Below are 64325 nucleotides of genomic sequence, written 5' to 3'. Positions count from 1 at the left end.
TGCTATATGCGATAGTGCACCGCGCGGTGCGAAGAAGCTAAAATGGCGGTTCCCGCCGAGTCTGGATGGCGCACGTGCTGCGTGCAAAAAGACTGTGAGCAGAGTAATTGCAGAGATTTGGCCGGGTCTGGCGCGAAAGCTAGAGCCCCGCCTATGTGCAGGAAGTGGCACGAAAGCAGGAGCCGCGGCCCCCTGCCCAGTGACTGGCTCAGCGAAGAGTCTACATCATGAGGTAACACCCAGTGACCCTCCTCTAATCTCCACCAGAGGGAGGGGTTACAGTGAAAGCCAGAGTCACGCCTTACTACCGAGTGCCCCTCCTCTAATCTCCACCAGAGGGAGGGGGCACAATGAGAGACAATCCCAGAGCTTTACCCAAACTGAAGGAGGAGCTGGATGCGAGCTTCCGCAACCTCAGACTGATGGAACATGGCGGGCCAGAGGAGTGAGTTACCCCTTTCTTTTGTGCCCGTGTATACATAAAGTAAGAGCAGGCGATATGGACTTTGCCTATTACTCGCTGCCAGAAGGTTTCCTGGATGTACTCACTGATGGGATCACAAGCTTGCGGTGTTTGGGCCCTGACTGTGTATGCCTGGGAGAAGACCTTGTTTCGGGGGCTATTTTCTTTGTGAATGGGGCAAGCCATCTTGTGTCTAGCCCGCTAATGTCTACCATTGGGGTGTACCAAGCCCCGATGGCTGAGACAAGGCCCGAGCCAGTTCCAGAGACCGCAACCCAAATGCTACCAGGTGAGGTGATCGAACCTGACGAGGCCAGAGACGGTCCTCTGGTGTCAGCAAAAGCCTGATGACCCAGCGGTTATGCTATGCAATGTGGGCCATGTCGATGCTACCCATGTGGAGGGCCCGTGCGCCCTAACAAACGTTCCAGGGGGTCCGTGCACCCCGGTTCCAGAGGCGGAACTCACGATGGTGGAACCCACGGAAGAGACTGTGACTGCCCAGGGAGGATGGGGATCGCTATCGCTGGTGGTGCAGAAGCGGGACCCGCTTCGTGCCGATTGCCGCTAGTGACGGCGAGGGGCCCCAATGTTATTCCCCTGCGGAGATGTCCCTACCTGCCTCGTTGGCCGACGAGTGTGATAGCAGTTCAGCGGGGGGTGATGCGCCTACCGGCGGACCCCTACAGCGGTGCTGCAAGAAGAGAGCCACTTATCTGTGATGTGGAGCAGGCTCCGATGGAGGAGGCCTTAGAAGAGGCCCCGACCAAGGCTGCGTTGGAGGAGTCCGGAGACGAGGCCCATCCTAGTGCCTACTTCCGCATGAAGGACATCGTTGACCTCCCGGTACCCCGTCCTGCGGATGGCGTACTTCCTGTGCGGGACCTGACACAAGATGAGGCGACCTCGCGAGAGGATGACGTCACTTACCAGGCGATCTCCGGAGCGGGCTGGGACTGTGCTGTGACCGCTCCGGTGAGTAGCGCCCTCTCCAGGCGAGAAATGGACCACTACATTTACAGGGTGGTAGACCGAGGGAAACGCTGGCCTGTCGTGGCTGCGTCCAAGCAGCCAACGTCCCCTGCGGTAGGCCGTGGCCTAGCTGAAGCCAAGGACTTTGCCCCGGACACTGTTGCTTCCTATGCCCCAGTCTCTGGCCCCATTACCCCTGCCATTGCCCCTGTCCCTGTCCCATCTGGTTCGGATTTCAGATACAGTCACCACGGGTCACTGGGTGAACAGGGGGTCCCCAAGCCATTCACTGATTACAAGGACTGGGTGGGTTTGGTTCAGGACTCTGGGGATTTGGGTAATGATGTTGTTCATATTGTGCCTTACATCTCCAGGAGATGCCTTGAGAAAGTGTATGGACATGATCCTCTCCGACCATTAGCACTCATGTCTAAATTATGGGATGATTGTAGGTGTCCAGTATGCCACCCAGAGTGTTATGGTACTTCTGATCTAAACCCAGTGGACCATGCTGTGCGCAGGCCACCCAAAAAGGGTATAGCTAGTACAAGTAAATATATATCCTGAGGGTAGGGTAGTAAAGGAACCTGACCCCAGGCATTACTGTTAGTAGCGGATTCCCCACGTTGGGAGTAATCCTAGTTATTTTGTGTCACCACCAGAGGAGGGTGTATAACCTGCAAATGTAATAACACTGTATTTTGGTGAATAATATGTCATGTTATTTTGTTTTGTATAGGTTGTTCACCTGCAGGATGGACCCACAAATTTAGGTCCAAGTGGGGACCATTGGATTCCACCAGAGGGAGAGTATAGCCCTGGTAGGTTTGGGCTATTATTCTGTCCTCCTTCTGTGCAATAATACCTGGTAAGGGCAGGTTTGCCAGGAGTTAAGGTGGGTTCTCCCCACTCACTGCAGATCAGTGAGGCAGAGAAAGCAGTGCAATCAGGCCTGTGTCCAATAAGGGACGGGGGCGGGCTCTTGTTGTATCTGTCTTAATGAGCTGCATTTCCTGTATTGAGTCAGTTGCTCCTACCCTGAGAGGAGCTGAGTCTTACCTAACCGAGCTGTCAGGGACCTGGCAGGCTTGAGGCCCTCCCCCTGGGAGAGGCTTGTAGACTGTTCCCACTACTCTGATAGGGGGTAGTGGAAGAGCTAGGCCTGCTTCCAGGGCCCTGACTGGGAGTGAAAGGCCAGGGTCATTCTGAGAAGTACTGCTGTGTTCCTGTACTGCTGTGTTACTGTGTTCCTGTACTGCTGTGTTACTGTGTTCCTGTACTGCTGTGTTACTGTGTTCCTGTACTGCTGTGTATGCTGTTCCAGTGAATGCTGTTGGTGCAATAAAGGTTCCTGATTTATAAAGAAGCGGTTGTGAGACTGGAATCTCTCATCCCTGAGTGGGACGTTCTATTCCAGGGATTCCACCCCATATCCTGGGGCCTGCAATAGATGGAGGCACTGTCACCGTGAGTACGTACTGGGTATGTCCCCAGAAGCCTGTCCTGACCTTCCCCATAATACCATCAAGCGGGAGACTCAGGAGTCCTGTAAGCCAGCAGGTGCGCCACACTATTATGCCTTGTAACCAGAGCAGCATTTCCCCTAGGAGACCCTAATTGCGATTGGGTGGGGGAATACCCGTTACATATATGTGTGTGTGTGTGGTGTGTGTGTATATATATATATATATATATATGTGTGATGTGTGTGTGTGTGTGTATATATATATATATATATATATATATATATATATATATATATATATATGTGTGTGATGTGTGTGTGTGTGAATATATTTATCAAAGTTGCACAATGTTAATAATTTATTCTCACATGTCTTTTTTTTTTAAATGTTTAAAATATTATATAATATACACACACACAGCTACCAAGTGACAAACACACACAGTGATACCCGCCTCCCAAGCGCGCTTGCTGTCTCCTCTGCCAGGACAGCAAAAAGCTCCTGGTAGAGCGAGCGGCAGCAAGCAAGAGCGAGCAGCAGCACCTAAGCGCTTACTATGTCCCAGGCCGGAGGAACTATAGCCGCGTTGATTACAGATGCAGGGGCTTTGTGCATCTGTTCAGCCCGGCTCAGCGACGCTGAGCTGCCTACGCTGAGAGAGGGAGGCCCGGCGCTCACGCTGGAGGAGCAGCACCGGGAGACAGATGTCTCCCAGCAGCACTGCAGCGTCACCCCCCCCCTCCCTCCCCGCAGCACACCGGCCCTCCCCCCACGTGGCACAGGCCCCCGCAGCACTGACCTCCCCCGTGCAGGGACCGGGCCGTTCAGCCATACCCTCCCCCAACCCCCCCGTATCTGTGTGTATTTATTTGTGTGTGTGTGTGTGTATCTGCATCAGTGTGTGTGTATCTGTGTGTATTTATTTGTGTGTGTGTGTATTTATTTGTGTGTGTCTGAGAGAGAGAGTGAGGTCAGAGAGAGAGAGAGAGTGAGGTCAGAGAGAGAGAGAGAGTGAGGTCAGAGAGAGAGAGAGAGTGAGGTCATAGAGAGAGAGAGAGAGAGAGGGGGGTCAGAGAGAGAGTGAGGTCAGAGAGAGAGAGTGAGGTCAGAGAGAGAGAGAGAGTGAGGTCAGAGAGAGAGAGGTCAGAGAGAGAGAGTGAGGTCAGAGAGAGAGAGAGAGTGAGGTCAGAGAGAGAGAGGTCAGAGAGAGAGAGAGAGAGAGGGGGGTCAGAGAGAGAGTGAGGTCAGAGAGAGAGAGAGTGAGGTCAGAGAGAGAGAGAGAGTGAGGTCAGAGAGAGAGAGAGTGAAGTCAGAGAGAGAGAGAGTGAGGTCAGGGAGAGAGAGAGTGAGGTCAGAGAGAGAGTGAGGTCAGAGAGAGTGAGGTCAGAGAGAGAGAGAGAGAGAGAGAGTGAGGTCAGAGAGAGAGAGAGAGTGAGGTCAGAGAGAGAGAGAGTGAGGTCAGAGAGAGAGAGAGAGAGAGAGTGAGGTCAGAGAGAGAGAGTGAGGTGAAAGAGAGAGAGAGAGAGAGAGTGAGGTCAGAGAGAGAGAGTGAGGTCAGAGAGAGAGAGAGTGAGGTCAGAGAGAGAGAGAGTGAGGTCAGAGAGAGAGTGTGAGGTCAGAGAGAGAGGGAGGTCAGAGAGAATGTGAGGTCAGAGAGAGTGTGAGGTCAGAGAGAGAGAGAGAGTGAGGTCAGAGAGAGTGTGAGGTCAGAGAGAGAGAGAGAGGGAGGTCAGAGAGAATGTGAGGTCAGAGGTCAGAGAGAGAGAGAGTGTGAGGTCAGAGAGAGAGTGTGAGGTCAGAGAGAGAGAGTTCTGAGAGAGAGAATGAGGAGAGAGAGTGAGGTCAGAGAGAGAGAGTGCGGTCAGAGAGAGGTCAGAGAGAGAGAGTGAGGTCAGAGAGAGTTAGAGTGTGTGAGAGAGAGTGAGAGTGTCTGAGAGAGACACCAACTGCGCACTGCAACTGTTAGGTATGTTTGTACACCTATGTATGTATGTACACCTTTGTTTTTACTTTGGGCGCCGCGTAAAAATCCTGATCGCCTTGGGGAGCCTTGAAAAAATTCTGATTGCCTTGGGGAGCCTTGAACCGAAAAAGTTTGGGAACCACTGCCCTAATACTTCCACACTGTCCCACCCCTCACTGAGTTTTGGGAACGCTTTGCTTTTGCAACACCTAATCCTCTAATCCTCAACCTGCTCTGGGGCCACGCTTCACAGCTATCAAAACCTTCACGTCTGCTACCACAGACTGCCGAATCAGGTACAGAATCTACACACAACGCACAAACACAGCACACACACACATTCACACAACACCAAACACTGCAGACTGCCTCTTCAAACCCCCCCTCCCCTCCACGCCACACATCTCCCTCCCGCAACCGGACCGCGAGGCCGCGGCCTCCACTCACACACCATGGCAACGATGTCCCTCCCCCTATCCCGCCACCTCACACAGTGTAGCTCCCGCGAACCGCACAGCACGCCTCATCTCCTGCACCTCACACAGCTCCCTACCGCAACCAGACCGCGAGGCCCCCTACCCCGCTACACCATGCCACCAATGTCCCTCCCCCTATCCCGCTACCTCACACAGTGTAGCTCCCGCTACACACCACTCCCTCCCGCTACACACCACTCCCTCCCGCTCCATTCCCTCCCCGGCGGGGGAACAGGCAGGCTGCCACGCGGCGCCTAAGATGGCGGACCCCCTTCCTCCCTCGCGCTCCATTCCCTCCCACTCCACTCCCTCCCGCTCCACTCACCACCCCTCCCGCTCCATTCCCTCGCGCTCCACTCACCACTCCCTCCCGCTACACACCACTCCCTCCCGCTACACACCACTCCCTCCCGCTACACTCACCTCCCTCCCCGGCGGGGGAACAGGCTGCCACGCGGCGCGTAAGATGCCGGACCCCCTTCCTCCCTCGCGGCGCCGAGTGAGAAGATGGCGGCGGCCGGAAGTACAGGTAGGTGTCGCGTGTGTGTGTGTGTGTGTGTGTGTGTGTGACACTGCCCCCCCCTCCTGTCCACTGCCCCCCCTCCTGTCCACTGCCCCCCCTCCTGTCCACTGCCCCCCCTCCTGTCCACTGCCCCCCCTCCTGTCCACTGCCCCCCCTCCTGTCCACTGCCCCCCCTCCTCCTGTCCACTGCCCCCCCCCTCCTGTCCACAGCCCCCCCCCTCCTGTCCACAGCCCCACCCCTCCTGTCCACTGCCCCCCCCTCTCCTGTCCACTGCCCCCCCTCTCCTGTCCACTGCCCCCCTCTCCTGTCCACAGCCCCCCCCTCCTGTCCACAGCCCCCCTCTCCTGTCCACTGCCCCCCCCCCTCCTGTCCACTGCCCCCCCCTCCTGTCCACTGCCCCCCCCCTCCTGTCCACTGTCCACCCCCTCCTGTCCACTGTCCACCCCCTCCTGTCCACTGTCCACCCCCACCTGTCCACTGTCCACTGCCCCCCCCTCCTGTCCACTGTCCACCCCCTCCTGTCCACTGTCCACTGCCCCCCCCTCCTGTCCACTGCCCCCCCTCCTGTCCACTGCCCCCCCTCCTGTCCACTGCCCCCCCTCCTCCTGTCCACTGCCCCCCCCCCTCCTGTCCACAGCCCCCCCCCTCCTGTCCACAGCCCCCCCCTCCTGTCCACTGCCCCCCCCCTCCTGTCCACTGCCCCCCCTCCTGTCCACTGCCCCCCCCTCCTGTCCACTGCCCCCCCTCCTGTCCACTGCATCCCCCTCCTGTCCACTGCCCCCCCTCCTGTCCACTGCCCCCCCCTCCTGTCCACTGCCCCCCCCTCCTGTCCACTGCCCCCCCCTCCTGTCCACTGCCCCCCCCCTCCTGTCCACTGCCCCCCCCTCCTGTCCACTGCCCCCCCTTCCTGTCCACTGCCCCCCCTTCCTGTCCACTGCCCCCCCTCCCCCCTTCCCACCGCCTCCCCTCCCCCTTCCCACCGCCTCCCCTCCCCCTTCCCACCGCCTCCCCTCCCCCCTTCCCACCGCCTCCCCCCCACCTTCCCACCGCCTCCCCCCCCCCTTCCCACCGCCTCCCCTCCCCCCTTCCCACCGCCCCCCCCTTCCCACCGCCCCCCCCTTCCCACCGCCCCCTCCCATCGCCCCCCCCACTGCCCCCCCCCTTCCCACCGCCCCCCTTCCCACCGCCCCCCCCTTCCCACCGCCCCTTCCCACCGCCTCCCTTCCCACCGCCTCCCTTCCCACCGCCTCCCCACCCCCTTCCCACCGCCTCCCCACCCCCTTCCCACTGCCTCCCCCCTCCTTCCCACCGCCTCCCCCCCCCTTCCCACCGCCTCCCCCCCCCTTCCCACCGCCTCCCCCCCCTTCCCCCTCCGCTCCCCTTTCCCCCCCCTCCGCTCCCCTTTCCCCCCCCTCCGCTCCCCTTTCCCCCCCCCTCCGCTCCCCTTTCCCCCCCCTCCGCTCCCCTTTCCCCCCCCTCCGCTCCCCTTTCCCCCCCCTCCGCTCCCCTTTCCCCCCCCTCCGCTCCCCTTTCCCCCCCCTCCGCTCCCCTTTCCCCCCCTCCGCTCCCCTTTCCCCCCCCTCCGCTCCCCTTTCCCCCCCCTTCGCTCCCCTTTCCCCCCCTCCGCTCCCCTTTCCCCCCCTCCGCTCCCCTTTCCCCCCCTCCGCTCCCCTTTCCCCCCCTCCGCTCCCCTTTCCCCCCCTCCGCTCCCCTTTCCCCCCCCTCCGCTCCCCTCCACCCCCCCCTCCCCTCCCCTCCACCCCTGCACCCCCCTCCCCTCCACCCCCCTCCCCTCCACCCCCCTCCCCTCCCACCCCCTCCTCCTCTAACCCTTCCCCCCCCCCCCCGCTCATCTAACCCTTCCCCCCCGCTCCTCTAACCCTTCCCCCCCCCCGCTCCTCTAACCCTTCCCCCCTCCTCTAACCCTTCCCCCCTCCTCTAACCCTTCCCCCCTCCTCTAACCCTTCCCCCCCTCCTCCACCCCTTGCCCCCCTCCTCCACCCCTTGCCCCCCTCCTCCACCCCTTGCCCCCCTCCTCCACCCCTTGCCCCCCTCCACCACCCCCTCCTCCCCTTCCCGCCGCCCTTCGCCTTCCTGCCCGCCTTACCGCCTCCCCACCCCCGCCTCTGCCTTTCACCCGCCCTTACTCCGGCCGCCTCTGCCTTTCACCCACCGCCTCACAGCCGCTGCACGCACTCAACAGACACCCGCCACACTCGACACATACCTGCCGCCACACACACCTGCTGCCTCCCGCCCCTACGCACCGACATCACTGTCCCACCGCCTCACACCCTAGCAGGACCCCCACGCACAGACAGCACTCACAACCCACGCGCCACCCGCCGCCACACACCCTAGCAGGACCCCCACTCACAGACAGCACTCACAACCCACGCGCCACCCGCCGCCTCACACCCTAGCAGGACCCACACTCACAGACAGCACTGATTGGGGGGAAAAACGTCCAGGCCCTTGTAGATTCTGGCTATGGGAAAACTCTGGTCCTCCAGGAACTGTTACCGCCCAACGTGTGTTCTTTTGACTCCCCATGGAGCATAGAATGTATACACAGCGATGTAAAACGCCATCCGACGGCCAAAATCCGGCTACTGGTAAAAGGTCAGGACGCTTACCTCGAAGAAGGAGTCGCTCCTTGGCTCCCTGCCCCCGTTGTGCTCGGTCGGGACTGGCCTTTCTTTTCCGACCTAATGGCCCCAGTCTTTCATGAGGAGCCTCCTTCTAGGGCTTAGGAGAACCCTGGTAAACTGTTCCCCTTCTCGGCAGACCTTTTTCCCAGTAGACACCGGGTTCAAAAGACTCGGATGCAAAGACGCTTGGACAAACAGGACGGGTTGCAGAAATCTGGGTCTCAAGGTGACCATTCTAGTAGTCAGAGGTCACAAGTGATGGCTGGGGATGGCCAAAGGGAGGGGGATATGGGCCCTGGAGATTTACCAGACCTGTACCTCCCTGACTTTCGCCAGAAGCAAAGGGAAGACCCAGTCCTTGCTAGACAGTATGACAAGGTGGTGAAAATTGATGAACAGATTTTAGATGCACAAGGGGTGATAGTATTCCCCCATTTTGAGCTATCAAAGGATATCCTATATAGGGTGAATAGGCAGACACAAACAGGGGAGGTCACCAGACAGATATTGGTTCCCAAGGCGTTTGTTAAATCTGTGTTCACTCTAGGCCATACTGTCCCTTGGGGTGGTCACCTGGGCAGGGATAAAACATTGGACCGTATTTCATCCCGATTCTATTGGCCAGGGATGCATAGTGATATTGCTAAGCTATGGGCAGCATGTCCGGAGTGCCAGTTAACTAGTCCAAAAGGACAAAAACCAGCCCCTTTGGTTCCTCTACCCTTGGTGTCAGTTCCCTTTGAGAGGATTGGGGTAGACTTGGTAGGACCTCTAGAACCTTCTGCGAAAGGACACAGGTTTATCCTTGTCATAGTTGATTATGCGACAAGATATCCTGAGGCGTTCCCCCTGAGAACAGCAATGGCGAAGCAAGTAGCCAACAAGTTGTTGGAACTGTTCTCACGGGTCGGACTTCCCCAGGTTATGTTGACAGACCAAGGAACAAATTTCATGGCTAAACTGATACAGGATGTCTTAAAGTTACTAGAGGTCAAGTCTGTTCGGACATCGGTCTACCATCCACAGACTGACGGATTGGTGGAAAGATTTAACCGAACTCTAAAAGGGATGCAGAGGAAATGTGTAGATTCAGAGAAGAGAGCCTGGGATGAACTTCTCCCTTTTCTGCTGTTTGCAGTGCGGGAAGTTCCCCAGGCCTCCACGGGATTCTCTCCATTTGAATTGTTCTATGGCCGCCAACCCCGGGGTATCCTAGACCTCCTAAAGAAGTCCTGGGAGGAACAGCAGTCCCCTTCTAAGAATACCCTGCAATATGTACTAGACCTTAGGAAGCGCCTAGATGTGGTCGGCCATTTTGCCAGGGAGAATCTTAGATCAGCCCAAGACAGTCAGGAGAGACATTACAATCAGAATGCTCACATGAGTGTTTCACCCAGGAGACCAGGTGATGTTATTGTTACCCAGTTGCGAGAGTAAACTCCTGGCCAAATGGCAGGGCCCATTCGAAGTACTCCGCCGTACGGGTGATGTGAATTACGAGATCGCTCAACCAGGGTCCAGGAAGGGTAAACAAATTTACCATGTGAACTTGCTGAAACCCTGGAAGATGCAGCGGTCTCTATTCATCCACCCGGTGGAGGAGGAAACGGACTTGGGTCCTCAGCCTCCACGGGAGAACATCGTGAGTGACGATAAAATCCCAATGGGTAAACAGTTGTCCTCTGAACAAAAAGGGGACTTGTTAGCAATAATTACTCAGTTCCAGGATGTTTTTTCTGACTTACCAGGACAAACTAACTTAATTTCCCATGCAATCGAGACAGCACCTGGGGTAAAAGTACGTTCCCGTCCTTATAGGTTGCCTGAAAGTCGTAGGGCTCTGGTTGAGAAGGAGGTACAAGAAATGTTACACTTAGGAGTGATTGAGGAATCATGCAGTGAGTGGTGTAGTCCACTAATTATGGTCCCTAAACCCGATGGGAAGGTAAGATTTTGTGTGGACCTCCGAAAGGTCAATGCGGTATCCAAGTTTGACGCATATCCGATGCCAAGGGTGGACGAATTAATTGACGCCCTTGGTAACGCGGAATATATATCCACGCTGGACTTGAAAAAAAGGATACTGGCAAATACCCTTAGAGGAAAAGTCCAAATGCAAAACAGCCTTTGCCACTCCCATGGGTTTATACCAGTTTGTGACAATGCCATTTGGACTGCATGGAGCCCCAGCCACATTTCAGAGACTCATGGATAAGGTACTGAGGCCCCATAGGAATTATGCCGCAGCCTACCTAGATGACATTGTCATTTATAGTAAACACTGGCGGGCCCATCTAAATAGGCTGAAAGCGGTCCTCAAATCTCTAAGAGAGGCAGGGCTCACAGCCAACCCTAAGAAATGTGCCCTTGGTAAGGTTGAAACCAAATATTTAGGGTATGCAGTGGGAGGTGGAAAAGTAAGGCCACTAGCCGACAAGGTAGTTGCCCTGAAAGAAGTTCCGACCCCCCAAACAAAAACGCAGGTACGCTCTGTGCTGGGTTTAGCCGGGTACTACCGGCGGTTCATCCCCAACTATTCGGAAGTGGCAGCCCCTTTAACGGACCTCACAAAAAAGTGTGCCCCTACACAAGTGGTATGGTCAAGGGATTGTCAGAGAACCTTTGAGGACATAAAAAGGTGTCTATCAGAGGGTCCCATCCTTAGAAGCCCAGACTTCAACAGCCCTTTTATAGTGCAAACAGATGCATCAGAGATAGGGCTAGGGGCAGTGTTATCACAACAGTTTGAGGGAGTTGAACACCCTATCCTTTTCCTGAGTAGGAAATTATTCCCGAGGGAAAAAAACTACTCAGTGATTGAGAAAGAGTGCCTCGCAGTAAAGTGGGCAATAGAGGCTTTGAGGCATTACCTGGCAGGAGTCCATTTTACTTTGGTGATGGACCATGCTCCACTGAAGTGGTTAAATAGTATGAAGGATTCCAATGCTAGATTGACTAGGTGGTATATGGCCCTCCAACCCTTCTCATTTGAGATTCAGCACAGGCCGGGAAAAGAGAACGCAAATGCTGACTTCTTTTCTAGAGAAGGGGTGGATGGTCGGGCTTCAGCCGTGCGTAGCCCCAGCCACACACGAATAGGGGAGGAATGTGACAGGGTAAATAAAAGCCACCAGCTATATGCCTGGAAAACCTATGTCTAGTCTGCAGTGCAGCACTGACTAGGTTAACTTCAGCTGGGAACCTCAGGACAATTAGTTGGATCCCAGCTGCCTAATCAAGGTGTGTTAAAACCCCAGGCTCTAGACACATGGAGCCTGGCTGTTGAGGAGAGAGGAGTAAGCTGCTAAAGATTACTGATAAGGTCTGTTAAACAAAGTGGATGAATTATGAACTGTCTGTCTCCTGCATAGAAAAGGGTAACTGCCTGAGTTATACACTGTCTGCTAAAGAGAAACTGTTTTGTTTTGTCTGCTGAAGAAAAGCCATTTTCTTTTTGTTGCTGATGAAAAGCTATTTTTGTTTTGTGTGCTGTATATCTTTTAAGGCTAAATAAATAAGCCTTGTCAAGAAACCTGCGTGTGTAGTTGCATGTACCCTGCAACAATCTCATAATGTAGTTTAAGGCCGCGATTATACAGCGCGCGATGGCGCTCGCGCGCGCGGCAAACCCATATGTCCTAATCCCTGTACGGCACGACAGAGAGCGATGGTGGGACCGTGAATTGTATTTTCAAGGGCAGTCGCGTGACGTCAGTGTCGCATGAGCGGTTCAGCCAACGGGGGCAAAGCAGCTTTGTGACGCGTCCGCCATGCCTCCGCCATGCCCCCCCAATCTCCTGCAGCCATGTTCAGACATGGCTCGGGCGAGAGGCGCCCGTGATGCGATGAGCGCACATGCACAGACTATAATTGTGACCCAAGAGTGTTTAGGGTCATATTTTCTTGGATGGGCTTTATAGCTACTGTATAAAGGGGTCTTATGGCATAGCACTGCTGAGTGAATATGGCCCTTGATGGCTAGGTTACACTGTATTTTACCATTGGTTTTTCTCTCTTTTTGTATTCATTTTAGATTAATTTTAATTGTCACTTTATCTGCTGCTAGCAAGTATTGCATTTAATAGAAGTTTTTATATTTTGACTAATTGTCCTTTTTTCTCCCCTTGTTCCTCTCTGCATTGCGACGTTGGGTTTATTATGTTCTGAGAGAATAACTTATTTTATGTTTAGGGAATTGTTTGGCCCGCGAGGGTAGCTGCAGGAGATAAACTGTCACGATAGCTTATGACAGGTTGTAATTTACACAAAATAACTGGGTTTCAACTGAACGAGGCTTAGATATAACAAATTGTATTTATTCCTTTGGATAGGTGAACACACAATATAGTACAGTAACAGACAAGAAGTACACTTACTTTGAGGTTGGGGAATGAGAAGTATGATGTAGCATTTCTCCAGCAATCAGGTAACAATTCAGATAATATCAGAAGACAAAGAATAGAGAGTGGACAGCAGTTTATAAATCTTTTGTAACCCTATCCTTAACAGTAAGTACAGGTGATTGGTTTTCAATTAACTCCAGCCACTCTCTAACGTGGGAACACATTTTGATACATGCCCCCCTGCTAGTTGGCACAGGCGCAGTAGCACTCTGGGGTCTCATTTCTGTAGCCCCACATTTGCATCTGGAATGCCAGCTAGTCTACCCATTTGGATTTCTGGCAGGATATTCTGTGATGTGAGGTGTTAAATGGGACACTTAAAGACTGCTCTGGTTTGAGCCGTCTCCGCCCTCAGGTAAACAGTGAGGGTGACAAAATCCTTTAAACAATACTTAAGTCCTAGACATTGGGTCACCTCTGGCCATATGCTACCCTGGTGTGCAAAGGAATTTCCTCTGGGTTCTGTCCATACCTTGGGACACAGTATTAAAGATAAAACATAAACATATTAAAATATCCGGTTCCGTTGGGTCCAACGGGACCAAACTTCCCAGTTCTCAATGCCGGAACTGGGACACCCTATGGTCCAATTTGAGACTTGCTACGACCTTCGGAACTGGAGTTACACAAATACATTTTAAACCGTTTCTTATTTTATTATAAAAATCTCCGCTAAAAAGAAATCTCAGCGTTTCACTAAATCCCCATTGAAAACAACGGGCTTCGCCGCCATAGACTTTCAATGGCAAACCACCGCCGTTGGCGGCTATGGGAATCCGCCGCCATAGACTTTCAACGGGGCTGCGCCGCCGTTGAATCAATGGGGTTTCTCCGCCATAGCCGGTCAATGGAAATTGGCCGCCATTGAAGTCTATGGGAAAAGTCCCGAACTTTCAAGGGGGTCCATACTCCGTCGGGTTGGTCCAAGAGGGTCACGGATGGTTCTGCAGCGATGCCGGAGCAGTGACTACAGATACCCCAAACCCTGATCCTCTGGACCCTCCGGAACCGGAGCTATGGATTCCCAAATTTCAGCTTTTGACACTTAGCCGTTTTCCTGAGCTGTTTCTGCCGCCGCCATTGGAACCTATGGCGCGACCCGCTCTTCTCGGTTCGACCCTTATCGGGGTTCCAGGATTCGGGGACCCGGTTGTGGTCAAGTGGGGGGAGGTCTAGGAACTAGGGGCAAAAAGAATTTTATTTCTATGTGCTCTAGAACTGTTTATTCCCACGCCACTTGTCGTTGAACTTGACTTGTAAGTGATCAAAGCTCTCTTTTAGAAATTGTATCCGCTTTGCGGTTTTGCGGTTTGGACGGCAGCCAACTCGTTCCTGGAAAGCTCCGTCGAGGAAACTCCATTGAAGTCAATGGGCCCATTGACTTACAATGGGAAACCGCCGCTCTCCCTCTCGGACGCCACCTGCTGGTCTTCACAGGAAACAAGACCAAAACAGCAAGATTCGCCATTAGAAAGCATTGAGCCCTAATGGCGGCATATGGGAGCCTGCAAAATGGTGCCTGAAAAGGCGGGAAAATTACACAAAGGGCTATAATCACTAAAGAACTATTAACCCTTGTACTCCCGGATGGATTCTAGTGTGTGTGATGCAGACACTGATTAAACCAGATATTACAATGAAACAGGGGAACGGGAATACACATTTTCATGTCATAATAAGGGTTAAACCACATTTCTGGACCTCAGCCTAGTTAACCCCTTGTCTCCCTGGTGAGGTCAGGGGATGGCCAAATGGGGTGTAACCCCTTTAATCCCGGGCCACCCCCTTTCTCCCTCTACACCTCCCCTTCTTAATGGGTGTCCTGTGGCCCACTGGCCCTAACGGGGAGTGGGGCACTGCTGGCACCATTAATGAACTCAGTCTCAGAGGGATAGTCCTGGCGTGAAAGTCCATCAGCATTGCTGTTTTCACTGCCCTTCTTGTGCTGAATTGTAAATTCAAATTCTTGTAGAGCCAAGCTCCATCTCAGCAATTTGGCATTTTCCCCTGATACCCTCTGTAGCCAACTCAGGGGATTGTGGTCTGTGATGATCGTGAAAGCCCTCCCATATACATAGGGCTGGAGCTTTTTGAGTGCCCACACAATGGCCAAGCACTCCTTTTCAATGGTGGCATATGCCACCTCCCGGGGGAGCAGTTTGCGACTGAGATACACCACAGGGTGCTCTTTGCCGTCGTCCCCCACCTGGCTCAATACAGCACCAACACCAAAGTCTGAGGCATCAGTCTGAATAAGAAAATGCTTGGTATAATCTGGGGCAGCCAGTATGGGGGCTCCAGCAAGCGCAGTTTTCAGTGCCTGGAAAGCAGTTTCACAGGCAGGAGTCCAGGTAATAAGCACAGGCAGTTGCTTCTTAGTCAGATCAGTCAGGGGTTTGGCCACGGTGCTGTACTGTGGGACAAACTTCCTATAGTACCCTGCGGTGCCCAGAAATGCCATGACCTGTTTCTTGGTTTTTGGAACAGGCCACTCAACTATGGCTTCTACCTTGGCTGGCTCTGGTTTGAGATGCCCTCCACCCACCCTGTGCCCTAAGTACAGGACTTCTGCCATCCCTACCATACACTTAGTGGGTTTCAAAGTAAGCCCAGCCTCCCTGATCCTATCCAGCACCGCAGCTACATGTCCTATGTGGGATTCCCAGGAACTACTAAAGACAGCAATGTCATCTAAGTAAGCCCTGGCATAGCTCTGCATCCCTTCCAGTAACCTATTGACCAGGCGTTGAAAGGTAGCCGGGGCATTCTTCATCCCAAATGGCATCACCAAAAACTCATAGAGGCCACTTGGAGTGATGAATGCTGACTTCTCCCTAGCCTCCAGGGTCAGTGGGATTTGCCAATAGCCTTTGCTCAAATCCATGGTGGTCAGATACTTTGCCCCCGCGAGTTCATCCAGTAACTCATCCATGCGGGGCATGGGGTAAGCATCTGACACCGTCCCAGCGTTGAGCAACCGGTAGTCCACACAAAACCGAGTGGTCTTGTCCTTCTTAGGAACTAGGATTACTGGACTTGCCCAAGGGCTCTGGGACGGAGTAATTACCCCTAGGGTCAGCATCTCCTCAATCTCTCTCTCCATACTTGTCTTGACCTCTGCTGACACTCTATAAGCGTGCTTATGCAGAGGCTGCAGATCCCCTGTGTGCACTGGGTGTTTTGTGAGATGTGTGGTCCCTGGCATGTCAGTGAAGAGGGCACTAAACTGAGCTAGCATGGCCCTGGCTTCTCCCTTCTGCCTAGCACTCAACTGTGCCCCTATCTCTACCTGTTCCACAGTGTTTCCCTGCCTAGCCTCCCCTAGGAGATCAGGCAGAGCATTGCTCGCCGGATCCTCCAGCAGTGGGCTACAAATGGCCATTACTGCTCCCATACTCGGTGCTCTGTATTCCTTCAACATGTTAATGTGGTATGTCTTGTGCCTCTCAGGCGCTACCTGTACAACATAGTTGCACTCATTCACCTTTCGGATAACCGAGTACGGTCCCGACCAGGCAGCCTTCAGCTTGTTCTCCCGAGTGGGTTTGAGAACAAGCACCTGCTGTCCTGGGATGAATTCTCTGCTACGGGCCTGCTGGTCATACCATTGCTTTTGCTTGGTCTGAGCAGCCCTGAGGTGGTCCTGGGCCACCCCCATGAGCATCTCTAACCGGTCTCTGAGATCTACTACATACTGGATCACTGAAGCATCAGTAGCAGTAGCCTCCCCTTCCCATCCCTCACGGAATAGGTCCAGAGGTCCACGTACCCTGCGGCCATATAGTAGCTCGAAGGGGGAGAAGCCTGTAGATTCTTGCGGTACCTCTCGGTATGCAAACAGAAAGTGCTGCAGGTGAATCTCCCAGTCTTTCCCCTCCGCCTCTATAAAGGTCCAAAGCATCTGCTTCAGGGTCCCGTTGAACCTCTCACATAATCCGGAACACTTGGGTATTCAACCCATGGAGTACCGAGTCTCCAAACCACAGAAGGGTGTAGAATCTGCAATCATCCAATATACTTTGGAGCTGACACCATTAATAAACAAGTTATGCAGTAATGATTGAGGAAAAGCATTGATGATACAGGCAGTGGGCTGGTCAATCCTTAGAGATACAGCGGAGCCTCTTCAAAGAAAAAACCCCAAGGTAAATCAAAAACCGGTGCCGTTTAGCCTCATAACTGCCTGAAAAATATATGACCATATGTATATGTATCCGTTACTCACGATACCCGGTCTGCATGCTGCCTTAGGATGCTCCGGTGGCCATCTCTGCTTCCTCGTGGTGTCGGCGTGCTCCTATCCGGAAATGACGTAAGTAGGGAGGGGATTGGTAACCGTGGTCACAGCACTCCACACAACCAACGCTTGAAAAAAGTAAAAAACTTTATTTAAATTCCGCAGTGAGCATACAAGCACCACTCTGACGCGTTTCGTCTATGGAAAGACTTTTTCAAAGAGTGAATATCCCCACAAAGTACCGGAACTTATATAGGAGATGACGCATGTCACAGGCACCTCCCTAATTGGCAAGGACCTCCCTTTTACCTAGGCATGTTGAAATCAAACGTCATTCCATTAAAGGAACCAGGTACTTAGACCCCACATATATTTAAAAAATACATAGAACACACATATTACATAAGCTAGGATTAAAAGCAAAAAAATAGTAATGCTCACTGATATATATAATCAATAAAAATACTTGAACAACACCGATGCAAAATTATCTCTTTCAAAAAAGGAAGATGATGTGGACCTTCTGTCTCTGATAGACAATAGTTTATATCATGTAATTATACTATATTCACCCAATATTGTTGCACATATGTGCCAAGTGTACATAGTCTATAATGCAGTACAATAACAAATGCAATGTAGCAGACACAATATACATGCAAAAGAAGTCTAGGCAGATATTAGTAATCAGAAAGTAATACATAATTATGTCTGTAATGGCAAAATACACCCCCACACTCCCCAACCACTCAAACAGCCAGGAAGTGTTTGAGTTCCCACTCCTGGTTGATGCCGAGTGGGTGAAGAGTGCGTAAGGTGTATATCCAATACATTTCACGCCGGTTAAGCATGCCTTCCCTATCTCCTCCCCGTACATGTTGGGAGACGTGTTCAAGGGCCATGAATGAGAAATTTTCAATACCACCCCTACTACACCTTGCGAAGTGTCGGGGTACCGGATGTGTGTCATCTTTCCTTTTTATAAAGCGGACATGTTCCGCAATACGAGTCTTCAAAGTTCTTTTTGTGCGGCCCACATACCGCATAGAGCACCCGCACTGTAACAGGTAAATAGTAAAGGTAGTATTGCAATTCAAAAATGTTTTTATAACATGACTCTTTTTGTCATCCTCATATTTTATAATCTTAGTATTGCATGCATACTTGCACATCGAGCAATTTCCACATGAGTAAAAACCTTTGGGTATCCCCCGTATATTCGTATACTCAGATGTTGTGTGAAATAAACTAGGTGATAAATGTGACGCTAGTGTCTGAGCTTTCCGATATGTAAACTTAGGGCCATTTTTCACAAATTGTATTAGATCCTTATCTAAGGCCAGTGTAGCCCAATGTTTGTTAATTATATTGCGTATATTTTGCGCCTGGCGACTATATGTGCTAATAAATAATGGGCATTCCTCGCCGTATGTCAAAGGTACATTATTTCTTTTTCTCTTTTTCTTCACAGAGAATACTGATCTGTCCATAGACTCAGCTGATTCAAACGCTTCCTGGATATTTTTTTGAGTGTATCCTCTTGCCAGGAATCTATTTGTTAATTCTTTTGACTGTGCAATAAAGCTGTCATCATTTGTGCACAATCTGCATAGTCTTACAAATTGAGCTTTGGGGATACTTTTTACCAATGACCATGGGTGGCAGCTTTTGGCAGAGAGTAATGTATTCCTGGAATTTGGTTTTCGGAATATTTGTGATTGGATTGTCATGTCATGATCGATGTAGAGGAGGAGATCTAGAAAACTTATACAATTAATATTATGTTCATGAGTGAATCTAATGTTTAAGTCGTTAGTATTGAGTGTATTAACAAAGGAATTTAATGATGATTCATCGCCGTCCCATACCATTATGAGATCGTCGATGTACCGTTTAAAGAATATAATATTAGAACGATAAGTGTTATTACTGTGATAAATGAACTGTGCTTCCCAAAAACCCATAAATAAATTCGCGTATGAGGGTGCAAAACTCGTGCCCATTGCAGTGCCTAATAATTGTAAATAAAATCGTGAGTCAAATAAAAAATAATTGTGGGTGAGTAAAAAAGTGATAGATTCTAATAAAAAAGTGCAAAGTGAAGTGGATAACTGTGAAGTATTAAGAAAGTGATTAACCGCTGATAAACCGTGTTGGTGCTGTATAATAGAATATAAGGAAACCACATCCAATGTGACCCATCTATAGTGTGATTTCCAGACCACGTCCCCTAGATCGATCATGACATCTGCTGAATCCTTAATAAATGATGGTAGTTCGAATACCAATGGTTGGAGGTAGCTGTCCACATACCGCGATAACCCATCTCCCAAAGATCCAATACTAGCCACTATCGGGCGGCCCGGCGGGTCCACCAATGACTTATGGATCTTTGGAAGATGGTGGAATACCGGAATCACGGGATGTGGACAGCTCAAATAATCTACTGCAGTCATGTCATTGTCCGGAAATGGGGAAGGGTGAGAGGGAACAGTAAGTCAGCCTGTGGTTGCAACTGATCCTGGCTTACCTCCCCAGGCTCCTCTGCGCCCTCCGCTAACATTGGTCCCAAAGGCTGGGGGACTGGAGCGGCCGCCGCCGGCATTGCCGCTGTCTGGCTCCGGGTAACCGCCGCCACTGCAGCGGGCTGGGGCACACGGTCGTAGGTGCAGGTCATCGGTCCTAGGTCGTTGCCCAAAAGAATTTCAGCATCCAAACCGGGTAAAACCCCCACCTCCCTCACACCCTTGCCCACCCTCCAATCCAAAAAGATTGGGGCCACCTGCAGGAAACGTGGCTCTCCGTCAGCCACAGTGATCTGCATCCCAGGGCCTGGGAGCAATTCCTCTGGCCGGACCATATCAGGTCGGACCAGGGTCACTGCAGCTCCTGAATCCAGCAAGCCGACTGCTGGCCGGTCACCGACTGTGACCGGGGTGAGATGTTTGCTCCGGCCGTCCATCTGCTGCAGGTCTGTGCTGAGATGTCCTCCGCTCCTGGCTGTAGGCACCGATGAAACCGGGGTAGGGGTGACATGGGACGTCTCGCTGGGAGTTGTTTCCATGACCGGTCCTGGTTCTTTGGTGGAAGCCACCCGCACGCGGGCTACCGGCTTCGCAGCTGGGGTGCGTTGCCCCCGATGGGGTCCGTTGGAACGCAGGGGTTCCGGGCAATCTGGTCTGAGGTGACCAGTGCTGTTACAGTTGTAACACCGGCGCTCATGCCGGAGTTCTCCCGCCTTCGGTGAACTGCGGCTTTTGGGTCCACTGGGGGGTACTAGCAGATTTCTTGGCCGGCGCCGGTGCCGCCGCCGCCGCTTTGGCTGGTGCCTTGGCGGTCATCTGGGTCCGGCTGACCACATAGTCATCGGTAAGCCTCGCCGCCTCTGTGTAAGTCTTGGGCTTTTTGTCATACACCCAAGCCCTCACCGCCGGCGGGCACTGCTGCATGAGCTGTTCCTGGAAGATGAGGTCCAGCAGGCGTTGGTAAGTCCTGGCCTCACAGCCCTCCACCCAGTGTAGCCCGTATAAAGCCATGCGGGTCACATAGGTGACATAGGTCTCCTGAGGCTGCCTCTCCTCCAGCCGGAATTTACCCCGGTAAGCTTCAGGGGTAAAACCGTGCTGAAATAGCAATAGGTTCTTTCAGGTGGTCATAATCATCAGCATACTCATCTGTAAGCGCCATCAATGTCTGCTTAGCCAAGCCGGAGAGTAGCGGGTCCAAGCGTGCAACCCTATGCTGGGGAAGCACCTTGTATCGCCGGCATTGCGTTTCAAAGTTCCTTAAAAACATGTCGATCCGATCAGTGCCTTCCACGTACTTGGTGAGACTGTGCTTGTCCAGTTGGAGTTCATCTTTGGGGGGTCGGACCGGGGGGCAATAAGCGGGTCTGTTCACCGCCATAGAGATAAACTTTAGCCGCTCCTCCGCTGTCCCTCAGTTTCCCCACATTGTAATCAGTGCCAACATTTCAGGGGTAAACGGACTGGTAGCCGCAGCCATCAGCGCCCCTCCCGTCGCACTTGTCCCGGGAGGTGCACTCGTTCCCTCCCCGGGATTCTGCCGCCCCGGCACTGGGTTCAATCCCTGATCTCCGGGCGGCTGTACAAGAGCAAGCTGAGCCGTCTCTTGACACTCTGGATGCTCGGCTTCATAGTCCGTGATTGCGGCAACCATGTCTGCGACCTCCTGGTCCTCATATTCCAGTCCATAGTCACGGCACTTGTCTTTTAGCTGATTTCTAGTTCTCAGGTAGTAGATGTTTTCCGCTTCACTCATGGTTCTGGGTCGCAGCAGTGAGGTGGTGTGACAACTTGCGTTACTTGTTGCACTAACGTGTGTTCAATATCTTTAGACCCAGGAACTTGCAATTACCATCAAGTTCCCACTATATTACAGTATCCCACAGAACACTAGTAATACAGGTCCAGTTCAATCCCGCCGCTGCCACCAGTTAATATACAAGCCTGTCACGATAGCTTATGACAGGTTGTAATTTAAACAAAATAACTGGGTTTGAACTGAACGAGGCTTAGATATAACAAATTGTATTTATTCCTTTGGATAGGTGAACACACGATATAGTACAGTAACAGACAAGAAGTACACTTACTTTGGGGTTGGGGAATGAGAAGTATGATGAAGCATTTCTCCAGCAATCAGGTAACAATTCAGATAATATCAGAAGACAAAGAATAGAGGGTGGACAGCAGTTTATAAACCTTTTGTAACCCTATCCTTAACAGTAAGTACAGGTGATTGGTTTTCAATTAACTCCAACCACTCTCTAACGTGGGAACACATTTTGATACATGCCCCCCTGCTAGTTGGCACAGGTGCAGCAGCACTCTGGGGTCTCATTTCTGTAGCCCCACATTTGCATCTGGAATGCCAGCTAGTCTACCCATTTGGATTTCTGGCAGGATATTCTGTGATGTGACGTGTTAAATGGGACATTTAAAGACTGCTCTGGTTTGAGCCGTCTCCGCTCTCTGGTAAACAGTGAGGGTGACAAAATCCTTTGAACAATACTTAAGTCCTAGACATTGGGTCGCCTCTTTGGCCATATGCTACCCTGGTGTGCAAAGGAATTTCCTCTGGGTTCTGTCCATACCTTGGGACACAGTATTAAAGATAAAACATAAACATATTAAAATATCCGGTTCCGTTGGGTCCAGCGGGACCAAACTTCCCAGTTCTCAATGCCGGAACTGGGACACCCTATGGTCCAATTTGCGACCTGCTACAACCTTCGGAACCGGAGTTACACAAATACATTTTAAACCGTTTCTTATTTTATTATAAAAATCTCCGCTAAAAAGAAATCTCAGCGTTTCACTAAATCCCCATTGAAAACAACGGGCTTCGCCGCCATAGACTTTCAATGGCAAACCGCCGCCGTTGGCGGCTATGGGAATCCGCCGCCATAGACTTTCAACGGGGCTGCGCCGCCGTTGAAGTCAATGGGGTTTCTCCGCCATAGCCGGTCAATGGAAATTGGCCGCCATTGAAGTCTATGGGAAAAGTCCCGAACTTTCAAGGGGGTCCATACTCCGTCGGGTTGGTCCAAGAGGGTCACGGATGGTTCTGCAGCGATGCCGGAGCAGTGACTACAGATACCCCAAACCCTGATCCTCTGGACCCTCCGGAACCGGAGCTATGGATTCCCAAATTTCAGCTTTTGACACTTAGCCGTTTTCCTGAGCTGTTTCTGCCGCCGCCATTGGAACCTATGGCGTGACCTGCTCTTCTCGGTTCAACCCTTATCGGGGGTCCAGGATTCGGAGACCCAGTTGTGGTCGAGTGTGGGGAGGTCTAGGAACTAGGGGCAAAAAGAATTTTATTTCTAGGTGCTCTAGAAGTGTTTATTCCCACGCCACTTGTCGTTGAACTTGACTTGTAAGTGATCAAAGCTCTCTTTTAGAAATTGTATCCGCTTTGCGGTTTGGACGGCAGCCAACTCGTTCCTGGAAAGCTCCATCGAGGAAACTCCATTGAAGTCAATGGGCCCATTGACTTACAATGGGAAACCGCCGCTCTCCCTCTCGGACGCCACCTGCTGGTCTTCACAGGAAACAGGACCAAAACAGCAAGATTCGCCATTAGAAAGCATTGAGCCCTAATGGCGGCCTATGGGAGCCTGCAAAATGGTGCCTGAAAAGGCGGGAAAATTACACAAAGGGCTATAATCACTAAAGAACTATTAACCCTTGTACTCCCGGATGGATTCTAGTGTGTGTGTGATGCAGACACTGATTAAACCAGATATTACAATGAAACAGGGGAACAGGGGAATACACATTTTCATGTCATAACAAGGGTTAAACCACATTTCTGGACCTCAGCCCAGTTAACCCCTTGTCTCCCTGGTGAGGTCAGGGGATGGCCAAATGGGGTGTAACCCCTTTAATCCCGGGCCACCCCCTTTCTCCCTCTACAGAAACCGTTACTGTGATGGTGAAGGGGTCTCCAGGCCACCAATTTAAGCATTATGCCCAGGTGGGGGGCCCATGAGTCATAAAAGGTGACTGTGAAGTGTCAGTTCTGCAGTCCAGAGCTGGCTGCAGTCTTGAAAATGTATAACACAGTGTGTGAAATGTGCCCCTGAGCTATATTGGGGAATTGTGAGTGTCAGCTCTTCAACCCAATTGTGGTATATAACTGTTGGTATAATAAAGATGTAAGTTGTTTTACTGTTCCAGGGGTGCTAACCAGCGGAGATGTGCAGGGCGTGAGAGTCAGGAGTGCTGACCAGCGGGGATGTGCAGGGCGTGAGAGTCAGGAGTGCTGACCAGCGGGGATGTGCAGGGAGTGAGAGTCAGGCGTGCTGACCAGCGGGGATGTGCAGGGCGTGGGTTTCAGGGGTGATTTTACGGTAACATTTTGTCAGGGTGTGTTTGGGTAGACGGGGACCACTGTTGTGGGTTACCCCGAAACATGTACTCAGGAATCCCCCCACATTCCTGTGGACATGAGTAACACAGATCACCGGACAAAATCCCCCCTAGAACGCAGTTTGCAGCTCACCGCCAAATCCCCCTGCTTCAGCACAAACCAGGACAGTAAAACTGGGCTGGGAACTGAATCACATTAAAGGTTCTCGGAATATGCCCAGACCCCAGTGTGGGGTTCCGGACCTCTCTCACCAGGGATAAGGTGAAGAGAGTTATAGGGGTTTTAAGTTAACATGTAGAATGTCAGCTCTTGGGCCCGGCCATTGTGTATGCATTACTGTGACGGTGTGAAAAATAGCCCAACCTACACGGGGCATAAGGGGTTAATCTGTATCCCCACACTCCAGTCAGGTATAAGACTGAGCAGGTATGTTTTATTAAAATAAAAAGTAAACGGGTATGAAGGGGTTAAAATATATCTGCAAGTATAGCAGGGATTCCCCAGTATAGCAGAGGTACCCACATAAATGCTCAGGTACCCTGCATCCAGTATAGGGGTTCAGGGGGGAAATCATATCATGTGTTAAATGTATGAATTATGATAACAATGTTTTCTGAATAAGGGGGAAAAGAGCCTGGGTTTAACCATCCCCCAAGATGAATAGGTTTAAACATTAGTCCTGCAGAAACTCAGAGTGGGCTTATGGCTAATAGTTCAAAGAGACATTTGTCCTAGAGGTGTTAAACCTTTTGTTGACACGTAGGGTGTGGAAGACTGGGCTTTGAAACGCCTAGCAGGATTCAAAGGTGTTAACCTTTTGGTAACAGGGAGGGGAAACTGTAAGGAATCCAGTTCTGCTTTTGGTTATAGCCTTGCAGAACTGTGCAGTTTCTAATTACTCCCTCTGGCAATCTATAAGCATCTGTGCTAGCTATCTCTGCTGCCCTAGCCGGTGCTCCGTCATTGGAGGAATTCTCACACACCTCCCTCCTGTGATTGGCTCACTTCCCTTTATATGCTGGGCTTTGGCACTGATTCAGGGTTGAGCATAATCCTTCTCTGGACGTTACTGTGTTCTGCCTCAAGCCTCCTGGCTTGTCTCGTTTGTGCATTAACCTCTCTAGTTTTCGTTATTAGTTCCTGAGTATCCTGAGGTCTGCTGCTACTTTCCACACAGAGGCCTGTGTTCCTGTGTTCCCAGAGGCCTGCTGCTACTCTCCACGCAGAGGCCTGTGTTCCTGTGGTCTGCTGCTACTCTCCATGCAGACGCCTGTTCCGGAGTCTGGGCTGAAGCGTTGGCTTGCCAGCACTGGTTCCTGGTACCTGCTGCTTTCTCCCCTAGCAGAGCTACCTTTCGTTTCATGAGGTCTGCTGCTACTCTCCACGCAGAGGCCTGCTTTGGACTCCTGTGCTGAAGCGCTGGTTTCCCCAAGCGCTGCCCGGGGGTGTTCCTCGGCCAGCCTGCTGTCTCCTCCTACAGACACCGGCGTCATGGGCCAAAGCCGCTCGTCACGCAGAGGTCACTCCCGCGCACACACGCTGAAGCGGGGAGATCCTGTGTACCCGTTGCCGAACTCCTGCTTGAATAACGACGATGCTGCCTTTTCCAAACCTGACCCTGCTATGTATGACTACGAACTGCGCAATCCGGATCCGACTACGTGGTCTCAGGTCGGTGATTATATAACCCCACCTCAGCCCCACGGTCCAGTCCTGATTTGTGGCGAGCACAACCGTAACAGAAACAGGAAGAGAATTGCATTGGGCCATCTGTTAGATTGTCCCTATACCCAGACGAAGCGGCATTCATTAAGAAAGCAGGATGGCATATGCTAAGTGGCAAGTGGCCAGTGGGGGGGAACATGACATTTTTGTTGAACATGCTCAGTTGCGATACCTAGGCTTTGTGCCAGTTTTTTGGAGAGACTGGCAGAACTTTGCCATAGGTGGGAGATTTAGTTCCCACGCATCGATGCGCTGCAGACTGAAAAGATAGACTTCTGGAGTTTTTAAAAGTTGGTGCAGGCAGTGAGAGAGGGATATTCATCTAAATTCCATCTTGAAAGAAGTTCCATCTTGTAAGCAGATTCATCTAAGCTACAGCGGGTGGTACAGAGACTATTTCATTGCCACTAAAGATTTGTATCCAGCTTCAAGTATTTGTAAGGACTAAGGATTAATTAATCCTGCATTGGGGGAACGAAAATATTACTTTTGGAGGAGAAACAGGCGTTGCAGCTAGCGCCCCTAGCCAAGGACTGTTACATGGCATTTGTGCAGCAACCCCACGTGTGGGAATTCCTGCCTAGAGACTGGATTGCTGTGGATTTCATTCCGTGGACATTTTTATTTCGTTTTGCCCCATCCCAGTGTGTTATTCGTGATAATTTTGTAATTCAAGCTGTGTGTGTTCTTTATGTGAATAAATATAATTTATTTTATTTCACGCTTTATTCAATCAAAGGATCCAGATGGCAAAGTGTTTAATAAGCTTGGTCTACTGTGACAGTTACACAACCTAAGGACCGCAGCCGGACGAGAGTCTGGAGCCCTGGAACTTTGCACCAGCGATACAAGCCCTGAAACCTCAGTTTTCATGCCTGATACACGTGTACAGTGTGAGTACCTGAAGTACATGTTTAAATACTAAAGTGTTATTTTTGAATTGTGCTGTCTCATCTCTTTTACCCTGAGGGACCACCTACTCATCTTCCCAAGAAGAAGCTGATAAGCCACAGTTGAAGAACGCTACAGTATATTGTATATTCATCTACTTCTTGTAAGTGGGCAACATATGAGCCAACACTCCACTCATACACCCCTTTGTCATAACAGTGCACACTATATATTTTCTTTTTTGGGGTGATCCTGCTCCTTCTGGAGCTGAAATACAATCCCCACCTCCTGGCACTTAGGTGCACTGTTACTTACTAATACTTTTCACTTTGGTGTCAGATTTAATTATATTATATTTAGCTCTGCAACATGTGCAGGGCCTATAGATGCTACCAATACGTGGCGGGATACCGTCTCTAATAGGGATATTTGTCCCGGTAAAAACCCGAGACAAATTTCACGCATGCATGAACGGCAAGCGCAGACCGCACTTGCGTATGAGGACAGTGGACAAACAAGTCAGGAAGGATGAAAAACTGGGAAGTCTGGTCACCCTACTAATAGGGCCCAACTAAGTCTAAATACTAAGGGCGGACATCTGACTGACCTCATCGTGGAAATCACTAGTTGTTTTTTTATTTGATTTGACCCGTTTTGTCTGTTTGCGTCACCATAGTGGGGATATAGCAGTCTCCGCCTGTCCCTCGTACACCAGTTATCTTACTCTTTGCCGATTGCCTAATAAATGATGTTTAGATCCCGTATACCGCGCAGGCACCTCACCGATGTGAACCAACAGCACGACAGACTCTGCAATTACACGCAAACCCAGAGAAAAAGGAGAGTCTCAATGTATGAAGCGCTCGTTTCCAATGTGGAGGTATTAATGTGGCCGATTAAAACTAAATCTTTATTATTATATGAAGATACAATGGGTAAGAAGTCCAATTCGACGATAATTATATTGTAATGTGTGAATCCATTATCAAGACAGAATCAAGTTATTCTGTATGTTGTCGTATGGATCTTTCGTTACATACACTGGCGACACACTTTATTCGAGCTTGGCTAGTCCCACGAATTCGGGTATACCCGGGTGTATTGAGGTTTGTGACTGTTTTCTGCCCGAGTGCATTGAGTTATTTTCCAAGCAGGGATTGAAGCATTTTATTCCCGCTGGCTGCAATACTGCACAGTATATATATATATACTGCATTATAATTCATGAATTTATGCCATCTGGTAGACACGCGAAGCATTGCAGCCTATTAAATCCTAATCATTATCATTTAACAGATCAGCCGCCCATCAGCCAGGCATGAACCCAGGCTGGGAAGGCAAATGCAACGGGGCTTGTCAGAGGTGAGGAGTGGCGCATTCCAGGTATCTGCCAGGTACATACCGGGTATTTGCTCGAATAAAGTGTGTCGGTGCAGTACATATTATATTGAATATTCTGATTATATATTACCGTACATTTAGCGTTATATTGAGGGTGCAGCTATCTTGAAGGTCTCTATAGAGAAACCCTGTTTAGGTTGACACTGAGTGATTATTGACAACTTTAGGCTTTAGCTGATGCAACCGAAGAGGCTATGATAGTTAGGTTGGATTAATAAGGAGTTCTGAGTATCTTCCAGTACATACGCCATATTTGGTTATTCTGTTTATGGAGGTGTGGGCAGTTCATATGGCATCAGTTTGAAGCTGCAGGACCTAATTTGGAGAATTGAAATATATAGTAAAAGCTGATCCAAGGAATATTATCTGGATAAATATGTAGCACAGAGTGAGGGAGGAGAAGCACATCTTGATACCACCACGATGTAGCGACAGGCGAGAGGCACAGAATTATTGTTCCACCAGGATGTGAGGACATAGTGATTCCTCCATGAGAAGAGAGAGACGGGTTAAAACCAAGATGAAGGAAACAGATGTTTTATCATCATATTAAGAATGATCCCACCCCGAAGGAAAGCAATGCAACCATTTTTAAGAATAGCATAACTTATTTGGAACGTCACCACCATTTTGTCTATTTTTTGTATGCAAGTAATTTATCTTCAAAATAAACGTTTCTTTTTATGTGATGAACTAGAATTACTGAGGTCTGTTATCCTGGAGTAATTAATGAAAAAGGCGAAAAGGACATTTTGCCAAATGAAGGCTCAACCAAACGCCTGCGAACTAATAAATACACAAAGTGATGAAATACATTGCCCCGAAGGTCTCAGCCAAAGCAAACACTGCTTGGATTGGCAAATGATGAGTGAATCTGTGACTGGGCAGGTTACTGGTGCGTGGAGCCCAGTGTAACACAAAGTAATGGCCCGAAAGTGTTTACAAGACCTCCGTGTATCACAGCGGTATATTTGTTGTGACAGAACTGGGTCTGCACCAGGATAATTGTATAGGTAAGATCAACGCACTATAATCCCAGCTGCTACCTCTGTCATGGAGGCAATTGGGTGCCTGAGTGCGGCTGTCCCGTCTGCTGCGTATGAGTTCCATAAATCAGCCGCCAGGACCCCTTCCAATGCCTGGCCCACACCGAACACAGAACTGGGCCTCAACGTCCATGCGCAGGCGCCTGTACCACCCCAAACTCTCTGCGGCACAGGTGGGCCCACTCCCAATCCTACACACAAAAACAGACCATCGCAGACAAAAATAAACACTGTCAAACACACACACAGTGTCACACACAGTCACGAGGAATTCACAGTTAGTCACACACACACACACACACACACACACACACAGAGTCACGAGGAACCCACAGTTAGTCACACACACACACAGTCACGAGGAATTCACAGTTAGTCACACACACAGTCACGAGGAATTCAGTTAGTCACACACACACACAGTCACGAGGAATCCACAGTTAGTCACACACACACACACACACACACACACACACACACACACACACACACACACACACACACACACAGTCACGAGGAATTCACAGTTAGTCACACACACAGTCACAAGGAATTCAAAGTTAGTCACACACACACACACAGTCACGAGGAATCCACAGTTAGTATAAATATAGACATACAAATAGCTAAAACAGGGGGGGTTGGGGTGGTGCCGAGCACGCACGTTCTAAGTCAAACGTCTTTGTGTTTTCTCACTGAAATTGTGTTTGGATTTTAAATAAAAACATCACCATCACAAATACAATTTCTGTGACAAAACTGTCCTTTGTCACAACGAAGTTTCACTTAAAATGCCCGTGCTCAGCACACACACTTTTGTTACGGTATAAATCCCCCTTGCTTCCTTCTTAAGTAGTTCTTGATCCAGTCACCTTTTCTAATGCGCATATAAAGCTGGTCAATACCTGTGAATTTCTGTCCCGACGTGTCACCCCGATGGCACTCATTGACGTCTCTCGAAATTGGCGTATCATGTTTGATTCTTATCGTGCCGATCAGTTCGAGCGCACGTCGTCTGCGCTGTCGTCTGGTCTTGCTGACGTATTTTTTGGAGTAAACACATTTGGCCAAATGACACCTGTTTTACAGTTACACTGTCGAATGCCAAAGGTACATGTATTGTCCCAATTATGGAATTCTTTCATTAATTCACAAGCTGTGCAGATTTGGCATCTAAAAGAGCCTTTGTGTTTTGGAAGAATCCAAGCTGATAATACCCAATGCTACATCCAATGTGACAGACAATACATAGTTAAATACTCCAATGTTAGTATTCTCACGAGTAAGGGTCATTTAGTTAAACCCTTTGGCCAAAGCATTATAAGCCTGCAGCCACGTCACGGCCAGTCTGCAGACTTAAAACCCTTCGGCCAAAGCGTTATAACTAAATGACCCTTACTCATGAGAATACTAACATTTAAATATTTAACGATGTATTTTGTCACATTGGATGTAGCATTGGGTTTCTTTGTCTCTTGTTGTATACATTTGGCCACGCTCCGTAGCTCTCCTTTTGATACAAAAAATAATATATATATATATATAAATGAGATATTACCAGATGAGGTCCAGTAACAAAGAGACAGCACACCAGGGGTATATTCAAAGTAGTATGTATTGTAGAAACATACAGGCACCTCAGCCAACGTTTCGGTCTGCAGAGAGACACCTTCCTCAGGGCAAAGGACCTCCATCTGGTAATATCTCATTTATTTGATTTTCTATGGGACTAGCATCTGGATACCTTGTGAAATGTGAGTGCTGGTTGCTGCAATTATATATATATATATATATTTATATTAACAGGGTACCCCCTGGCTACTATTCTACCCAATGGGCTGGCAGGAGACCCTGGTATTCACAGGCTTGCCAGTAGTTGGTATGGGGTTTCCCCCCTCACCTTTGGTACTGCACTTGAGTGACGGCAGGGGGTGGTACATCCTGTTGTAGCTGGGACAACGTGATGCCCGCCTTCTGGCTGTACTTAAGGGCAGGACCGCCCTAAAGTTAGTACGTTATTCCTCCCCTCCAAGGAAGGCAGGTCACAAGACTGGGAGCCCGAGATTGGGGCCTTCCCATGTGCTCTTCCCTATGAGGGAGGAGCGAGTGTGGATCAATACCTCTGCTTCCGCTAGGGAAGTGAGGAAGAGCTTCCCCGAGATTAGGAAGTATAGAAGCAAACAACCCATTCAGAGATAACCTTTTTGTCTATATTTCCCAGTTCTGAGGCAGCCATCACTCCTCACTGTCATGTTGTCACAATGTATCTATTTCCATTGGCTTCTCAGCCTACCCCCCCCCCCCCCTCCCAGTAAGCTGGGCTGCCCCTTCCTCCCCCTGCTAGTTAGCACAGCCTGACTATTTCCTGCTTGTCCAGGCTGGCATGCTCTTTTTCAGCCAGCAGCCATCTTGAGCAGTCACCTCACTTATCTCCTCTAGTAAAGTAATTGTAATTTACCTATCCCTGATACCAAAGCTATTCCCCTATACCTTGCATTGCCTCATTTGCCACTCTAGTTCCCCTTTCCCCTCCATTGCCACAATGTTTCCCTCAGTATCTTTTCCCCTTTTTATTTGTATTGTTGTGTCCAATAAACACTTCAGCAATTAAGAAGCTTCCCCTGGCTTAGTATATGGGATTGAAGTTACATAGTTACATAGTAGATGAGGTTGAAAAAAGACGTACGTCCATCAAGTTCAACCTATGCTAAATTTAGACAACAGATACTTTATTCTATATCTATACTTACTTATTGATCCAGAGGAAGGCAAACAAAAAACCCCATTAAGGGGAAAAATTAATTCCTTCCTGACTCCAAGAATTGGCAGTCGGATTAATCCCTGGATCAACATCCTTCCCATGTATACTTATTTGGTATATCCCTGTATACCTTTCCCATCTAAAAAGATGTCCAACCTATTTTTAAGTGAGCTGCCTGACTCTACTCACTTGCCACAGTGAGCCTGGGACAGAACACTTTTCATACACCAAATTCCCATTATAATTTGTTTTGCGGAGGGGGAGCTTCCAGGTTTGTCTCGGGTACTCCTGTGTCACACAGGGGCCTGGTTGAAAAAAACCCAGATTCACTTAGTTTTCATTTATTGACATGACGGGGTCAGGCGTCCAACTGAAATAAAGGGTTAACCATACCTATTTCAAAAGATTCAAATAATTCAAATATATCTGTAATAATGATCTAAAAGTCAACATGAAATATAGACCTTTGTGTGGGAAATACAGGTGCAATCCGACCCAAATTCACATCGTATGAGAGCCAGGCTCCAACTTAACACTCCTGAACTAGTCTACTGATTTATAAACATTGGTTTCAAGGGTTGGCCGCTGTATCAGGGGGACTGCGGTTGCCATTCTCTCTCCCAGAATCCTTTGCAGTTTCATCTTCACTGTTTACTGCAGAGATCTCAACAGCCAAGGAGACTTTTCAGAGAGCGGCGCCATGTGGGTGTTTGACTTCTCAGTGCAAAGTGAGGGCAGTGACAGCCATCATCGGACTGGCACACAAGCTTCACCTGATCCTCTCCGCCATGTTGTCTTCTCCCAGGCAGGGAGATTTCCAGACTTGGAAAAGATCCAGGGAAGAACTTTCAACCGGTAAAAAAAAAAAAAACCCCACAAAAAAAACAGGATTGGACCATGAGGCCCCAGACTGCAGGAGTGGTCAGCATTGCCGTGTAGGGCAATGGCAGGGGTGTAATGACCGGGTTTTGCAGAAGAAAGTAAATGGGAAAATGGCCGTGAAATCCATCCATCCCAATCCCATCTTTCCCATCCTTCCCTCCCTCCCAGCACGGACGCATTAGTGACTTCCATTTACACAGCTGTAAAGTCACAGAGAGGCTGCAGGGTGTTGAGATTCCCCGCTAATGCCTCTGCTTTCTCCTGGGGCCGCAAAAACCTCTAGTGAGCCAAGGGTTGGAGGCGGGCGGTCTGGGGGCATAAAGGACATTTTATCGTACGAGTTATGACCCCAGTGCGCAGATTTGGGAATCTCTGTACGCCGCAGTCTCTCTGGTACTTCTCAGCGACGACAGCACACGCGAAGTCTCAACAACGCACAGGATATTGGAGAGAAACAGCCGGAGAAAACCCTTGGGTGCTGAAAAGGTTACAATGACAGATTTCAGGGGTCACTTCGGCAAAGGTGAAAGGTCAGGACAACCTCTTTCCATCCCTGGGTGGTTCTAGGAGATGCCCCATTTGTGAGTATTCGGGCGGGGGGGGGGGGGGGAAGTTACACCAGAGGTCTTAGGAGTTTGGACTGCTTCGATGCTCCGAGGCGGGGGATAAGCAGGGGGCGTAGGTAATAAATAGGGTATGCGGAGTCTGCAGACTGGGGGTGGAGTCTGCAGTGGGGGGCTGTCTATTAGTCTAATGCCCCCTCTTGTATATTATACACACTGCTCCTGTGCTCCCCTCAAACCCGCGGGGAGTATTTAGGGTTCCTGGGGGTCTCGGTGAAGGACTTCAGCTCGTAGGGGATCCCCGTGTCCACCTCGATGGATTTGCGGGAGAAGAGCAGCCGAATGTCGTTGTGGAGGTAAATCTTCCCGGACTTTGACCTTTGAAACCTGAGGGAGAGGAGCGAGAGGTGAGAGCGCTATAAAGAGCGGTCGCGGTGTGAGCGGGGGTCACAGAGTGCCACTTCCGGCGGTCCCCCCAGCCTGTGCCTCACCTCAGGTGCATAAGGTAGCACAGGATCCTCTTGGCAATGGTGACTTGGGGCCCCGTGCTGCTCTGTGCCTGCTCTCCCTCCTCCTCCTGCTGCTGCTGCTGCTCCTCCGGCACGGGCGTCAGGAAGATGCGGTGACGCAGGAAGGTCACGTGGTTCGGGGGCATGTCCTTAAAGTCATAGGTGACGAGGAACATCTTCACCACGGTCTTGTTAGGGTTAAATAAGGTCTGGGGACGAGAGGTCAGGAGGAGGAGGGGAGAGAGAGGTTAGGAGGAGGAGGGAGAGGCAGAAGCACACACTGACACACAGGCACAGAGACAGAAATAGAGACACACACACACACACACACACACACACACACACACACACACACACACACACACACTTCTGAACCCACAGGGTTATATGCAGGATATAAGTATAGCCAGATAGCTAAACTCATCCCTCTTTGAAAGCACCACAAGTCCTTTAGTATATTCTTAACTTTATTGAGTAAGTCACAGCAAAATAAAGGCTGCTTGTAGGTGTTATGAGTGGTGAGAGAGGGCTTCTCTGTGAAGGTGCTTCTGTATTAAGGGAAGGTCAAAAACGGATGGCTTGCAAAGGGGTAGGTGAGATAGGTGTACTCACTCAGCCTGCATGGGTGGAAAGGAAGTATGTGATTCCTGTCACACAGGAAACGTGACTGGACTGTGCCAACTGTGAACACAGACAGGGGAGTTGGGACAAACCATCTCAGCTAGGAGGACTAAAGAAGTTGTCAGGGCAACCAACTATTGGCAGTCTGGAGGAGGAAATGTAACAGTTTCCACATGCACTGGGAGTTACAGATACAGGGAAAGCTAACAACCAAAATAGATGAGGCTGGCAGTCAGAGCAGCAAATGGAAACAGAAAAAGAACAGTCCTGTTCCAGGACATACATACATACATATGTAGCCAGGTCTCCTCTGGCTGTCAGCACCCCCCTCCCCTCGAGCGCGACCGCGGGTACCGCCGAGTCCCAAGGCGGCCCCGCAAGCCAATCGCGCAGGTGAGGGCGGTCAGGTCCCGGCTCGGGGGTTGCCGGGGACGCGTGCGGCCGGTTGCCAAGGCCGCATGCGCGTCACAGGGCTCCCGGCGCTCCCGGAGCCGGGCGGCGAGGGCGCCGCCATTTTGCAATAGCTCGCACATGCGCAGTGATAGTCAGGCGCCGGGGAGACTCCAAACAGATCGCGCATGCGCAGAGAGTCGCGCGAGTGTAGGGAAAACAGTGAGGCAGCCCCAGATAGCCTGCGCATGGGAAGGCTACCAGGGAAGGCTCTGAGCAGGGACTACGAGTCCCATGAGCCTCTGCACGCACCACGTGATGCCAGGGAGCCAATAGGGCTGAGGATGACTTGGCAGAGGAGAAGAGATACATTGTTTGGGCTGCAGCTATGCAGTTAGTTGGAGTCCGGGAGCTGTGAGGGAAGCAAGGGTGCGGGGAGTGAGTGCAGCTCCTACATCCACATAAGTACCCACACCCCAGGTAGGCCCCAACTCCCCATTAAGTTAGTGGGTCTGGAGAGGGGCTATAGCGGTTCTAGTCACCTTGAGGTAGCGCTAGGGGTAGGATGCCTGAAGGGATATTCTGTTAACGAGGTCAGGAATTCTGGAGAGGATCTGCACTACGCTAGCCAACAGTAGGTAGACGCCCAAGATAGGCACCTTGTTGCTCAGCACTTTGACTGCGAGCATCCAGTGGGTCTCAGCTTGTTGCTGCAGGCACTGGGAAGAGTTAAGGGGGTGGGGCAGGTTATTAACCCCTGTAGGCCCCTAGGAGTTTCCCCCAAAGCCATTACAGGTTGCTGTGCTGTAGGGACGGCCTATAGTATAGCGCGTGTCACTTAGTGCTGTAGGGACAGGCCCTATGTTAGGGATCCTGTCACAGTAGGGTAGATTAGATAGGGACTCAGCGGACGCTGCGGTTCCTGCTAAGAGGTTCGGATCCAAGTGGGGGTCCTCAGAGACTGTTCCCAGGTTGGGATCGTCCCTGGCGGTCCGCGTGCAAGGAGACCGGTTGGGGATCAGATGACGCCATCCTACGACTGATCCTTTGTGAAGTCCTTGCAGGTCCGAGTGCAGGAGCACTCGGCAGGTACTCTATACGTGCACCAACAAAGATCATAACATTCTGTTAACACATAGTGGCAGCGCTGACCACGGGACAAAGGGGGTTGGGCTGTGGGCACCGTGTGGGGATGTTATATGGTGGGGATGTTATGAGTACAATTGTGATGTATTGTTATCGTTTATTCATTCAGTAAATCTGTTATCCATAATACTGGTGTATCTGGTTTCTGAGTGGGTTCCTATGTTAGGGTCATTCTACATTTCCATAGAATCCTACATAGGTGGAGGCGCTTAAACAAGAAACGTTCCAGAGGATTCACCCCAGGCTCTCACTAGCGGAGGCTCAGACCTCCTGTGAGCCTGCAGGTATACGCACCACACCGGTAACACCGTATGTTCTACGCACCCACACTATATATGCGATTGGGTGGGGTGGAATACCCGTTACACACACATACAGAGACACACACATACAGAGACACACACATACATATATATATATATATATATATATACATACATATATATAGTAACTGTAAATATTACTGTATGTTCATTTGCATGTCTTAGGCAGGTCTGCAACCCTATCTTTCCCCATTATCACCCAGCACACAGCGCTTCCACTGCAGCAAGGGATTCTGGGAAATGACATGCAAATGAGCACACAGTGCCACCTTTTGTCTCAAGCTCATATTACACAAGCCAATCCTCAAGCCATTGCATGCTGTTTTAAACACAGCTTTTAAACAGAGGCTGGGATGAGATGCAAAGCCAGTAAACCCACTCACAGACATGTTTCAACCTTGATGGGTATCATCAGTGTGAGGTTGGTTGTAATGGCTAAGCTGGTTTGAGACTAGACTAGGTATTCACCACAATTATTAAGGTTATGGTGAGTAAAAAAAGTGACAAAAACCCTCCACAGTAAAGCATAAAGCAGCTGTAAATATTACTGTATGTTCATTTGCATGTCTTAGACAGGTCTGCAACCCTATCTTTCCCCATTATCACCCAGCACACAGCGCTGTGTGCTCATTTGCATGTCATTTCCCAGAATCCCTTGCTGCAGTGGAAGCGCTGTGTGCTGGGTGATAATGGGGAAAGATAGGGTTGCAGACCAGAGGAAGGGGGATGTGAGGAGGAGGGGGGCTGTGAGGAGGAGGAGGGGGGCTGTGAGGAGGAGGAGGGGGGCTGTGAGGAGGAGGAGGGGGGCTGTGAGGAGGAGGGGGGGCTCTGAGGAGGAGGAGGGGGGGCTGTGAGGAGGAGGAGGGCTGTGAGGAGGAGGAGGGGCTGTGAGGAGGAGGAGGGGCTGTGAGGAGGAGGGGGGGCTGTGAGGAGGAGCGGGGCTGTGAGGAGGAGGAGGGGGGCTGTGAGGAGGAGGGGGGCTGTGAGGAGGAGGAGGGCTGTGAGGAGGGAAGAGGGGGGCTGTGAGGAGGAGGGGGGCTGTGAGGAGGAGGGGGGCTGCGAGGAGGAGCAGGGGGGCTGTGAGGAGGAGGAGGGGGGCTGTGAGGAGGAGGGGGGCTGTGAGGAGGGGGGGGCTGTGAGGAGGGGGGGGGGCTGTGAGGAGGAGGAGGGCTGTGAGGAGGGGGGCTGTGAGGAGGAGGGGGGCTGTGAGGAGGAGGAGGGGGCTGTGAGGAGGAGGGGCTGTGAGGAGGAGGAGGAGGGGGGCTGTGAGGAGGAGGAGGGCTGTGAGGAGGAGGGGGGGCTGTGAGGAGATGGGGGGGCTGTGAGGAGGAGGGGGGGGCTGTGAGGAGGAGGGGGGGGCTGTGAGGAGGAGGAGGGGGGGCTGTGAGGAGGAGGGGGGATGTGAGGAGGAGGGGGGATGTGAGGAGGAGGAGGGGGGCTGTGAGGAGGAGGGGGGCTGTGAGGAGGAGTGGGGCTGTGAGGAGGAGGAGTGGGGCTGTGAGGAGGAGGGGGGCTGTGGGGAGGAGGGGGGGCTGTGAGGAGGAGGGGGTCTGTGAGGAGGAGGGCTGTGAGGAGGAGGAGGGCTGTGAGGAGGAGGGGGGGCTGTGAGGAGGAGGGGGGCTGTGAGGAGGAGGGGGGCTGTGAGGAGGAGGGGGGCTGTGAGGAGGAGGGGGGCTGTGAGGAGGAGGGGGGCTGTGAGGAGGAGGGGGGCTGTGAGGAGGGGGGCTGTGAGGAGGAGGGGGGCTGTGAGGAGGAGGAGGGGGCTGTGAGGATGAGGGGGGATGTGAGGAGGAGGGGGGCTGTGAGGAGGAAGGGGGGCTGTGAGGAGGAGGGGGGCTGTGAGGAGGAGGAGGAGGGCTGTGAGGAGGGGGGGGCTGTGAGGAGGAGCGGGGGCTGTGAGGAGGAGGGGGGCTGTGAGGAGGAAGGGGGGCTGTGAGGAGGAGGGGGGGCTGTGAGGAGGAAGGGGGGCTGTGAGGAGGAGGGGGGGCTGTGAGGAGGAGGAGAAGGGCTGTGAGGAGGGGGGGGATGTGAGGAGGAGGAGGGGGGATGTGAGGAGGAGGAGGGGGGATGTGAGGAGGATGAGGGGGGCTGTGAGGAGGAGGGGGGGCTGTGAGAAGGAGGGGGGGCTGTGAGGAGGAGGGGCTGGGTGGAGGAGGGGATGTGAGGGGGGGGATGTGAGGAGGAGGGGGATGTGAGGAAGAGGAGGGGGTATGTGAGGGGGAGGAAGGGGTATGTGAGGGGGTATGTAGGGGGAGGAGGGGGCATGTGAGGAGGAGGAGGGGGGCTGAGGGAGGAGGGGGCTGAGGGAGGAGGGGGGCTGAGCGAGGAGGGGGGCTGAGGGAGGCAAGAAACAGATGGGGAGAAAGAATAGGGGGAGAGGGGAGGGGAGAGGGGAGAGGAACGGTGTGTTTATTATGAAACACATAGGAAATGTCTGGATGTAAATGTGATTTGCTGCTGGATTTTGGCGGCCTGAAGTTAAAGTGGAAACACAAACGCCATTTGTGAAGCACAACGCGCACGGTTTGCGCACATCTTAAAGTAACATTTCCCCGCACAGCTCCAGGCGGAGTATCGGGCGAACGCATGGAACCCCCTCTGGCAGTGAAGGGGTTAACCTTTTATCCCCCCAAGGAGCTTACAATCTATTTGCGGAAAGTGCAGGTAAAAAACGCCACACACAAATGGCAATGTGTCTTAAACTGGCTTAACCCACAACAAAGACCAGAGCCTTAAAGGAGCAGTTCCCCCTACTCTATTTTTAGCCCCCGTATTATTATTATGACAGGGTGAGAATTAGGGGTCCTTCCCCCCTCCCCGAGTCAGACCCCCACTATTTCCACCTCCGGGTACCCCTCGGTTCCCGGGTAACTTATCCGTGAAGTTTAAATCTCACTCAGGGGTAACAAAATGGCTGCAAAATCGTAGGCCAATAGGAAGCTGCCACATCATCGGCTGTGGCTTCTCATTGGACGGCCATTTAAATCCCCTTTAAAAACCAGGAAGTAATCCTGGTAACTTCGCTGGTGTGTATCCGGGGAACCGGACGACGGGGGGTCCCCAGAGCTGGGAAGGGCGTGGTTCAGGTCTGGAAGACCCCCGGTACCCACACTACCCCCGGGAGTTCCCGTCAGGACCTACCACTTGTATGGTGCCCGTGCTGGGAACGCTGTACCCCTTCTTCCCCGCACCTTCCAGATCGATCACTCCCTGCGGGGAGAAAAGACACAGGATAAACACGGGAAACCCCACCGGCATCACGCGACGGGGGCTGGGCTTCCAGGAAAGAGAAAGCACTTAGCCATGTAACACGGCTCTTACAACCGTATTACCCAGTGTATGCCACACACACGCCGATATGGTGCAGACCAGGGGGCGCAGAATTGTACTGGCCATAGTCATTGGTCACAAGAGCTTGCAATCTGATGGTCAGTGCCCGAGGAATGGGGAGGGGAAAATCACCGGGAGCTGGCACGTTAACACCGAGCACACTAAGAAGCGATAGCCGCAGCGCGCGGCGTCCGAACGCCGCGGTGATCTCCCAGTTACCGGGATTTACAGCCGCGTTACGGGGGGTTTCTGAGAGGTTTCCCAGCGACTGAGGGGCGGCAATCAGCCCTGCAACTAAAGGAGAGGGATAGCAACGTAGGACGCGGGGCGATGGGAGGCGGGGCGGGGTGATGGGAGGCGGGGCGATGGGAGGCGGGGCGATGGGAGGCGGGGGAGGCGCGATGGGAGGCGGGGCGATGGGAGGCGGGGCGATGGGAGGCGCGATGGGAGGCGGGGCGATGGGAGGCGGGGGAGGCGGGGCGATGGGAGGCGGGGCGATGGGAGGCGGGGGAGGCGGGGCGATGGGAGGCGGGGCGATGGGAGGCGGGGCGATGGGAGGCGGGGGAGGCGGGGCGATGGGAGGCGGGGCGATGTGAGGCGGGGCGATGGGAGGCGGGGGAGGCGGGGCGATGGGAGGCGGGGCGATGTGAGGCGGGGCGATGTGAGGCGGGGCGATGTGAGGCGGGGCGATGGGAGGCGGGGCGATGGGAGGCGGGGCGATGGGAGGCGGGGCGATGTGAGGCGGGGCGATGGGAGGCGGGCGGGGCGATGGGAGGCGGGGCGATGGGAGGCGGGGGAGGCGCGATGGGAGGCGGGGCGATGGGAGGCGTGGCGATGGGAGGCGAGGCGATGTGAGGCGGGGCGATGGGAGGCGGGGCGATGGGAGGCGGGGCGATGGGAGGCGGGGTGGGGCGATGGGAGGCGGGGCGATGGGAGGCGGGGCGATGGGAGGCGGAGGAGGCGCGATGGGAGGCGGGGCGATGGGAGGTGGGGCGATGGGAGGCGGGGCGATGGGAGGCGGAGGAGGCGCGATGGGAGGCGGGGCGATGGGAGGCGGGGTGGGGCGATGTGAGGCGACGCGATGGGAGGCGGGGCGATGTGAGGCGGGGCGATGTGAGGCGGAGGAGGCGCGATGTGAGGCGGGGCGATGGGAGGCGGGGCGATGGGAGGCGGAGGAGGCGCGATGGGAGGCGGGGCGATGTGAGGCGGGGCGATGGGAGGCGGGGTGGGGCGATGTGAGGCGACGCGATGGGAGGCGGGGCGATGGGAGGCGGGGCGATGTGAGGCGGGGCGATGAGAGGCGGGGCGATGGGAGGCGGGGCGATAGGAGGCGGGGGAGGCGGGGCGATGGGAGGCGGGGCGATGGGAGGCGGGGCGATGGGAGACGGGGCGGGGCGATGGGAGGCGGGGCGGGGCGATGGGAGGCGGGGCGGGGCGATGGGAGGCGGAGCGATGGGAGGCGGGGAGGCGCGATGGGAGGCAGAGCGGGGCGATGGGAGGCGGGGCGATGGGAGGCGGGGTGGGGCGATGGGAGGCGGGGCGGGATGATGGGAGGCGGGGCAATGGTAGGCGGGGCGGGACGATGGGAGGCGGCGCGATGGGAGGCGGGGTGATGGGAGGCGGGGCAATGGGAGGCGGGGCGGGACGATGGGAGGCGGGGCGGGACGATGGGAGGCGGGGCGATGGGAGGCGGCGCGATGGGAGGCGGGCGGGGCGATGGGAGGCGGGGCGATGGGAGGCGGGGGAGGCGCGATGGGAGGCGGGGCGATGGGAGGCGTGGCGATGGGAGGCGGGGCGATGGGAGGCGCGATGGGAGGCGGGGCGATGGGAGGCGGGGCGATGGGAGGCGGGGCGATGGGAGGCGGGGCGATGGAAGGCGGGGCGGTGGGAGGCAGGGCGATGAGAGGCGGGGTGGGGCGATGGAAGGCGGGGCGATGGGAGGCAGGGCGATGAGAGGCGGGGTGGGGCGATGGGAGGCGGGGTGGGGCGATGGGAGGCGGGGCGGGATGATGGGAGGCGGGGCAATGGGAGGCGGGGCAATGGGAGGCGGGGCGATGGGAGGCGGGGCGATGGGAGGCGGGGCGATGGGAGGCGGGGCGATTGGAGGCGGGGCGATGGGAGGCGGGGCGATGGGAGGCGCAATGGGAGGCGGGGCGATGGGAGGCGGGGGAGGCACGATGGGAGGCGGGTCGGGGCGATGGGAGGCGGGTCGGGGCGATGGGAGGCGGGGCGGGGCGATGGGAGGTGGGGCGATGGGAGGTGGGGCGATGGGAGGCGGGGAGGCACGATGGGAGGCGGGGCTATTGGAGGCGGGGAAGGCGGGGCGATGGGAGGCGGGGCGGGACGATGGGAGGCGGGGCGATGGGAGGCGGGGCGATGGGAGGCGGGGCGATGGGAGGCGGGGCGATGGGAGGCGGGGCGGGACGATGGGAGGCGGGGCGATGGGAGGCGGCGCGATGGGAGGCGGGGTGGGCGATGGGAGGCGGGGCGATGGGAGGCGGGGCGATGGGAGGCGGGGCGATGGGAGGCGGGGCGATGGGAGGCGGGGCGATGGGAGGCGGGGGAGGCGCGATGGGAGGCGGGGCGGGGCGATGGAAGGCGGGGCGATGGAAGGCGGGGCGATGGGAGGCGGGGCGATGGGAGGCGGGGCGGGGCGATGGAAGGCGGGGCGATGGGAGGCAGGGCGATGAGAGGCGGGGTGGGGCGATGGGAGGCGGGGTGGGGCGATGGGAGGCGGGGCGGGATGATGGGAGGCGGGGCAATGGGAGGCGGGGCGATGGGAGGCGGGGCGATGGGAGGCGGGGCGGGGCGATGTGAGGCGGGGCGGCGCGATGGGAGGCGGGGCGATGGGAGGCGGGGCGATGGGAGGCGAGGCGGCGCGATGGGAGGCGGGGCGGCGCGATGGGAGGCGGCGCGATGGGAGGCGGGCGGCGCGATGGGAGGCCGGGCGATGGGAGGCCGGGCGATGGGAGGCCGGGCGATGGGAGGCCGGGCGATGGGAGGCGGGGCGATGGGAGGCGGGGCGATGGGAGGCGGGGCGGCGCGATGGGACGCCTCCACACGCACATACATGAACACGCGTCTTACCAGGAAGGGCGAGGGGACGCTGTGCTCGGAGATGTGGAAGTAAGTGACCTCGACAGGGAGAGTGACGTGCTGGGGGCAGTATGAGCCGCTGGCGCCGATCTCTGCCGTGAAACCGTCAATCTGACCGGACGGAGCAAACCGCCCCCGCAGTATGGATTCCTGAGAGAGAGTATATACCATTACTACCTATATACAGACTGCCCCCGCAGTATGGACTCCTGAGAGAGAGTATATACCATTACTACCCATATACAGACTGCCCCCGCAGTATGGACTCCTGAGAGAGAGTATATACCATTACTACCTATATACAGACTGCCCCCGCAGTATGGACTCCTGAGAGAGAATATATACCATTACTACCTATATACAGACTGCCCCCCGCTGTATGGACTCCTGAGAGAGAGTATATACCATTACTATCTATATACAGACTAACCCCGCAGTATGGACTCCTGAGAGAGAGTATATACCATTGCTACCTATATACAGACTGCCCCCCGCAGTATGGGATCCTGAGAGAGAGTATATACCATTACTATCTATATACAGACTGCCCCACGCAGTATGGACTCCTGAGAGAGAATATATACCATTACTACCTATATACAGACTGCCCCCGCAGTATGGACTCCTGAGAGAGAGTACATACCATTACTACCTATATACAGACTGCCCCCCCCCGCAGTATGGACTCCTGAGAGAGAATATATACCATTACTACCTATATACAGACTGCCCCCGCAGTATGGACTCCTGAGAGAGAGTATATACCATTACTATCTATATACAGACTGCCCCCGCAGTATGGACTCCTGAGAGAGAGTACATACCATTACTACCTATATACAGACTGCCCCCCCGCAGTATGAGATCCTGAGAGAGAGTATATACCATTACTACCTATATACAGACTGCCCCCCGCAGTATGGACTCCTGAGAGAGAGTATATACCATTACTATCTATATACAGACTAACCCCGCAGTATGGACTCCTGAGAGAGAGTATATTCCATTACTACCTATATACAGACTGCCCCCCGCAGTATGGGATCCTGAGAGAGAGTATATACCATTACTATCTATATACAGACTGCCCCCCGCAGTATGGACTCCTGAGAGAGAGTATATACCATTACTATCTATATACAGACTGCCCCCCGCAGTATGGGATCCTGAGAGAGAGTATATACCATTACTACCCATATACAGACTGTCCCCCCGCAGTATGGACTCCTGAGAGAGAGTATATACCATTACTACCCATATAAAGACTGCCCCCGCAATATGGACTCCTGAGAGAGAGTATATACCATTACTACATATATACAGATTGCCCCCCGCAGTATGGACTCCTGAGAGAGAGTATATACCATTACTATCTATATACAGACTGACCCCGCAGTATGGACTCCTGAGAGAGAGTATATACCATTACTATCTATATACAGACTGCCCCCCGCAGTATGGTATCCTGAGAGAGAGTATATACCATTACTACCCATATACAGACTGCCCCCGCAGTATGGACTCCTGAGAGAGAGTATATACCATTACTACCCATATACAGACTGCCCCCGCAGTATGGACTCCTGAGAGAGAGTATATACCATTACTATCTATATACAGACTGCCCCCGCAGTATGGACTCCTGAGAGAGAGTACATACCATTACTACCTATATACACACTGCCCCCCGCAGTATGGGATCCTGAGAGAGAGTATATACCATTACTACCTATATACAGACTGCCCCCCGCAGTATGGAATCCTGAGAGAGAGTATATACCATTACTACCCATATACAGACTGCCCCCGTAGTATGGACTCCTGAGAGAGAGTATATACCATTACTACCCATATACAGACTGCCCCCGCAGTATGGACTCCTGAGAGAGAGTATATACCATTACTATCTATACTGTATACAGACTGCCCCCGCAGTATGGACTCCTGAGAGAGAGTACATACCATTACTACCTATATACACACTGCCCCCCGCAGTATGGGATCCTGAGAGAGAGTATATACCATTACTACCTATATACAGATTGCCCCCCGCAGTATGGACTCCTGAGAGAGAGTATATACCATTACTATCTATATACAGATTGACCCTGCAGTATGGACTCCTGAGAGAGAGTATATACCATTACTATCTATATACAGACTGCCCCCGCAGTATGGGATCCTGAGAGAGAATATATACCATTACTACCTATATACAGACTGCCCCCGCAGTATGGACTCCTGAGAGAGAGTATATACCATTACTACCCATATACAGACTGCCCCCGCAGTATGGACTCCTGAGAGAGAGTATATACCATTACTATCTATATACAGACTGCCCCCCGCAGTATGGGATCCTGAGAGAGAGTATATACCATTACTACCTATATACAGACTGTCCCCGCAGTATGGACTCCTGAGAGAGAGTATATACCATTACTACCCATATACAGACTGCCCCTGCAGTATGGGATCCTGAGAGAGAATATATACCATTACTATCTATATACAGACTGTCCCCCGCAGTATGGGATCCTGAGAGAGAATATATACCATTACTATCTATATACAGACTGTCCCCCGCAGTATGGGATCCTGAGAGAGAATATATACCATAACTACCCATATACAGACTGCCCCCGCAGTATGGACTCCTGAGAGAGAGTATATACCATTACTATCCATATACAGACTGTCCCCCGCAGTATGGGATCCTGAGAGAGAATATATACCATTACTACCTATATACAGACTGCCCCCGCAGTATGGACTCCTGAGAGAGAGTATATACCATTACTATCTATATACAGACTGCCCCCGCAGTATGGGATCCTGAGAGTATATACCATTACTACCTATATACAGACTGCCCCCGCAGTATGGGACCCTGAGAGAGAGTATATACCATTACTATCTATATACAGACTGCCCCCCCGCAGTATGGGATCCTGAGAGAGAGTATATACCATTACTATCTATATACAGACTGCCCCCGCAGTATGGGACCCTGAGAGAGAGTATATACCATAACTACCTATATACAGACTGCTCTCGCAGTATGGACTCCAGAGAGAGAGTATATACCATTACTACCCATATACAGACTACCCCCGCAGTATAGACTCCTGAGAGAGAGTATATACCATTACTATCCATATACAGACTGTCCCCCGCAGTATGGGATCCTGAGAGAGAATATATACCATTACTACCTATATACAGACTGTCCCCCGCAGTATGGGACCCTGAGAGAGAGTATATACCATTACTACCCATATACAGACTGTCCCCGCAGTATGGGATCCTGAGAGAGAGTATATACCATTACTATCTATATACAGACTGCCCCCCCCCCCCGCAGTATGGGATCCTGAGAGAGAATATATACCATTACTACCTATATACAGACTGCCCCCCGCAGAATGGGATCCTGAGAGAGAGTATATACCACTACTATCTATATACAGACTCCCCCCCCCCGCAGTATGGGATCCTGAGAGAGAATATATACCATTACTATCTATATACAGACTGCCCCCGCAGTATGGGACCCTGAGAGAGAGTATATACCATTACTACCTATATACAGACTGCCCCCGCAGTATGGACTCCTGAGAGAGAATATATACCATTACTATCTATATACAGACTGCCCCCACAGTATGGACTCCTGAGAGAGAATATATACCATTACTATCTATATACAGACTGCCCCCGCAGTATGGACTCCTGAGAGAGAATATATACCATTACTACCTATATACAGACTGCCCCCGCAGTATGGACTCCTGAGAGAGAGTATATACCATTACTACCCATATACAGACTGCCCCCGCAGTATGGACTCCTGAGAGAGAGTATACAGTATACAATTACTACCCATATACAGACTGTCCCCCGCAGTATGGGATCCCTGAGAGAGAGTATATACCATTATTACCCATATACAGACTGCCCCCGCAGTATGGGATCCTGAGAGAGAGTATATACCATTACTATCTATATACAGACTGCCCCCCGCAGTATGGACTCCTGAGAGAGAGTATATACCATTACTACCTATATACAGACTGCCCCCCGCAGCATGGGATCCCTGAGAGAGAGTATATACCATTACTACCTATATACAGACTGCCCCCGCAGTATGGGACTCCTGAGAGAGTATATACCATTACTATCTATATACAGACTGCCCCCCGCAGTATGGACTCCTGAGAGAGAATATATACCATTACTACCTATATACAGACTGCCCCCGCAGTATGGGATCCTGAGAGAGAGTATATACCATTACTACCTATATACAGACTGCCCCCCGCAGCATGGGATCCCTGAGAGAGAATATATACCATTACTACCTATATACAGACTGCACCCCGCAGTATGGGACCCTGAGAGAGAATATATACCATTACTATCTATATACAGACTGTCCATCCGCAGTATGGGACCCTGAGAGTATATACCATTACTACCTATATACAGACTGCCCCCCCCCCCCCGCAGTATGGACTCCTGAGAGAGAGTATATACCATTACTATCTATATACAGACTGCCCCCGCAGTATGGGATCCTGAGAGAGAATATATACCATTACTACCTATATACAGACTGCCCCCACAGTATGACCTCCTGAGAGAGAATATATACCATTACTATCTATATACAGACTGCCCCCGCAGTATGGACTCCTGAGAGAGAATATATACCATTACTACCTATATACAGACTGCCCCCGCAGTATGGACTCCTGAGAGAGAGTATATACCATTACTACCCATATACAGACTGCCCCCGCAGTATGGACTCCTGAGAGAGAGTATACAGTATACAATTACTACCCATATACAGACTGTCCCCCGCAGTATGGGATCCCTGAGAGAGAGTATATACCATTACTACCCATATACAGACTGCCCCCGCAGTATGGGATCCTGAGAGAGAGTATATACCATTACTATCTATATACAGACTGCCCCCCGCAGTATGGACTCCTGAGAGAGAGTATATACGATTACTACCTATATACAGACTGCCCCCCGCAGCATGGGATCCCTGAGAGAGAGTATATACCATTACTACCTATATACAGACTGCCCCCGCAGTATGGGACTCCTGAGAGAGTATATACCATTACTATCTATATACAGACTGCCCCCCGCAGTATGGACTCCTGAGAGAGAATATATACCATTACTACCTATATACAGACTGCCCCCGCAGTATGGGATCCTGAGAGAGAGTATATACCATTACTACCTATATACAGACTGCCCCCCGCAGCATGGGATCCCTGAGAGAGAATATATACCATTACTACCTATATACAGACTGCCCCCCGCAGTATGGGACCCTGAGAGAGAATATATACCATTACTATCTATATACAGACTGTCCATCCGCAGTATGGGACCCTGAGAGTATATACCATTACTACCTATATACAGACTGCCCCCCCCCGCAGTATGGACTCCTGAGAGAGAGTATATACCATTACTATCTATATACAGACTGCCCCCGCAGTATGGGATCCTGAGAGAGAATATATACCATTACTACCTATATACAGACTGCCCTCGCAATATGGACTCCTGAGAGAGAATATATACCATTACTATCTATATACAGACTGTCCACCCGCAGTATGGGATCCTGAGAGAGAATATATACCATTACTACCTATATACAGACTGCCCCCCGCAGCATGGGATCCCTGAGAGAGAATATATACCATTACTACCTATATACAGACTGCCCCCCCGCAGTATGGGATCCTGAGAGAGAGTATATACCATTACTATCTATATACAGACTGCCCCCCCGCAGTATGGGATCCTGAGAGAGAATATATACCATTACTACCTATATACAGACTGCCCCCCGCAGTATGGGATCCTGAGAGAGAGTATATACCATTACTATCTATATACAGACTGCCCCCCCCCGCAGTATGGGATCCTGAGAGAGAATATATACCATTACTATCTATATACAGACTGCCCCCGCAGTATGGGATCCTGAGAGAGAATATATACCATTACTATCTATATACAGACTGTCCCCCGCAGTATGGACTCCTGAGAGAGTATATACCATTACTACCTATATACAGACTGCCCCCGCAGTATGGACTCCTGAGAGAGAGTATATACCATTACTACCTATATACAGACTGCCCCCCGCAGTATGGGATCCTGAGAGAGAGTATATACCATTACTACCCATATACAGACTGTCCCCCGCAGTATGGGATCCCTGAGAGAGAGTATATACAATTACTACCCATATACAGACTGCCCCCGCAGTATGGGATCCTGAGAGAGAGTATATACAATTACTATCTATATACAGACTGCCCCCCGCAGTATGGACTCCTGAGAGAGAGTATATACCATTTCTACCTATATACAGACTGCCCCCGCAGTATGGGACTCCTGAGAGAGTATATACCATTACTACCTATATACAGACTGCCCCCGCAGTATGGACTCCTGAGAGAGAATATATACCATTACTATCTATATACAGACTGCCCCCGCAGTATGGGATCCTGAGAGAGAATATATACCATTACTATCTATATACAGACTGCCCCCGCAGTATGGACTCCTGAGAGAGAGTATATACCATTACTACCCATATACAGACTGTCCCCGCAGTATGGACTCCTGAGAGAGAATATATACCATTACTATCTATATACAGACTGCCCCCGCAGTATGGGATCCTGAGAGAGAATATATACCATTTCTACCTATATACAGACTGCCCCCGCAGTATGGGACTCCTGAGAGAGTATATACCATTACTACCTATATACAGACTGCCCCCGCAGTATGGACTCCTGAGAGAGAGTATATACCATTACTACCTATATACAGACTGCCCCCGCAGTATGGACTCCTGAGAGAGAATATATACCATTACTACCTATACAGACTGCCCCCGCAGTATGGACTCCTGAGAGAGAGTATATACCATTACTACCCATATACAGACTGTCCCCCGCAGTATGGGATCCCTGAGAGAGAGTATATACCATTACTACCCATATACAGACTGCCCCCGCAGTATGGGATCCTGAGAGAGAGTATATACCATTACTATCTATATACAGACTGCCCCCCGCAGTATGGACTCCTGAGAGAGAGTATATACCATTACTACCTATATACAGACTGCCCCCCGCAGTATGGGATCCAGAGAGAGAGTATATACCATTACTTTCTATATACAGACTGCCCCCCGCAGTATGGACTCCTGAGAGAGAGTATATACCATTACTATCTATATACAGACTGCCCCCGCAGTATGGACTCCTGAGAGAGAGTATATACCATTTCTACCTATATACAGACTGCCCCCACAGTATGGGACTCCTGAGAGAGTATATACCATTACTACCTATATACAGACTGCCCCCGCAGTATGGACTCCTGAGAGAGAATATATACCATTACTATCTATATACAGACTGCCCCCGCAGTATGGGATCCTGAGAGAGAATATATACCATTACTATCTATATACAGACTGTCCCCCGCAGTATGGACTCCTGAGAGAGTATATACCATTACTACCTATATACAGACTGCCACCGCAGTATGGACTCCTGAGAGAGAATATATACCATTACTACCTATATACAGACTGCCCCCGCAGTATGGACTCCTGAGAGAGAGTATATACCATTACTACCTATATACAGACTGCCCCCGCAGTATGGACTCCTGAGAGAGAATATATACCATTACTACCTATACAGACTGCCCCCGCAGTATGGACTCCTGAGAGAGAGTATATACCATTACTACCCATATACAGACTGCCCCCGCAGTATGGGATCCTGAGAGAGAGTATATACCATTACTATCTATATACAGATTGCCCCCCGCAGTATGGACTCCTGAGAGAGTATATACCATTACTACCTATATACAGACTGCCCCCCGCAGTATGGACTCCTGAGAGAGAGTATATACCATTACTACCTATATACAGACTGCCCCCCGCAGTATGGGATCCAGAGAGAGAGTATATACCATTACTTTCTATATACAGACTGCCCCCCGCAGTATGGACTCCTGAGAGAGAGTATATACCATTACTATCTATATACAGACTGCCCCCGCAGTATGGGATCCTGAGAGGGAATATATACCATTACTACCTATATACAGACTGCCCCCGCAGTATGGACTCCTGAGAGAGAATATATACCATTACTACCTATACAGACTGCCCCCGCAGTATGGACTCCTGAGGGAGAGTATATACCATTACTACCTATATACAGACTGCCCCCCCGCAGTATGGGATCCTGAGAGAGAATATATACCATTACTTTCTATATACAGACTGCCCCCCGCAGTATGGGACCCTGAGAGAGAATATATACCATTACTATCTATATACAGACTGTCCATCCGCAGTATGGGACCCTGAGAGTATATACCATTACTACCTATATACAGACTGCCCCCCCCCCACAGTATGGACTCCTGAGAGAGAGTATATACCATTACTATCTATATACAGACTGCCCCCCCCCCCCCGCAGTATGGACTCCTGAGAGAGAGTATATACCATTACTATCTATATACAGACTGCCCCCGCAGTATGGGACCCTGAGAGAGAGTATATACCATTACTACCTATATACAGACTGCCCCCGCAGTATGGACTCCTGAGAGAGTATATACCATTACTACCTATATACAGACTGCCCCCGCAGTATGGACTCCTGAGAGAGAATATATACCATTACTATCTATATACAGACTGCCCCCGCAGTATGGGATCCTGAGAGAGAATATATACCATTACTATCTATATACAGACTGTCCCCCGCAGTATGGACTCCTGAGAGAGTATATACCATTACTACCTATATACAGACTGCCACCGCAGTATGGACTCCTGAGAGAGAATATATACCATTACTACCTATATACAGACTGCCCCCGCAGTATGGACTCCTGAGAGAGAGTATATACCATTACTACCTATATACAGACTGCCCCCGCAGTATGGACTCCTGAGAGAGAATATATACCATTACTACCTATACAGACTGCCCCCGCAGTATGGACTCCTGAGAGAGAGTATATACCATTACTACCCATATACAGACTGTCCCCCGCAGTATGGGATCCCTGAGAGAGAGTATATACCATTACTACCCATATACAGACTGCCCCCCGCAGTATGGGATCCTGAGAGAGAGAGAGTATATACCATTACTATCTATATACAGACTGCCCCCCGCAGTATGGACTCCTGAGAGAGAGTATATACCATTACTACCTATATACAGACTGCCCCCGCAGTATGGGATCCTGAGAGAGAGTATATACCATTACTATCTATATACAGACTGCCCCCCGCAGTATGGACTCCTGAGAGAGAATATATACCATTACTACCTATATACAGACTGCCCCCCCGCAGTATGGGATCCTGAGAGAGAGTATATACCATTACTACCTATATACAGACTGCCCCCCGCAGCATGGGATCCCTGAGAGAGAGTATATACCATTACTATCTATATACAGACTGCCCCCCGCAGTATGGGACCCTGAGAGAGAATATATACCATTACTATCTATATACAGACTGTCCATCTGCAGTATGGGACCCTGAGAGTATATACCATTACTACCTATATACAGACTGCCCCCCCCCGCAGTATGGACTCCTGAGAGAGAGTATATACCATTACTACCTATATACAGACTGCCCCCCGCAGCATGGGATCCCTGAGAGAGAGTATATACCATTACTATCTATATACAGACTGTCCCCGCAGTATGGGATCCTGAGAGAGAATATATACCATTACTATCTATATACAGACTGTCCCCGCAGTATGGGATCCTGAGAGAGAATATATACCATTACTATCTATATACAGACTGTCCCCCGCAGTATGGACTCCTGAGAGAGTATATACCATTACTACCTATATACAGACTGCCACCGCAGTATGGACTCCTGAGAGAGAATATATACCATTACTACCTATATACAGACTGCCCCCGCAGTATGGACTCCTGAGAGAGAGTATATACCATTACTACCTATATACAGACTGCCCCCGCAGTATGGACTCCTGAGAGAGAATATATACCATTACTACCTATACAGACTGCCCCCGCAGTATGGACTCCTGAGAGAGAGTATATACCATTACTACCCATATACAGACTGTCCCCCGCAGTATGGGATCCCTGAGAGAGAGTATATACCATTACTACCCATATACAGACTGCCCCCCGCAGTATGGGATCCTGAGAGAGAGTATATACCATTACTATCTATATACAGACTGCCCCCCGCAGTATGGACTCCTGAGAGAGAGTATATACCATTACTACCTATATACAGACTGCCCCCGCAGTATGGGACTCCTGAGAGAGAATATATACCATTACTATCTATATACAGACTGCCCCCCGCAGTATGGACTCCTGAGAGAGAATATATACCATTACTATCTATATACAGACTGCCCCCCGCAGTATGGACTCCTGAGAGAGAATATATACCATTACTATCTATATACAGACTGCCCCCCGCAGTATGGACTCCTGAGAGAGAATATATACCATTACTACCTATATACAGACTGCCCCCTCGCAGTATGGGATCCTGAGAGAGAGTATATACCATTACTACCTATATACAGACTGCCCCCCGCAGCATGGGATCCCTGAGAGAGAGTATATACCATTACTATCTATATACAGACTGCCCCCCGCAGTATGGGACCCTGAGAGAGAATATATACCATTACTATCTATATACAGACTGCCCCCGCAGTATGGGACCCTGAGAGAGAGTATATACCATTACTATCTATATACATACTGCCCCCGCAGTATGGGACCCTGAGAGTATATACCATTACTACCTATATACAGACTGCCCCCCCCCGCAGTATGGACTCCTGAGAGAGAGTATATACCATTACTATCTATATACAGACTGCCCCCGCAGTATGGGACCCTGAGAGAGAGTATATACCATTACTACCTATATACAGACTGCCCCCGCAGTATGGACTCCTGAGCGAGAATATATACCATTACTACACATATACAGACTGCCCCCGCAGTATGGACTCCTGAGAGAGAGTATATACCATTACTACCCATATACAGACTGCCCCCGCAGTATGGACTCCTGAGAGAGTATATACCATTACTACCTATATACAGACTGCCCCCGCAGTATGGACTCCTGAGAGAGAATATATACCATTACTATCTATATACAGACTGCCCACGCAGTATGGGATCCTGAGAGAGAATATATACCATTACTATCTATATACAGACTGTCCCCCGCAGTATGGACTCCTGAGAGAGTATATACCGTTACTACCTATATACAGACTGCCACCGCAGTATGGACTCCTGAGAGAGAATATATACCATTACTACCTATATACAGACTGCCCCCGCAGTATGGACTCCTGAGAGAGAATATATACCATTACTACCTATACAGACTGCCCCCGCAGTATGGACTCCTGAGAGAGAGTATATACCATTACTACCTATATACAGACTGGCCCCCGCAGTATGGATTCCTGAGAGAGTATATACCATTATTACCTATATACAGACTGCCCCCCGCAGTATGGGATCCTGAGAGAGAGAGTATATACCATTACTATCTATATACAGACTGCCCCCGCAGTATGGGATCCTGAGAGAGAATATATACCATTACTACCTATATACAGACTGCCCCCCGCAGTATGGGACCCTGAGAGAGAGTATATACCATTACTACCTATATACAGACTGCCCCCGCAGTATGGGATCCAGAGAGAGAATATATACCATTACTACCTATATACAGACTGCCCCCGCAGTATGGGATCCTGAGAGAGAGTATATACCATTACTACCTATATACAGACTGCCCCCCGCAGTATGGGATCCAGAGAGAGAGTATATACCATTACTTTCTATATACAGACTGCCCCCCGCAGTATGGACTCCTGAGATAGAGTATATACCATTACTATCTATATACAGACTGCCCCCGCAGTATGGGATCCTGAGAGGGAATATATACCACTAGCTGAGAGCCCCGGCGTTGCCCGGGATGTTTGTGGTGTGGGTGTGGCATTTGGGTGGGGAGTGGTCCACGCGGCCCATGTGCGGTGGTAGTGCTGCTGTGGCTGTACTGATGGTGATTGTATTGGTGTGCTGATTTGGGAGGGTTTGGTGCTGATGTGGGGGTGCGGATGTGGGTGTGCCGATGGGGGAGGTGCAAAGGTGGCGATGTGTGGGTGCTGATGGTGTTGATGGGGGCTGGGAATGGTGGGGAGCCGAGAATGCCAGTGTGCTGGGGGGGCATGGGATACCGGTGTGCTGATGTGGTGGTGCTGGGGTGTGTGTGTGTATACACGTGTGTGTGTGTGTGTATACACTTGTGTGTGTATACACGTGTGTGTGTGTATACACGTGTGTGTGTGTATACACGTGTGTGTGTGTATACACGTGTGTGTGTGTGTGTATACACGTGTGTGTATACACATGTGTGTGTGTATACACGTGTGTGTGTGTATACACGTGTGTGTATACACGTGTGTGTGTGTGTGTATACACGTGTGTGTGTGTATACACGTGTGTGTGTATACACATGTGTGTGTGTATACACGTGTGTGTATACACGTGTGTGTGTGTATACATTGTGTGTATGTATATATTGTGTGTGTGTGTATACGTGTGTGTATACACATGTGTGTATACACGTGTATACATGTTTGTGTGTATACATTGTATGTGTGTGTGTGTATAAGTGTGTGTGTGTGTGTGTGTGTGTGTGTGTACACATGTTTGTGTGTGTATACACATGTGTGTGTATATACATGTGTGTGTATACACATGTGTGTGTGTACACATGTGTGTGTGTACACATGTGTGTGTGTGTGTACACATGTGTGTGTGTGTACACATGTGTGTGTACACATGTGTGTGTGTGTACACATGTGTGTGTGTGTACACATGTGTGTGTGTGTGTACATGTGTGTGTGTATACACATGTGTGTGTGTATACACATGTGTGTGTGTATACACGTGTGTGTGTGTGTATACACGTGTGTGTATACACGTGTGTGTGTGTGTGTGTGTGTGTGTGTGTATACATGTGTGTGTGTGTGTATACATGTGTGTGTATACATGTGTGTGTATACATGTGTGTGTGTGTATACATTATGTGTATGTATACCTGTGTGTATACGTGTGTGAGTGTATACGTGTGTGAGTGTATGTGTACATGTGTGTGTGTGTATGTCTCCACGTATGTGTTTGTATGTCTCCATGTGTGTGTGTGTATGTCTCCATGTGTGTGTGTACGTGTACATGTGTGTGAGTATACGTGTACATGTGTGTGTGTGTACGTGTCTACGTGTACATGTGTGTGTGTGTGTGTGTGTGTACGTGTACGTGTGTGTGTGTGTGTGTACGTGTCTACGTGTACATGTGTGTGTGCGTGTCTACGTGTACATGTGTGTGTGTCTACGTGTACGTGCGTGTGTGTCTACGTGCGTGTGTGTGTGTGTACGTGTGTATGTGTGTGTCTATGTGTGTGTCTACGTGTGTGTGTTTGTGTCTACGTGTGTGTGTTTGTGTATACGTGTGTGTGTGTATACGTGTGTGTCTACGTCTGTGTGTGTGTGTGTGTGTCTACGTGTGTGTGTGTGTCTGTGTCCCTGTGTGTCCTTTGGCCCGTGACTCCGCCTCAGGGAAGGCGGGGGGGGTGGGGGGGGAGGTGGTGGGGGTGGGGGGGGAGGTGGTGGGAAGGAGGGGGGTGGGGGGGAAGGGGAGGTGGTGGGAAGGAGGGGGGTGGGGGGGAAGGGGAGGTGGGGGGGAGGTGGTGGGAAAGGGGGGGGGGTGCGGGGGAGGTGGTGGGAAAGGGGGGGGGGTGCGGGGGAGGTGGTGGGAAGGGGGGGGGTGCGGGGGAGGTGGTGGGAAGGGGGGGGAGGTGGTGGGAAGGGGGGGGGTGGGGGGAGGTGGTGGGAAGGGGGGGGAGGTGGTGGGAAAGGGGGGGGTGGGGGGAGGTGGTGGGAAGGGGGGGGAGGTGGTGGGGAGTTGGGAAGGGGGGTGGGGGAGGTGGGAAGGGGGGTGGAGGTGGTGAGAGGTTGTAAGGGGGGAGTGAAGGGAAGGTGAAGGGGGGGTGAAGGGGAGGGGTGGAGGGGAGGTGAAGGGGGGGGGGTGGAGGGGAGGTGAAGGGGGGGGGGGGGTGGAGGGGAGGTGAAGGGGGGGGGGGGTGGAGGGGAGGTGAAGGGGGGGGTGGAGGGGAGGTGAAGGGGGGTGGAGGGGAGGTGAAGGGGGGGTGGAGGGGAGGGTGAAGGGGAGGTGAAGGGGAGGTGAAGGGGAGGTGAAGGGGGGGGTGGAGGGGAGGTGAAGGGGGGGGTGGAGGGGAGGTGAAGGGGGGGGTGGAGGGGAGGTGAAGGGGGGGGGTGGAGGGGAGGTGAAGGGGGGGGTGGAGGGGAGGTGAAGGGGGGGTGGAGGGGAGGTGAAGGGGAGGTGGGGGGGGTGAAGGGGAGGTGGGGGGGGTGAAGGGGAGGTGGGGGGGGGGGGTGAAGGGGGGGGGGGGTGAAGGGGAGGTGGGGGGGGTGAAGGGGAGGTGAAGGGGGGTGAAGGGGAGGTGGGGGGGGTGAAGGGGAGGTCGGGGGGGGTGAAGGGGAGGTGGGGGGGGTGAAGGGGAGGGTGAAGGGGAGGTGAAGGGGGGTGGAGGGGAGGTGAAGGGGGGGTGGAGGGGAGGTGAAGGGGGGATGGAGGGGAGGTGAAGGGGGGGTGGAGGGGAGGTGAAGGGGGGGTGGAGGGAGGTGGAAGGGAAGTGGAGTGAGGGGAGGTGAGGGGTGGGTGAGGGGAGGTGAGGGGAGGTGAAGGGGGGTGAAGGGGGGTGAAGGGGGGTGAGGGGAGGTGAAGGGGGGTGAGGGGAGGTGAGGGGAGGTGAAGGGGGGTGAAGGGGGGTGAAGGGGGGTGAGGGGAGGTGAAGGGGGGTGAGGGGAGGTGAAGGGGGGTGAGGGGAGGTGAAGGGGGGTGAGGGGAGGTGAAGGGGGGTGTGGGGAGGTGAAGGCCGCTCCCTCACCCGTCCGGCCGCTCACTCACCCGTTCGGCAGCTCCCTCACCCGTCCGGCCGCTCCCACGTGGATCTGAGGCGGGAGGCAGCTTGTTGTGGCCGGTCCCCCGCTGTGTCCCGGGCGCTCGCTCGCTCCGCTGACTGTAGCGGCGCCGGGGGGGGGGGGGGGGTGGGGGGTGGAGGTGAGGTGATTTGAAGGGGGGTGAGGGGAGGTGAAGGCCGCTCACTCACCCGTCCGGCCGCTCCCACGTGGAACTGAGGCGGGAGGCAGCTTGTTGTGGCCGCTCCCCCGCTGTGTCCCGGGCACTCGCCGCTGACTGTAGCGGCGCCGGGGGGGGGGGGGGAGGTGATTTGAAGGGGGGTGAGGGGTGGGTGAAGGGGGGGGAGGTGATTTGAAGGGGGGTGAGGGGAGGTGAAGGCCGCTCACTCACCCGTCCGGCCGCTCCCACGTGGAACTGAGGCGGGAGGCAGCTTGTTGTGGCCGCTCCCCCGCTGTGTCCCGGGCACTCGCTCCTCCGCTGACTGTAGCGGCGCCGGGGGGGGGGGGGGGAGGCTGATTTCGGGGAGGAAGAGGCGGAGGCTCCGGCAGGTATGTGAGGCCCCCCCCCCCCGGGTTATACATGCTGCTAATGTACACCCCCCCCCCCTACTGTGTGTGTGTGTGTGTGTGTGTCCGTGTGTGTGTGTGTGTCCGTGTGTCCGTGTGTCCGTGTGTGTGTGTGTATATCCCTGTGTGTGTGTTTTTGTCCCTGTGTGTCCTTTGGGCCGTCACTCCGCCTCAGGCCAATGAGAGGTGTGCGGGGGCGGCCCAAGGGACCAATGAGATTTCCCCTAGGGACACCGGACATCCAGCAGGCAGGCAGGCAGGCAAACATACAGTGCTTTCACTAATATAGTATAAGATTACTACCTATATACAGACTGCCCCCGCAGTATGGACTCCTGAGAGAGAATATATACCATTACTACCTATACAGACTGCCCCCGCAGTATGGACTCCTGAGAGAGAATATATACCATTACTACCCATATACAGACTGCCCCCGCAGTATGGACTCCTGAGAGAGAGTATATACCATTACTACCTATATACAGACTGCCCCCCGCAGTATGGGATCCTGAGAGAGAATATATACCATTACTTTCTATATACAGACTGCCCCCCGCAGTATGGGACCCTGAGAGAGAATATATACCATTACTATCTATATACAGACTGCCCCCGCAGTATGGGATCCTGAGAGAGAATATATACCATTACTACCTATATACAGACTGCCCCCCCCCGCAGTATGGGATGCTGAGAGAGAATATATACCATTACTACCCATATACAGACTGCCCCCGCAGTATGGACTCCTGAGAGAGAGTATATACCATTACTACCTATATACAGACTGCCCCGCAGTATGGGATCCTGAAGAGAGTATATACCATTACTACCTATATTCAGACTGCCCCCACAGTATGGACTCCTGAGAGAGAATATATACCATTACTACCCATATACAGACTGCCCCCGCAGTATGGACTCCTGAGAGAGAGAGTATATACCATTACTACCTATATACAGACTGCCCCCCGCAGTATGGGATCCTGAGAGAGAATATATACCATTACTACCTATATACAGACTGCCCCCCCCCGCAGTATGGGATCCTGAGAGAGAGTATATACCATTACTACCTATATACAGACTGCCCCCCGCAGTATGGGATCCAGAGAGAGAGTATATACCATTACTTTCTATATACAGACTGCCCCCCGCAGTATGGACTCCTGAGAGAGAGTATATACCATTACTATCTATATACAGACTGCCCCCGCAGTATGGGATCCTGAGAGGGAATATATACCATTACTACCTATATACAAACTGCCCCCGCAGTATGGGATCCTGAGAGAGAGTATATACCATTATTATCTATATACAGACTGCCCCCGCAGTATGGACTCCTGAGAGAGAATATATACCATTACTACCTATATACAGACTGCCTCCCGCAGTATGGGATCCTGAGAGAGAATATATACCATTACAACCCATATACAGACTGCCCACGCAGTATGGACTCCTGAGAGAGAGTATATACCATTACTACCTATATACAGACTGCCCCCCGCAGTATGGGATCCTGAGAGAGAATATATACCATTACTACCCATATACAGACTGCCCCTGCAGTATGGGATCCTGAGAGAGAGTATATACCATTACTATCTATATACAGACTGCCCCCCGCAGTATGGGATCCTGAGAGAGAGTATATACCATTACTATCTATATACAGACTGCCCCCCGCAGTATGGACTCCTGAGAGAGAGTATATACCATTACTACCTATATACAGACTGCCCCCCGCAGTATGGGATCCTGAGAGAGAGTATATACCATTACTACCTATATACAGACTGCCCCCCGCAGTATGGGATCCTGAGAGAGAATATATACCATTACAACCCATATACAGACTGCCCCCGCAGTATGGACTCCTGAGAGAGAGTATATACCATTACTACCTATATACAGACTGCCCCCCGCAGTATGGGATCCTGAGAGAGAATATATACCATTACTACCCATATACAGACTGCCCCCGCAGTATGGGATCCTGAGAGAGAGTATATACCATTACTATCTATATACAGACTGCCCCCCGCAGTATGGGATCCTGAGAGAGAGTATATACCATTACTATCTATATACAGACTGCCCCCTGCAGTATGGACTCCTGAGAGAGAGTATATACCATTACTACCCATATACAGACTGCCCCCGCAGTATGGGATCCTGAGAGAGAGTATATACCATTACTATCTATATACAGACTGCCCCCCGCAGTATGGGATCCTGAGAGAGAGTATATACCATTACTATCTATATACAGACTGCCCCCCGCAGTATGGACTCCTGAGAGAGAGTATATACCATTACTACCTATATACAGACTGCCCCCCGCAGTATGGGATCCTGAGAGAGTATATACCATTACTACCTATATACAGACTGCCCCCCGCAGTATGGGATCCTGAGAGAGAATATATACCATTACAACCCATATACAGACTGCCCCCGCAGTATGGACTCCTGAGAGAGAGTATATACCATTACTACCTATATACAGACTGCTCCCCGCAGTATGGGATCCTGAGAGAGAATATATACCATTACTACCCATATACAGACTGCCCCCGCAGTATGGGATCCTGAGAGAGAGTATATACCATTACTACCTATATACAGACTGCCCCCCGCAGTATGGGATCCTGAGAGAGAGTATATACCATTACTACCTATATACAGACTGCCCCCCGCAGTATGGGATCCTGAGAGAGAATATATACCATTACAACCCATATACAGACTGCCCCCGCAGTATGGACTCCTGAGAGAGAGTATATACCATTACTACCTATATACAGACTGCCCCCCGCAGTATGGGATCCTGAGAGAGAATATATACCATTACTACCCATATACAGACTGCCCCCCGCAGTATGGGATCCTGAGAGAGAGTATATACCATTACTACCTATATACAGACTGCCCCCCGCAGTATGGACTCCTGAGAGTATATACCATTACTACCCATATACAGACTGCCCCCCGCAGTATGGGATCCTGAGAGAGAGTATATACCATTACTACCCATATACAGACTGCCCCCGCAGTATGGACTCCTGAGAGAGAGTATATACCATGACTACCTATATACAGACTGTCCCCCGCAGTATGGACTCCTGAGAGAGAGTATATACCATTACTACCTATATACAGACTGTCCCCTGCAGTATGGACTCCTGAGAGAGAATATATACCATTACTATCTATATACAAACTGACCCCCGCAGTATGGGATCCCGAGAGAGAATATATCCCCCCGCTCCCCCCCCTGCATCAGGCCCTTGCATCCCGCTCCCCCCCCGCATCCCGCTCCCCCCCTGCATCAGGCCCCTGCATCCCGCTCCCCCCACCCCCCTGCATCCCGCTCCCCCCCCTTCATCCCGCCTCCCCCCCTGCATCCCGCTCCCCCCCTGGCATCAGGCCCCTGCATCCCGCTCCCCCCACCCCCCCTGCATCCCGCTCCCCCCCCCCCCCTGCATCTGGCCCCTGCATCCCGCTCCCCCCCCTCCTGCATCCCGCTCCCCCCTGCATCAGGCACCTTCATCCCGCTCCCCCCCACCCCCCTGCATTCCGCTCCCCCCACCCCCCTGCATTCCGCTCCCCCCCTGCATCAGGCCCCTGCATCCCGCTCCCCCCCACCCCCCTGCATCCCGCTCCCCCCCCCCCTGCATCCCGCTCCCCCCCCCTGCATCCCGCTCCCCCCCTTGCATCAGGCACCTTCATCCTGTTCCCCCCCCCCTGCATCCCGCTCACCCCCGCTCCCCCTGCATCGTGCCCCCCCCCCCCTGCATCACGCTACCCCCCTGCATCAGGCACCTTCATCCCGTCCCCCGTCCCCCTGCATCCCGCTCCCCCCTGCATCAGGCCCCTGCATCCCGCTCCCCCCCCCTGCATCCCGCTCCCCCCCCTGCATCCCGCTCCCCCCCCCTGCATCCCGCTCCCCCCCCTGCATCCCGCTCCCCCCCCTGCATCCCGCTTCCCCCCGCTGCATCAGGCCACTGCATGCCACTACCCCCCCTGCATCCCGCTCCCCCCCTGCATCCCGCCCCCCCCATCATCCCGCCCCCCCCATCATCCCGCCCCCCCCCATCATCCCGCTCCCCCCCCCATCATCCCGCTCCCCCCCTGCATCAGGCCCCTGCATCCCGCTCCCCCTTTTCTATATGGGGTGCACTTTGTACCTCGAAGTTTCCCAGCAGCGAGCGGCTGACGCAGGACGAGGGCCAGGTCCCCGTGCAGCTTCTCCCCACAACGCCCCTCCTCAGGCTCCGCTGCGGCCTCCTACACAGCAAGACACATACACGGCCCCGTCATATACAGCAGCGTTACCCGAGCGGGCGGCACAGAGTGACAGGGGGACACTGGGAGATACAAAGTGTCACGGGGAACAGAGAGTGACCCGAGACCGGCGACCAGGGATAGAAAGGACGTGACCCCATTAATATATCCTACCGTCCTCAAGGGCCACCAACAGGGCAAGGTTCAAGGATATCCCTGCTTCAGCACAGCTGGCTCAATCAGTCCCTGTTTCAGCACAGGTGGCTCAATCAGTACCTGCTTCAGCACAGGTGGCTCAATCAGTCCATGCTTCAGCACAGGTGGCTCAATCATTGGCTCAGTCAAAGACGATGCTGAAGCAGCGATATCTTTAAAACCCGACCTGTCGGTGGCTGGTGACTGGCGTTGAGGGCCCCGGTCTCGTATGCCACGGGGTACCCTGCAAACACAAACCTCGGGCATCGTCCTCGGAGCACCAAACCCAGAAGAGGGTCCCAGCGGCAGAACAAGTCTTTTTGGGGGCGCCCCGCTTCAAAAGAGGGGACACCATTGAGATTACTGTTAAGTGGATGTAGTGTTGATCACCTATATGATCACCTATATGTGAAGTATCAGTCTTCTGCAATGTATATGTTCCACCGATCTCTCTTACTGATCACCTATATGTGAAGTATCAGTCTTCTGCAATGTATATGTTCCACCAATCTCTCTTATCACCTATATGTGATGTATCAGTCTTCTGCAATGTATATGTTCCACCGATCTCTCTTACTGATCACCTATATGTGAAGTACCAGTCTCCTGCAATGAATATGTTCCACCGATCTCTCTTACTGATCACCTATATGTGAAGTATCAGTCTCCTGCAATGAATATGTTCCACCGATCTCTCTTACTGATCACCTATATGTGAAGTATCAGTCTCCTGCAATGAATATGTTCCACCGATCTCTCTTACTGATCACCTATATGTGAAGTATCATTCTCCTGCAATGAATATGTTCCACCGATCTCTCTTACTGATCACCTATATGTGAAGTATCATTCTTCTGCAATGTATATGTTCCACCAATCTCTCTTACTTATCACCTATATGTGGAGTATCAGTCTTCTGCAATGTATATGTTCCACCAATCTCTCTTACTGATCACCTACATGTGAAGTGTCAGTCTTCTGCAATGTATATGTTCCACCAATCTCTCTTACTGATCCCCTACATGTGAAGTATCAGTCTTCTGCAATGTATATGTTCCATCAATCTCTCTTACTTATCACCTACATGTGAAGTATCAGTCTTCTGCAATGTATATGTTCCACCAATCTCTCTTACTGATCACCTACATGTGAAGTGTCAGTCTTCTGCAATGTATATGTTCCACCAATCTCTCTTACTGATCACCTATATGTGATGTATCAGTCTTCTGCAATGTATATGTTCCACCAATCTCTCTTACTGATCACCTATATGTGAAGTACCAGTCTTCTGCAATGAATATGTTCCACCAATCTCTCTTACTGATCACCTATATGTGAAGTATCAGTCTGCTGCAATGTATATGTTCCACCAATCTCTC

At 51.9% G+C, this 64325-nt stretch overlaps 1 protein-coding gene across 1 annotated transcript; it reads right to left on the bottom strand.

The window, feature by feature from the left end:
- Nucleotides 1–32201: 32201 nt before the first annotated feature.
- On the bottom strand, nt 32202–63280 carry ATOSB (atos homolog B; the record flags this gene model as incomplete). Its single annotated transcript, XM_075582025.1, has 6 exons — nt 32202–33708; nt 33813–34039; nt 39452–39520; nt 42728–42886; nt 62655–62754; nt 63134–63280. Coding segments are annotated over 6 exons (856 nt in total), but the record flags the coding sequence as incomplete, so codon positions are not given.
- Nucleotides 63281–64325: the final 1045 nt, after the last annotated feature.

The sequence above is a fragment of the Ascaphus truei genome, unplaced genomic scaffold (genome assembly GCF_040206685.1).
Source record: "Ascaphus truei isolate aAscTru1 unplaced genomic scaffold, aAscTru1.hap1 HAP1_SCAFFOLD_1802, whole genome shotgun sequence".
NCBI lineage: Eukaryota > Metazoa > Chordata > Amphibia > Anura > Ascaphidae > Ascaphus > Ascaphus truei.
This window is presented reverse-complemented; position numbering and strand designations above follow the sequence as displayed.